This window comes from Micropterus dolomieu, linkage group LG08 (assembly GCF_021292245.1).
Source record: "Micropterus dolomieu isolate WLL.071019.BEF.003 ecotype Adirondacks linkage group LG08, ASM2129224v1, whole genome shotgun sequence".
NCBI classification, from domain to species: Eukaryota; Metazoa; Chordata; class Actinopteri; order Centrarchiformes; family Centrarchidae; genus Micropterus; species Micropterus dolomieu.
This window is the reverse complement of record NC_060157.1, coordinates 8,644,339-8,713,653: the sequence shown is the minus strand read 5'-3', so window position 1 is coordinate 8,713,653 and position 69,315 is coordinate 8,644,339. Positions and strand designations below refer to the sequence as shown.

General features: G+C 38.8%; 9 protein-coding genes and 1 non-coding gene across 26 annotated transcripts in view; 5 read left to right on the top strand and 5 right to left on the bottom strand.

Moving 5' to 3' along the window:
* Positions 1-4,779, bottom strand: part of si:dkey-70p6.1 (uncharacterized protein LOC570575 homolog) — a 16,127-nt gene extending 11,348 nt beyond the window's left edge. The window contains exon 1 of the mRNA XM_046056955.1: positions 4,640-4,779. The gene's annotated coding sequence lies outside the window, so the exon portion shown is untranslated. The remainder of the gene's footprint in view (positions 1-4,639) is intronic.
* Positions 4,780-7,283: 2,504 nt separating this feature from the next.
* On the top strand, positions 7,284-14,406 carry nkain5 (sodium/potassium transporting ATPase interacting 5). 2 transcript variants are annotated; one of them, XR_006826010.1, is made up of 7 exons: positions 7,284-7,553; positions 8,567-8,704; positions 9,811-9,891; positions 11,017-11,214; positions 13,398-13,462; positions 13,620-13,687; positions 13,796-14,406. XR_006826010.1 is itself a non-coding variant. In XM_046056516.1 (7 exons), the coding sequence occupies exons 1-6, from the start codon at positions 7,500-7,502 to the stop codon at positions 13,670-13,672; spliced, it is 585 nt and encodes a 194-aa protein (XP_045912472.1). In that variant the 5' UTR covers positions 7,288-7,499; the 3' UTR covers positions 13,673-13,687; positions 13,796-14,396. The 2 variants fall into 2 exon arrangements, 1 of the variants encoding a protein (XP_045912472.1); XM_046056516.1 differs by having other exon boundaries at positions 7,288-7,553; positions 13,398-13,458; positions 13,796-14,396.
* Positions 14,407-14,606: 200 nt separating this feature from the next.
* ythdf1 (YTH N(6)-methyladenosine RNA binding protein 1) lies at positions 14,607-21,704 on the top strand. Its single transcript, XM_046056515.1, has 6 exons — positions 14,607-14,987; positions 15,350-15,377; positions 16,015-16,109; positions 16,206-17,849; positions 18,960-19,004; positions 20,202-21,704. The coding sequence occupies exons 1-6, from the start codon at positions 14,958-14,960 to the stop codon at positions 20,214-20,216; spliced, it is 1,857 nt and encodes a 618-aa protein (XP_045912471.1). The 5' UTR covers positions 14,607-14,957; the 3' UTR covers positions 20,217-21,704.
* A 5,140-nt stretch (positions 21,705-26,844) lies between these two features.
* Positions 26,845-34,819, bottom strand: LOC123974664 (solute carrier family 17 member 9-like). The gene is made up of 13 exons (XM_046055500.1): positions 34,713-34,819; positions 31,743-31,940; positions 31,464-31,603; positions 30,845-30,944; positions 30,611-30,752; positions 30,269-30,348; positions 30,070-30,166; positions 29,802-29,889; positions 29,657-29,698; positions 29,077-29,185; positions 27,364-27,419; positions 27,237-27,266; positions 26,845-27,082 (listed from the first exon to the last, which is right to left on the bottom strand). Exons 1-13 carry the CDS (start codon positions 34,817-34,819, stop codon positions 26,910-26,912), a joined length of 1,362 nt encoding a protein of 453 aa, XP_045911456.1. The 3' UTR covers positions 26,845-26,909.
* Positions 34,820-35,147: 328 nt separating this feature from the next.
* LOC123975866 (glucose-induced degradation protein 8-B homolog) lies at positions 35,148-41,732 on the bottom strand. The gene is made up of 5 exons (XM_046057652.1): positions 41,532-41,732; positions 41,098-41,225; positions 40,794-40,990; positions 39,725-39,922; positions 35,148-36,764 (listed from the first exon to the last, which is right to left on the bottom strand). The coding sequence occupies exons 2-5, from the start codon at positions 41,216-41,218 to the stop codon at positions 36,591-36,593; spliced, it is 690 nt and encodes a 229-aa protein (XP_045913608.1). The 5' UTR covers positions 41,219-41,225; positions 41,532-41,732; the 3' UTR covers positions 35,148-36,590.
* Positions 41,733-44,988: 3,256 nt separating this feature from the next.
* Positions 44,989-49,360, top strand: dnajc5aa (DnaJ (Hsp40) homolog, subfamily C, member 5aa). 2 transcript variants are annotated; one of them, XM_046057684.1, is made up of 5 exons: positions 44,989-45,161; positions 46,022-46,150; positions 46,249-46,462; positions 46,582-46,753; positions 46,863-49,360. In XM_046057684.1, the coding sequence occupies exons 2-5, from the start codon at positions 46,041-46,043 to the stop codon at positions 46,964-46,966; spliced, it is 600 nt and encodes a 199-aa protein (XP_045913640.1). In that variant the 5' UTR covers positions 44,989-45,161; positions 46,022-46,040; the 3' UTR covers positions 46,967-49,360. The 2 variants fall into 2 exon arrangements, with proteins under 2 accessions (XP_045913640.1, XP_045913639.1); XM_046057683.1 differs by having other exon boundaries at positions 46,860-49,360.
* A 2,472-nt stretch (positions 49,361-51,832) lies between these two features.
* LOC123975225 (tumor protein D54-like) lies at positions 51,833-56,299 on the top strand. Of its 2 annotated transcripts, none has more exons than XM_046056505.1 (9): positions 51,833-52,057; positions 52,628-52,743; positions 52,843-52,991; positions 53,227-53,274; positions 53,650-53,751; positions 54,598-54,624; positions 55,486-55,521; positions 55,670-55,718; positions 55,808-56,299. In XM_046056505.1, exons 1-9 carry the CDS (start codon positions 52,045-52,047, stop codon positions 55,883-55,885), a joined length of 618 nt encoding a protein of 205 aa, XP_045912461.1. In that variant the 5' UTR covers positions 51,833-52,044; the 3' UTR covers positions 55,886-56,299. The 2 variants fall into 2 exon arrangements, 1 of the variants encoding a protein (XP_045912461.1); XR_006826009.1 differs by having other exon boundaries at positions 51,834-52,057; positions 55,486-55,531; positions 55,808-55,900.
* Positions 56,300-56,953: 654 nt separating this feature from the next.
* trnae-cuc lies at positions 56,954-57,025 on the bottom strand. Its single transcript has one exon. It is a non-coding gene; the product is annotated as a tRNA-Glu (tRNA).
* Positions 57,026-57,572: 547 nt separating this feature from the next.
* Positions 57,573-59,662, top strand: ppdpfa (pancreatic progenitor cell differentiation and proliferation factor a). Its single transcript, XM_046056245.1, has 5 exons — positions 57,573-57,721; positions 58,554-58,656; positions 58,846-58,923; positions 59,008-59,101; positions 59,203-59,662. Exons 2-5 carry the CDS (start codon positions 58,602-58,604, stop codon positions 59,303-59,305), a joined length of 330 nt encoding a protein of 109 aa, XP_045912201.1. The 5' UTR covers positions 57,573-57,721; positions 58,554-58,601; the 3' UTR covers positions 59,306-59,662.
* Positions 59,663-68,271: 8,609 nt separating this feature from the next.
* Positions 68,272-69,315, bottom strand: part of nol4la (nucleolar protein 4-like a) — a 40,154-nt gene continuing 39,110 nt past the window's right edge. For all 14 annotated transcript variants that reach the window (XR_006826163.1, XM_046057576.1, XM_046057577.1 and 11 more), the window contains one exon: positions 68,272-69,315. This exon is cut by the window's right edge. The gene's annotated coding sequence lies outside the window, so the exon portion shown is untranslated.

Sequence of the window (69,315 nt, the reverse complement as noted above, 5' to 3'; positions counted from 1 at the left end):
AGTTTACAACTACAGATTTTCTTTCAAACACAACAGTCTATAATGGATCTTGTACTTTTAGACAATCTCTTCCTCAATCCTCCTCACTGATGATCAAATCCTTGAACAACGGACTTTAGTATTGGATTCTACATAGATCCTTTCCTTCCAGACAGAATTTAATCTTCACAGTCCAATTACTTTAACAATTTGTCTGTAGCCTGGCGTACAATGTACATCTTCTCTGACAGCCTGCCAGAGGCTTGGATACCTTGCTGTTTTTCAGGAGAAATCACAACATGAGTGGGCATTTCTGAAGCCAACATAGTGATCTGCTCAAATAGTCTCGTTTTAGCTTCACAGTAGAGATCTGTAAAGCTAGGAGGCCTAATAAAGATTAAACATCCAAAACGTGAATTGCTGGTATGTTTCCTCTTCTCTAAAATCATCGATCCGTGACTTTGTAATTTGGTTGAACTTAATTAGGGCTTCATTATGTTTTAGTAACTTGCTAGATAAACCTCACTAAAGTTATGCAAATAACCCATATTGTAGTTTGTGTTTTTCTTGGTAGAGGGCGTGGTCTTCTATAGCTGCAATATCACTGGTCGGCACAGTACAATTCACTGCCCCTTTTTAATGTTGACGTTTTATCCATGTGGAATTGTCTTCCCTGATTTTTTATTTTGTTCTTTGTGACTGTTTCTTCTTCACTGTGACAGTGAGCATATTATTTGACAGACTTTACTTATGTACTTTATGTATCTGCTTTTCTATTAGAACAGACAGCATAGAGACAGAAGTTTATCAGGCTCTCTACGTGGTAAAAGTTTTGCAGACTTTGGTAATTTGCATTTCTTTTAGCAGATCCAGCCATAAACCCAACTCTTCTCAGCATTAAATCCAATTTGCACCACATTTCACCCACGGATGTCTCGCAGGTTCTTTGCACGCTCCTTGTAGTTTTCTTTTTAAGTTCAGGGCATCCTGACCAGAGAGGAACTGCCTTGTTTCCTCATTGACATTATCCCCACTATAATTTCTATTAATATGTTCTATAATATGATTGTTTTAAAGAACCATTTGCACCTATGACGCAACAATCATCTAATTTACAGTGTCAGTGTAATTATATCTGTGCTGATTTGACAACAGAGCCGAGGAGTAGAGATGGAGAAGGTAATGAGAGAGAAGAAAGGGGAAAGGTATAGGTGTGGAGGAATAGAAAGGAGAGAGAGGAGGGGAGGAAGATGTGTGTGGGAGTCCTGTGGCAGGTGTTTGAAGACGCTGAAAGTAGATGATAAGAAGATGCTGTCACATTTCCCAAAAAGGTTCCCAGCTCTCCTCCCCTTCCCTTCCCTTCCCTGTCTCACTGAGTGTGTCCACACCTCCCCACCCATTCTTTTCTGCCTCTATCCCCCTGCCTCCGGCTGCGGTGTTCAGCCAGAGTGACGCCTCAGCACTGCAGTGTAATCTCTGGCCCTAGAGCTGCCTCGTCAGAGCCAACCAATTGGACGTAGCGCTCAGAGCAAGAGCAAGAAATGGCCCTCCCCTGGCTGCTTTTCTGCTAAACAAAGCCCCCACTCCCTCGGCCACAGAGGGCCCCCCCACCCCCCTTGCTTGAGGAGCTTGGTGTGCTTGTTACAAACTGCAGGTGCAGATTTTCCAGGTGTTGCCCTGACCATGTATCACAGACCAGAAGGCTATTTACACTAAGAAGGGGCCTTATGTGTCAAGGAAACTGGAACATCATCAATCATTAATATCTGGTTTCTTCACTAAATCCCATGTATTGTACTGTAAATTTTTTTAAAGTAATAATTATATAAATAATCCCTAGGGATCAGTAAATGTATCAAACTATCAGCAAATAAACACTGTAAAATGCATTTGAAAGCTCTAAAAACTATCAAGTGGACCTCTGAGCTTAGATTATTTTTCTGAATAGAAAAAACATATAACCCTTTATTCCTTGTATATTGTTTTCTCTTCTTGAATCAGTGGACAAACAGGAGACTAGGACGGCTAATGATTGTTTTTATCAATGATTAATCTGCCAAATGCTTTTTCAATTAATGTTTTGTTCCATAAAACACCAGAGAGCCGTGAAAAATGTCACAGTTTCCGAAAGCCCAAGGCAAATGTCGTCAAAACAGGCCGAAATACTAAAAATACTGAATTTGCCATCACATGAGACAAAGAAAAGCAACAAATCCTCACGAACGACAAGCTGTAACTGAGGAATGTTTGATCATTTTTACTTTGAAAATGACGTAAAACTATCAAATAGGTGCAGATACTTTTTCTGTTGATTAACTAATCATTGCAGCTCTATAAGACACATGAATGAATGGATGTAAGTTTGGGTCTCAACCGCCAAAACGTGGATGACCGCAGAGCTGTAACAATTAGTTCAACTAACTGATTAGTCGATTGCTATTTGATGATCGATTAGTTGTTTACGTAATTTTTCAAGCTATATTGCTAAAAAATACAAAAAATTACTGATAAATCTGTTAATTTCCATGGTTAATCGATGAATCAATAAGTCTATAAACAATAATAGTGAAAAAACGCATCTTCTTATTGTTGACTGATTGATCCAGTTAAAAAATACATAAAACAGAGAAAAATCCTCACATTGGAGAAGCTGGATCTAGAGAATGTATGATGTTTTTTATTTGAAAAACAACAACAACAAACAATTTAAGACATTTGAAAACAAAGCCTTGGGAGATTTTTCACTGTTCTCTGGTGTTCTATACCAAAATCGATTAATCAAGAAAATTAGCCTTTAGCTGCAGTGCTATTGATGACTGAATAATTGATAAAAAACACATCACCTGTTGACTTGGATCTAATCTCAACAATTAAATGTCTTTAAAGAAAGTGTGAAACATGATTGGTGACACAACTGGCCAATAAAATCATCAGATCATATTTTCTTCTACTTCTTTTTAAACAAAACAAATGATCATACTCTAACTTTTTCAGACAATAAAACACATGTTTTCTGCTGGAGGCACCTGAAGAGGCCATAAATTCAAGCAAGGAATTGTGGTGTAATCCCCTTTAAAATGCATTTTGTGGGAACACATTTAGCCCATGCTGTTGCAATAAATACCAGTATGCCTTTAATTTTCTAGGAACAAGCATTGCATTTACATGTGTGTTCATTATTAATAATACTGGAGCTCCTTTCCACAAACCCAGCCAGCAGTCGCCTCTCCTGAATCTGCTCAGGTTTTGATAAACCACCTGGGAGTTCATGTGGAGCAAAAAAAACCCCTCACCCTCTGTGTGACACAAATAACAGCAGTGTGTGTGAGTGAGTATGTGTGTGTGTGTGAGAGAGAGAGAGAGAGATGGGGGGTGAGAGAGGAGACTGCTATTGTGTGAGAATGTGAATTAGGTCAAATGTTTGCTTGCAACAACGATTAACCATGCCCCTGTGAGGAAGAAAAGCTGAGGCTCTGTCTTTATCTGTGGCAACGCTGCCTATGATACAAACCGCCTGACATTATCCACAGCAAATGAAAGAATAATTATAATGACTTGTGATCACATGATTCACATCCTTTCCAGCAGCTTTGACAGAGTGGGGGGACCTTGAAACGGCGGAACAACATCAGAGATGCTGAAAGTTAAAAGGGGAATTCAGCATCATGTTTTTTCCACTGGGGGCCTGTTATGTACAATAAAGAAATCCTCCATGAGGGGCTTATGTGTAACAGGGGAGGTGGGTATGTATGTTGGCTCATGATGGCACCCACTCGGCAGGCATCAGTCACACACCATGGTTGACGGTTCGGCTTGCCCGGCTCGCCGCGCCTCTGGGCTCTGACACCTCAAACTGCAGTGATGCTGGTGACAACAGGTTTCAAATGATGCCGGCTGAGACAGTAGAAGCATGCAGGGTGTGATTTGAGGCGGGGGGGGAATGGTCACAGAAAATGAAGAATTTCAGGCTGATGCAGTCTGCTTTTATCATGTTTTTTTTGTTAAGCCTGTAGCGCCAGAGATTCTTTCCTCCTTTTCTTCTGTAATCATCATAGCGTTTCCGATTCATTTCCAGATCAAAGTGAGAATGGTTAAAAGACGTGGTGTCCCCGAGGTCAGCTGGCAACTTACACGACAAAGCCAGTTCCCCACACCCCCCTGTTTATGAGTGAAGGAGGGAGAAAGGTGGAGAGGGGGTGGGGGGTACAAACGTTAACGGAAGGTCTATCGTTAATTATCTTTATGCTTCACAGTCGGCAGGGATGTTACGCAGAAGAAACGCGTGATTGGAAGCTCCCTGCGCCTTCCCCATACCAATTCACAACGAAGTTGTCTGATGAATCCGTTATTTGGGGCTTAAATCGCAAAAAGGCAATGCAGTAACGCTGAGGTGGGTGCACACGTGTCTGTGTGTTAAATGTATGACCAGTGGAGATTTTAGAAGAGAGAGAGAGAAAACAGGGCGAGTACAAAGGAAAACATGCAAAACGGTATTGGCTACATATCTTGGATGAATAAAAGATGCTGTGCGCCGACTGTGTGTGCAGCTTATCGAGCTGAATCTATAGGCACATATGAATGACCCACCTCCCCACCCTCCCTCCAGCCTGTCACATAGCCACGGGCACAGAGCATTGCGCTATAGCACCCCTGTACTCACTCAGCTCAGAGATTTTGGAAGGCGCAGCATCAACCCTGGTCGCTTCCTTCTGCTTCCACTCGGACCAGGCGCTCTCCGCGAACATAATCAATCAACGGCGATAACTGGGCTTTCTTGGGCTTCACAAAACACGAATGCAGCATATTGCATGTGACATCCTCCGAGCGCCCGCTGACCCCCTTGTGCGCCCCGTCCGCGCTCCTCTGCTCCCCAGCCAGAAGGAAGGCTGGGAAGTGTCTGACCTGCCTATCTGCCGCCGCCGCCGCCGCTGTATCTCCAATATTATCTCCAAGTGCCAGGTTTCTCCCCCACAGTACCTCAAGCCCCCTCCATCTGTACTCGCATCCACTCGGCTCAGCTACTGTGCTTCCATGTGACACAGTCAGAGCTGGAGACCCCCCAATTTTTAAATTTGTCTTTCGATTCTAGCGTCCTCTCGTGGAAGGACTGGAAATTGCGTCTAATGAATGGGATGATTCCCGTTTATGAGGATTTCTCAGTCCCTGCTAAAGGTGCACGAGGCTCTGGTTAATTTCAGAGCCAAATAGGGGGCAATTTAGAGTCTGTGGGCTACTGCAATTTGAACACTCATGGTCTAAATTATAGGTTACTTTTAGGAATATAAAGTGAAATTGATCCGTTGAAATTGTTGTCTGATTTTCTGAAACATATAGGCCTAGGCTAGTTGATGTATGAGACAGTTATGATATAGTACTCATACTGGCTTGAGTTAGTCAAAGAAACAGGTCTAACTGTTGCTGTGTTGGTGCCTTTATTGATCTCTTGAAATGTGGGAGTGAGTTTATATGGAAATGGATCAATATAAGCTTCACAACAAGTTCATGACCCCTGCAGGAGCCTCTAATAACCCGGTTTGACTCCATATTACACGTTTGCCTTTTCCACTTTAATGACAGTTGGCCCAAATACAGGTGAGTTGAGAAATATTAATATCATTATTTATATATTTATGTAGTTTTTATTTATCTACAGCATATTTTAAATGTATTCCAGTAAAGTCCTGCTCTTTGCTTGTTGCAACCTTGCCACTCTCACACACCTTTAGAGCATACCTCCACCACTCTACCACCACCTACTGGCTCTTCAGAGCACTGAAGAGGAGCAACTACCTATCAGGGTGAAGAAGACGGTGTTGCTGTATGAAGGTCATTCCGTGCCACGGTGCGTGAGAAACAGAAGCATTAGCCTATATGGGAGACAGAAGATCGGTAACAAAACTAATGCTGCGTTCCAGGCTACTGGGAACTGGGGAAATTTTTCCGACTTCCAACTAGAAAAACCCGACTTCATGAGCAGCAGGCAAATGACATGGAAGAACACATTGTAAATAGTAAACCATAAACTAAAAGGCAAAGTAAAATATTAAATTAAAATAATACATAATAGCATCAAATAGTAAAACTTGTTCTGCATGTAAATTGATGTAGAAGTATTTTGTCATTGTTATTAGGTAGCTTATAGTAAACAGTCTCTGAAAGTCATCTTTCTACCCAAAAGTTCTTGAGGAAAATTTTAAAAATGCCCAGAAATGTGAAAACATTTGGAAATATAGCCTACAACTTTACCCTTACAACTGATGTATCTAGAAGGACACACAGTTAACGAGTAACGTATATTTATCACTTGTTTTTAATATAATAGCCATCCTTTTAATTAACACCGAGTGCACTGCTGAGGATTTTTGGACACATAAGTTTGTCATGGTCAGCCATGTTTATCGTTTACATTTGGTGTCATGCACCACCATACACCTGAAACGTTTGAGGTCAGAAGTTGGATATTTCAACTTGGAAATTTCCCAGTATCGACTGGTCTGGAACGTGGCAATAGGCCTATAACAGGATTTCTGACCAAGGGCAGCTGGCCAATAGAGGGTGTCATTTATTATTATCATCATTATTATTGGGGCGGCGCGGTGGTGCGGTGGTTAGCACTGTTGCCTCACAGCAAGAAGGTCGCCGGTTGCCCCTGTGTGGAGTTTGCATGTTCTCCCCGTGTCCGTGTGGGTTCTCTCCAGGTGCTCCGGCTTCCTCCCACCATCCAAAGACAGGCAGGCTAGGTTAATTGGTGTCCCCCAAATTGTCCTGAGGTGTGAATGTGAGTGTGAGTGGTTATTTGTCTGTATGTGGCCCTGCGAAGGACTGGCGACCTGTCCAGGGTGTACTCCGCCTTTCACCCAATGTCAGCTGGTATAGGCTCCAGCCCTGTACGCAGGATAAGCGGTTGACGATGGATTACAATAATTTATTTAAGGTGAAGTAATGTGAAAAGCCATAAAACTAACATTGTAGTACTTTGCACCAGATAATGTTAGCAACTGCTCAGTATTATATAAACCTTTGTTGTTGTTTTTGTGCATACATGCCTGTGTGTGCAGCTTATCGAGCTGCACACAAAACCTGACAAGTTGATCGTTTTTATTTGAGATTACAACCCCTTCACACACAGGCAATAAGAAGTGATTCATTTCATTAAAAACAACTGTATAGCCCCTTACAACAGCTCCTGGAATTTCACTGAACATCACAGACATTATTGTCCATAAAAAAAGCCTCAGAGCATCCTGAGACTGATTGTGTCCTTCACTGTGGCATTAATCGCCTCTCATACAGCATACCCTCCCCCTTCTCCTTAGTTTCCACACAGGGCCAGCCTACGTGTTTTCCTCATGAGGTAAAGTGCACTGTGCGCTTCCTCGCACGTCTGGCAATGGATCTAAAGCTTCGCAAGTTCGTCCCTTGTGTTTGAGCAATTTTAAAATCCAGTCGCTTCATTGTTATCCACATCCTCCTCCTCCTCCTCATCATCATCGGACCCAGCGGGAGCAGAGAGGAAGAAGATGGGGTGCTGCTCGGCGCGATGCATGCTGATCCTCCTGTGTTGTTTGCAGTTGGTAAGATGTTTTTCTGTCTCACAGATGCTTCATCACAAACACATCTACTTACACATCAGGACAGCAGCTATATTTTCCCCTCTGGTGATACAAGCAACTTAAACTGATGAAAATTACAATAAATTGTGAACAAAAGCTACTTTTTAAAATTAATTAAATAGCCTACCTTAAAATACTTGTTATTTATTACAAAAAAGTTCCTTTGTTGGTGCTTCTGACAATATAAAATTCAACATTTAGACTATTGGCTACAATTAGTTTAACAATCACCAAAACCAACTTAAATTCTTGTTCTTTGGTGTTGATGACCTTCCATTCACATTGCCATTATTAATTCATGTTTCTACATCAACTGAAAGGAAATGTAAGACATGCTGCAGATTTTCTTGGTGTTCTCTCAAAGTAAAGTGAATATCTTTTTTGATAATATCGTTTTTGACTATTGTTCAGACAAAACAAGGAATTTGAAGACCTTGGGCTCTGGTAATTTATGACTGGCATCTTCTACTACTATTCTTTCTTCTATTTTATTGACAACAGTTGGCAGATTGGTTGATATTTGTTGAAATGATAGTTGCAGCCCTAATAAACATATATTTTTTGTGAACTATGTTAATAATATGCTTGTAGTTTCATGTGCTTTTGATAAGCAATGACTGCCCACCACTACAACCACCATAATGAATGACTGCACCCACTTTGTCCTCCTCCATGTTTCCCACCCTGCCCCCCCCCCTTCAAGACTGACAGGGATCCCTGACCTCAAAGAACATAACACTATAACCATCCTTTCCCCAGCATGCTTTGTCCCCCATGGCTCAGTTGCCTTGACAACTTATGAGAACAAAAAAATACAACCCTGTGGGATGCACAAGCAAGAGATTGCGGTCTAATAACCCAGGGCAACAAGCCTCACCTGACACCGACTGGTGTGACAAAGTGAGTGTCTTTTATATGTCATCATTGCAGCCAGGGTTTCTAAACTCAGTTTCTGCTCCTGTTGACCCCTCCAGATAACTGCGCTGGAGAGGCAGGTGTTTGACTTCCTTGGCTACCAGTGGGCTCCCATCATGATCAACTTCTTTCACATCATTGTGGTCATCCTGGGCCTGTTTGGTGTCATCCAGTACAGATCACGCTATGTTATTATGGTGAGGAAACTGATTTCCTTATGAGCTTCCAAAACGGTCCTCTTAAAGCATTGAACACCAATTATTCTAATTACTGAATGTGGTTTCCAGCCTTTCTCGGCTTGTTAGGAATAGTTCAACATTTTGTGAAATACACAAGTTAGATGAGAAGATTGATACCACTCTGTATCTGAAAAACACTCTATCACTCTATCTATTGATACTCACTGTATCTGTCCATTTATGTGTAAAATATGGCCTGAATTTAAGTTTAAAACATTCAAAAATATTTAACTAAAATAATCAACAGAATGTGAGGAAGTAAACCGCTCATGTCAAAGACATCCATGTATTGTGTTGCAGACATATCTACTGAAGTTGGCATGCTAACCTGTTAGCCCCGGCCCCTCCTGTCAGCCAGCGAAGACTCCAGGAAGTTACTAATCCCCAATTTTAACTCACATAAAAAATCGAAGTTCTACTCTTCGGTTTTTGTACAGATTAAACAAACAATATATAATGTGCTAATAAGCTTTAGACTTCCTAATTTTTGTCATTTTGTCAGCTTTGGAGAGAGTCAGGCTAGCTGTTTCCCCCTGTTTCCGGTCTTTATGCTAAGCTAAGCTAATGTCTCTTGGCAGTAGCTTAATATTTATCCCACAGAAGTGAGAGTGGTATCAATCTTCTTATTACATAAAGAATGAAAATAAAAAACTAAAATAATAATACCATCACTGTCACCATCCACATGACAATCTCTATCAACACCTTATATTAAAATAATAATAATAATAAAACCCAGCGACAGATGAGATTGTTTGATTCTGATTGAGTCATTTGAATGATTTTTGGAGGCTTGAAGTAGTGATAGTATCCAGTATTTTTACAAGGGGAAAAAAATCTAAATTTAGATAAAAGTAAGGCATACAAAATACACATACAGTTTTATGGAATATTTGCCTTTCTTTCTCTTCCATTCTTCGTTCGCTTCAGATTTATCTTGGGAACCAGTGACTTTATGCACTTGTATCATTCAGAATTAGGACATTTGTGAGAAAAGAGAGGAGCCCTATGTGCTACACTGCGACCATGTTGTAATTTTCTTTATAATGTTTTTGTCTTCTCAGTACCTGCTGTGGACCTTGTTGTGGGTTGGCTGGAATGTCTTTGTTAGCTGTCATTACTTGGATCTGGGAGGGCTTTCAAAGGTAAGTAATGGTCACGTAAGAGTCAGATAATTAGAGACCCATGCAGCTTCAGCTCCTCATTAATCAAAGTAGAAATACAAATAATAAGTCTTTGCATCACACATACAACATTCGGGAATTTAAATAGTTACTTTAAATTATATTCTTTACTGATAGTCTGGAAGTAGTTTTTTACATCTGTCATTATATTTTAATATTTACTTATAAATGAATCAAGTCATTTATAAGTTATTCATTCATTCAATTGTCTTCTTTGTCTCTGTTTGGTCTCTTACTACCAGAGAACTTACCGAACCAATAGCTTGACTTCACAATAAGATCCATCTTTTTTATCTTTCTCCCTGGACTCATGTGTGAAGTATTAAACTTAAATAACTATACCACACCTAGGTATGAAACTGTTGTGTGAATTATATAATTGCCTTCTACCTTCTTTAGTAATTTGCTAAGACGTAACTTTGCACGACTTGGGAGAATAACTATTATGGTTTAAGCTCCTTTGTCTGTACTAAAATTTGGAATAAAATATCATATTACATTTTTACAATTTAGACATTTATACTGATAGTTCCTTCTTCTGGATCAAAATGGTAATCACTAAAAGAACATTTCAGCGACCGATCACTTCAAATTCTGTGTGATCGGTCACTGTATTCATTTTAAATAAATGTTATTGCTATTTTCTGCCTATCTTTTGATTATGGCCTGTCCACACCAGAAAAACAACCATATAGGTCGTTTGTTCAAGCACGTTATTATGACCCATATTTACATTTATTGTAACTGTGACCTCTAGTGACCTTATGACCATAGCAACGGAGGAAGTCAGGTTTTAAGAGAAGTAACGTGACTTCCGTAACGTAGTGAAGGTCTGGTATGCCAGTGGCTGGACTGGTACAGGAAATGCTCATATGTGTCGTTGTGGGAGGCATTGACAAACAACATATTTTGTCACTTATTGTTGCTTTTATTGTTTCTATGTTTGCCTTGTCTTTTTATTCTGTTTTATTGCTTTTTGTATTTTTGTTGCTTTTTCACTATGTGGGCACACAGCGAGAGGAGAAGAGGATGTTTTTCAATGCTGATGATGTTTCAACTTCTCATCTGTCTGTTTGGTCACTGTAGGACAGCGATACACTCTCCCTGGGAGTGTCGTCGCATCGCTCATGGTGGAAGGACAACGGGCCGGGGTGTGAGAGCAAGGGCCTTCCCTCCTCTGGGTGGCAGAACCAGCAGAACCCGGAGCTGACCACAGTGCTGAGCTGCTGGCTAGAATACCAGTACATAGAAATCTTGCACTGCATCGTCCAGCTCCTCCTATCAGTGAGTCTCTCTGACTGTTGGATGTCACACTTTACTGTGTAACTCATTCAACACATTAGTTTTGTGTCCCATACCCATAGTAGAGGAAGTATGCAGATCCTTTACTTAGGCAAACGTACTAATACCACACTGTAAAAGTAGGCACCGATTTTTTGGGTTAAGGTCAATTAGTCTAGTTAACATTTGGTAAATGTTTTGTTCATGGTTGTGGTCATGTTACTGTAAGAAGATCCCTGATTCAGTCATTCATCACCATCACCAACCTGATGTAGTGACTTTGCTATTGATTAATTACACAGCCTGTGACTTGCTTAATAAAACAGTACATATTTAAAATCAATGCACTTTCCATTTTGATATGAGTTTTATCTCGCTGCACATGTGAGACTGTAGCTCTGCACACACACCAGACATTTTGACTTGTCATATAGGAAAAGCAGAAGTGTTACTAATAACATTAAAGAGGTGGTATTATGCTCATTTTCAGGTTCAAAATCTTAATTAGGGGTTGTACCAGAACAGGTTTACATGGTTTAATTTTCAAAAAACACCATATTTTTCTCATACTGCCCATTGCTGCAGCTTCTCTTTTCACCCTATGTGTTGTACGCGCCGCTCTTGAGCTACAGAGTGATGCATCTTACTTGTACAAAATCTTTGTTGGGAGTTGCACATGCGCAGTTCCCAGGTAAGGACTACTAGCCAATCAGAAGTCCACAACCACACAACATCATTGTTCCACATCTTACCAGAAACCACTACAAAAATCACCATATTTCAACTCAATTTTACATAAAAATTGGCCAAACAATTTTAACGTTTGCTTAGTAGCTTTTACATCGGGTGTTACATTAGCATTATAGTTGTAACTTTAGCTGTGTTAGCCAACAGTCTGTGAAGTTACATTGCTGTGTTTATTTTAAATATAATTCACTTACAGGTTGTGATTGTGAATTTCCAGGCCCAAACAGAGTCGGAGTTGCATCGTCTTTTAGGACTAAATGTTGAACTGTTGCCGGTGTTCTTACGATCTATGCTGCCTTGCCGAAAAATGCTACCATAGCGCAAATCGATAGACTCGACTCTACTCGGCTCCGTTTTCCATTGCAGATAGTACCCAGAGATAGTACGTAGCTTGTCGTCATAGCGACGCCACACATAACTGCCGCGACGTAATGTTCAATGCGACACACACACCAGCGGTCCACACAGCTTTCTCTTTTTTAAGTTAAAACGTTTCAACATTACTCAGAATGTAAAGACAGATAAGCGGTATGAAAACCTTCCAGCTGTGTTTTCCTCTGCCGTTGTTGCTGCAGCGGTCTGTGTGACGGCGGGAGCAGAGGGCTCTGTGAGCGGGCAGCTGGCTCCTCCCGCAGGTTGGCACAGGCTTCCCCCGCAGCCATTTGCTGAGCTCCTCAACTCCAAAAATATTCAAGCACATTTTTGTTCCACCATCACTTCTCCTAAAACTGTCAATAGTCGAAATTTACACAGCTGATTTCTCACCTCAAAACTTCTCAGAAGTGGATTTAGTGATGAAATTACATACAAAAACTGTAAAATATATAATAAAATATAGTGAATATTCTCTCTGACCAATCAGCAATCTGTCGTGTTTTCACGTTACATTTTAGTATCCCTCAGCTTGCTTGGAACCTCAACGGAGGTGAGGTGATACGAAAAAAACATTTCTACAATGGAAAACCAAACAAAGGCAAGTCGACCAAAGGGCCTCCGCTCAGTCTAGCTTGGTTTGAGGGCGTGCCTGACCATCGTTAGCCGCTTCGCAAGCTTTATGACGCGTTTTCATTGTGACGTCTCAAGTAAAGGAAGTAAAGGGCTGGACTACAAACGAGCTGTTTTCAAGCGGTTCAGAGCAGAGCTTTCTGTGGGAGATGGGAACTCCCTTTGGGCTGGACTTTGGGCTCTTTCACTTTGCAAACCTGTTACATGCACAAAAAAGAGAGCTAACTCAATAAAGGAACGGTAAGGAGAGGGAAAAAGCCAAAAAGCATAATACCACCTCTTTAACAAAGCAGCTAAATTTAATTCTGCCTCATTTTGCTTTAACTTCTGTGTTTCCTATAAAATCTTTCATATCACTGTCAAGAGAATATTTCTGTTCACTTGTTGAGGACAATGAATTACCCTTTTTTACTTTTTTGTGTTCATTTTCTTAGCTCCTGGGATTTGTTTATGCCTGCTACATCGTCAGCAATTTGTCAGATGAGGAAGACAGCTGTAAGTATACACCTGATCAATGAAAACTTTGTGAAATATAACATTCATCCCCTTAAAGTATGAAAGAAAGCTTTCGAAAACATTTGCCATTCCATTTTTTGCACTGAAGTTGATTTGCTTTGTATTATTTATTTATGTTGTTCTTTCCCCACTTATTTTAGTTAATTTCATTGGTGAATTTCATCATCCATTGAAACCCTCTCAGTTGATCTAGTGTAAAGACCTGCAGGTAGGTTTAATGGCATGATTTCCATTACCTCTTATTTGCACACATGCTATCTATTTCATTTCCCATCTTATTAACACCTGATGTATTTTTTTCTATATTTCTGCTTAGATTATAAATAACCACAAAAAAACAGTGGAGAAAAGGCTGGGAAGGAGACGCGCAGACAAGGAGACAACTGTAAAGACCGTCATTGTCTAATTTTTTTGCCTGATTATCAATTAAAACATCGGTCACAGATGTTGACCCTCACTATGCACAAACTGCACACACTTTCCTGAGTCAAGAGGGGAATTTCCACAATACATTACTGTATAAAAAGTGTAGACCTACTCATGTTTGTCTTCAGGCATCAAATTCAGTAAATGTCCATGTAAATCTACCTCTGTATGTGTGTGCGTGTGTGTGCCAAAGAGATAGAAATCCCTACATATTAAGCTCTCTAATACAAAAGAAAAGTGATTTGAAAGATGTAAATAAGTAGCAGATTCTTTCTGATGTTTTGTAAAATAAATTATTAATGTGTGTCACTCATTGCAGTTAGAAAACGTGTATAGTGTATGATATTATTCAGTGAAATAAACCACGTCTACACAATATAGCTTGTAATAGGGTGTTGCACACATTTCTTTATTATTAAAAATGTACAAGACCAGGTAACGTTATCTGCCTTCTATCAGCTCTGGATGGCTCCTTAACATTACTAATGATAAGTTGCCGTTCTTAGAAGCAAAAATGTTGCACTAACTCAGTTTTACAGGCTGCGGGTTGTTCTTATATACGTTTTTAAACCCTTAATTAATAAGAAAACCGTGTTTTTAATCATAAATGTAACGTTAACATGGGCACAAACAGTTAGCAGCTGCTAGGTAGCCACAGCACCGTTGGGTAGCCGTGGCGACGCGTCGCTTACGTGACCGACGTCATTTCCGCCCCGCAGACCCCGGATGAAGCTGCCATTGGGGCAAGTGATCAGGGCCACCAAGGCTGGTTGGATTTTAATTTAACGGCGAGGGGGTCGGAGCGGATTGAAGCCCCGCTGGATTAATGTCGACAGGGCAGCGCGGAGTGGCAGCAGGGCTACAGCGAGCAAACTGTCCGCGCTGAGCACAGAGGCTAACCGGCTAACAGCCGCTGCTAACTGTGTTTAACTGTTAGCAAACTCACGTAGTGAAACAGCTTCTCCAGCTATTAGCCTGTCCACACAGCGGAGTTTGTGCACCTCCAAAAATATTATCAGGGCTTCTGTCTTAAAACAACACCTGGTGGATGAATGATGTCTGCCGCTAGTATTGACCCTCAGGTAAGCAGCGGGAGAAACGCTATTCTTCAGGTTTTTATCCCTCAGAGAGAGGTGAGAGGTGAGAGGTGCGGTGGTGTGTGTGCATCCCACTCTGAAGACGATGCCACCATTGGCAGCTAGTCAGCTAGTTAGCCAACTGAGAGGGGAGGAGAGCTAGAAATCTGGTCTCTGCTGGTAACCAAAGGCCTGGACCACCTTTTTTAATTTTTAATGTTTACTGCATGTGTCAGCCAGGTTTTCAGAGACGTCTAAATATGTGCAGCTATGATAACGTGTGATGCTTTGAATAACATTGGAGACCCATGCAAGCTTTTCTTTATTTCTTCTTTCACGCATTCCTCCTTTTTAATGTGACCACTAAGACATCGAAAGGACAAGATGCAAGCAAAGGTAAGAGATAAATGTCTCCTGAACTTCCAAATGACTTCCTGTGTCTGAAGATGTAAGACCTGTTTAGCAGACTGTTTTTCATTGTGCACAACTGTCACCTGATACCTCACATCACTGACTCTTTTGTCAACAGGGAAACTCCAACAATAGTGTTTGCATCTTACATATTTCACTCCATTGTTTATGTCATCGCTGTTTGCAGTAATGAGCATACTTCAGTTTATCAGTGGAAAACACCTTGCACATTTCAAAAGGTTAGCTCCTCTAAAGGTTACGATTATCCAGCAGAGCAGCACTCTGCGGCAGACAAGATAATCTATTTTAAATCACTATACAACATAAAATATCATTCAATATAATATAATTCTTTTGACTTCATTCATGTCTGTCATGCTATTATATGTTAGAAAAAAGTTATTATCACTACTGCAGAAGACATTTTGGTCTCATTTTTTTCAGTGAACACTGTTTTTTGTGTGACTTCAATTTAGGTAAGGTGACAATATGGGAAATCTGTGATGTTGTTATTCCAACTTGTACAATGCAGATGTTTTAGGCTTCACAATAGATCAGGTTGTTTGGATGTATGTGTACATTCGGATGTTCCAGCAATGACAACAGTTTGATTTTATTGCAGCCTTTCCAGTTTCAGTGCAGAATGGCTCCCTCCACCAGAAGGATACAGTCCATGACAATGATTTTGAGCCTTATCTCACCAACCAGTCAAATCAGGTAGGAAACACAAATGGAGTTGTCTCTTGTGGCGCTAAAATTATTTTATTTTGAATTATCGCCCTAACAAATTATCTTAATTCTGTTTGTTTGTAGAATAACAGCTATCAATCGATGACAGACCCTTACTTGTCCAGCTACTATGCCCCCTCCATTGGATTTCCTTACCCGCTCAGTGAGGCTCCTTGGTCAACAGGAGGGGACCCCCCAATTCCCTACCTGACGCCCTATGCCCCCCTCAGCAATGGAGACCATCACTTCATGCACGACACAGTGTTTGGACAGCCAGGTGGGCTCAGCAGCAGTATCTATCCTCACAGGTTTAACTTTTTCCCAGAGAACCCGGCTTTCTCAGCCTGGGGCACCAGTGGTTCTCAGGGCCAGCAGACTCAGAGCTCAGCCTATGGGGGGAGTTACAGCTACCCCCCCAGCTCTCTAGGAGGCACGTTAATCCCTGATGGACAGACGGGTTTCCACAGTGACACCCTGAGCAAGGCTCCAGGTATGAACAGCCTAGAGCAGGGCATGCTGGGCCTAAAAATAGGTGGGGATGTGACAGGAAGTGGCTCCGGTGTGAAGAGCGCAGGCTCTGTGATTGGTGGCGGAGGCAGTGTAGCTGCAGCTGTTGCTACGGGCAACAATTCCACAATTGGTATGCCCCCACCAAAACCTGCATCGTGGGCCGCTATTGCTAGTAAACCTGCCAAGCTGCAGCAACAAAAGACCAAGATCAAACCTGGCCCACCTATAGCTGGAGGACCTATGCCTCCACCCCCCATTAAACACAACATGGACATTGATACGTGGGATAATAAAGGGACTGCTACCAAGATGGTCCCTCCTTTAACCCCCCACCACCACCACCATCACCACCAGCAGCACCAGCCCCAGCTTCACTCCCATGCTCCCAGTCTCCTACCCCCCCTTCAGCAATCCCTACAGTCTGCCCAGTCCCTCGTGCAGCAGATGACCATGCAGGGTCCTCCACCTCCTCATCCACAGTCTTATCAGAACCACAACTCTGCTCCAACGCCTCAGACCCGTTGGGTAGCACCACGCAACCGCAACTTGTGCTACGGTGGTGGAAGTTTGGACAGCAGCGGCTCCTCTAATGGCGGTGGTGTTGGTAACGGAGGTGGAGTGTGCGGGGTTGTGCCTCCAGAGCCGGGGTCAGAGTCCCACCCTGTGCTGGAGAAGCTGCGAGCAGCCCACAGCTACAACCCCAAGGAGTTTGACTGGAACCTGAAAAACGGTCGCGTGTTTATCATCAAGAGTTACTCTGAGGACGACATCCACCGCTCCATCAAGTACTCCATCTGGTGCAGCACGGAGCACGGCAACAAACGTTTGGACTCAGCCTTCAGAGCTATGAACGCTAAAGGTCCCGTCTACTTGTTGTTCAGTGTCAACGGCAGCGGCCATTTCTGCGGCGTGGCCGAAATGCGCTCCCCTGTGGACTACGGCACCAGCGCTGGCGTTTGGGCGCAGGACAAGTGGAAGGGCAAGTTTGATGTGAACTGGTTGTTTGTAAAGGACGTGCCAAATAGCCAGCTGCGCCACATCCGCCTGGAGAACAATGACAACAAGCCAGTCACCAACTCACGTGACACTCAAGAGGTTCCTCTGGAAAAGGCAAAGCAGGTGCTCAAGATTATCGCCCAGTACAAACACACCACCTCCATCTTTGATGACTTTTCCCACTATGAGAAGAAGCAGGAGGAGGAGGAGGTGGTGAAAAAGGTAGGTATTTCCTTCAGACTTAATACATTTAAATCAAAGGAGTAAGTATGTTTACAGACTGTAAGGAATTTACTGGGGTGAGAGAGAAACTTGTTTTTTAAAACAAGATCATCCCCAGTATAATTTATATGTTCTTTGACCCTCCCCTTGACGAAGATTGTTTTCCAAAATAAGAGAATACTACTTAAGTTGTACATTTATTCATTTAGCTGACGCTTTTATCCAAAGCGACTTACAATTGCTATATATGTTTGAGGTTGCACGCCTCTGGAGCAGGTGGGGGTTAAGTGTCTTGCTCAGGGACACATTGGTGGATCTCTCACACCAGGCATGTGCTGATCTCTCACACCAAAGGCATGTGTCTTATCTACTGCACCATCACAACGCCAAAGAATTTCATTTAAGATTATGTTCCCCAGCATGATGGTAGTACAGCCCTTTTAACGTGGTATATTCAAGAGAACTGTTATGCATCCACCTTTGAGTATACTAGTTCAAAAACTCAATAAAGAAATAATAACAAAAAAGATGTCATACCCCAATTTAAACATTCAGTACCTTAAGAGATCGTTGATTTGACATTAGAAGTACAATTAGTGATTTTTGACTTTATGACTGATAAACTTCTGAGGGGCTGAAATATTTTCGCCCAACGGCAGATTCCAAATAATAAAAATAAATGTGCATTTAGATCTGATGATGTTGCCTAATATGCAATTAGTTGTCTCTTTGTTTGTCATAATTAAACCACTTACATCATTCTGAGGCTCATTATCCAGGTGTATTTTGGTGCTGTTTTATCTTCCTGTCTGACTGTGATACCCTGATGCTGTCTTCTCCATGTGGTGAAACATACATTTATGAACCACAGCAAACATGAAAGCCATGCTTTTTAAAAAGTATGTAAAGAATGTTAGAAGAGAAGGTTGAAATAAAATATTAGTGTACGGTAAGAAAGAAAAAAAAAAAAGCAAAAATAAAAATGTCCGCCTTGCTTCCTAATAATATACTATAATATTGTGCAGTCCCATATTTGTAAGCTGGTTTTCATTCATTCTTTATTTGATTTGTATGCATTGGTTATTAATGTGAATGTTTTTTTTTTAACAGAGCTACGAGCCTGCCTCAATACAGAGCCGACCCCGAATTGATCAGGTAAAGTCTGTTATCCTCTCTCTCTCTCTCTCTCTCTCTCTCTCTCTCTCTCTCTCTCTCTCTCTCTCTCTCTCTCTCTCTCTCTCTCTCTCTCTCTCTCTCTCTCTCTCTCTCTCTCTCTCTCTCTCTCTCTCTCTGTGTTAGGGCTGGATAAGATGAGAATATTTATTCCAACAATTTTGTTGATGTTCATATGTCACTGTATGACAAAGGTATGCAAATCACATTTATTAAGTAATCAAATTGATATTAAATTCATTTAAAGGTGGGGTATGCGATTCTGGAGAAATCCAAAACCATGACAAATAACATGATGTAGAGCAAAGAAAGTAGTGTAACTAACGTTAGCTAGGTTGTGGGTTAGCAAACTCGCTACAGTTGCTGCTGCAAAGCTAACATGAGAGGATGAGACGGTACCAGACCAAGAACACCAGCTCAACACATTGATACTCACAACTCTCCTGCTACTATAGCCAACATCACAACAGCATGTCTTGCTAAACTAGAATTCCGCTGTGGGTATGACTGTGGGCAAGTCATTTAACACACGTCGTGGCTGGAATAGCGTTGTGGAGCTCGATCTGAGCCACTTTTGTTAGTTTCCCTTTCAGCTCGCACACAGAATGGACAGCTAGGGGAACGTGAATTAGAATCGCATACCGCACCTTTAACTTCCACTGTTACTGTTATTATAACACCAGAAAAAAAACTCCTAAGTGTAAAAGAACATCACAATCTTCTCTTGTTGGTCTATTAATTTCTCATAATCATTCAGTTAGACCAGTGGTTCTCAAACTGGGGGACATAGTGCCACTGCAGCGGGGGCATGGATGTTGAGCAGACATAATGTGATTCATGTGGTGGCATAAACAAAAAAAAGGGCTCTGATGCAAGCAAAGCTTTTTCGCTAACCTGAATATTTTGTTTTATTTGAATTGCCTGTGTTGTTAATGATAAAAATTTAATCCAATTTTGCTGTACTCAGAAAGGCTTCAGCTTCTTTTGGCTCCTAAAGTGGGGGGCGTGACAGTTTGAGAACCACTGATTTAGATAAAAGTGAAAATACTATGGTCAGATTATCACAATGTGATTCCACTGAAAACCGATTAATGATAATCTGCCCTGATGCGATGTGATATTATCTGCCTAACAATTTCTTGAATTATTAATGTTTGTTTTATTCCTCGTCTTTTTCAGGATCACCAGAAGTAAACAGAAGACGGCTGTCGACGAAATTTAGATTTAAAAAGAAAACACAAGGACATAAAGAGATTGAAAACTAATATTTTTTTCTATTTAATTTTGTTGACTTTGACCCACATTGCTCCTGGTTCCCAGTCTTTGAGATGCGTGCAGGGATAAAGCTAGTTCCACCAGTTGAGTCGCTTCAATAATATTTTTTTTTTTTCTTGTTTTTTCTGTATTTTTTAGCCTTATAAATCTCTATTGCTACCCCGGAACTTGCATTCTTAACTAAATATAAGTAACAAATATCTGCACGTCTGTTTTTGAAAAATCTCTTGACAACATGCTGCTGATATTCAGTGACTGTTCACTTTGTGGTTTGTGTGTTGGAGAAATGTTAAGTGCTTGTATTGGTTAATCTTAACGAGTGAACAACACTTTATTGACAAATGTCTGCTATCTTTGTGTGGCCAGTTGTGTTTTATATTATGAGAAGAAGAAAAATAACTTCTTTAATGCCCCCTTTTTTTTCATGTGAGGGGTGTCTTACTTTGGTGGAGGAATGTGTACACTGAAAGTTTCTGTATGCGTAGACTTAATCGTGCAAGGTTGTGACATTAGAAAGCATAAATGTTAGAAAAAATATTTTGAATGATGTATCACACCTGGCTTACAACTGATTTAAATTTAGCATTAAAGTGGAGAAAATGTGGGATTGTGTCTCTTCCAGAGTGGAGCCTTAACATTTCTTTTCAGCACTAGTATAAATGAAATGTGTTTTTTTTTTCCCCACCCCCAGAACTGTACCTCAAAATGTTCAGCTAGAGATTCAGGGAAAAGATGTGTAGAGATCTTAAACGGTCTTAAAGGTGGTCCCTCTCTTTTTTTTATTTAAAGAATGGAAATACAAATATAATGGAAATACAAATATACTGTTACAGTGACTTTTATTTCCCTCCGTTCCCTGCTGTTCCAACAGAGGTCTCTGTTTACGAAATTCTGGAGGAAATGTAGCATGCTTGCTGCTTTTAAAAATTCAAGCCAGGCTTGTCACTTTTTTGTTTGTTTGTTTCTTGTTCTTTCTTAACAAAATTATAATCTTGACATTCTCATCATTTTCATTGCTATAACCTGTCCACGCCATCCTCAGAAAAATGTAAGCTTTAATGTACTGGCATTTCTAACTGAGATCGCCTCAAAATGTTTAACTGTAGCATTATACTTAACTGATTTATTGTCAAGTGTATGAAAACCGAGAGACTAACTAGCCTATATGGTATATGTTTGTGACTTTTGTTTTTATGCTTGCTGTATTGTGTGTATGCAAGAGTGAAAGAAAAGAGAGGGAGTATGACTGTGGAGCAATCAGAGTTATATTACTGGTATTGGAATATAGAAATTTTATGCAAAAAAAAGTTTTAAGTCATCCCTGAATTAAATATTCATTGTATCAGAGGTCACCATCACATTCTTAGATTTGAACATGCTCATTATTAAAGATATACTTATCTGTTATCTGTGGAGTTTTTATTATGACTGAATGATTTTATGCCATTGATCAATTTTAATAATACAGTTCCTATAATACAGTTTGTACAATACAACTCCCTTGATTTATAACATCTGTCCACTGGTAATTTTCTGAAAATCTGAGAAGTAAAGCTATTAGACAAATGTAGTGGACTAAAAAGTACAATACATAAAATAGAAATACTCAAGTACAAAATTTGTGTATATATGTATAATATAAAAATCAGACTATAGCCTACTATTATCTTTGATATAGGCCTGTGAGAACGAATAGCAGCAAATCCTCCTATTTTTAGCAGCTGGAATCTGAAACTTTTGAGCATTTTTGTTTAAAAAATGACTGAAGCTATGAATTGTTCATCAAAATTTTTGTAAGTTATTTTGTGTGTTTGACAGATTGGTTAATCGACGAATCCTTTCAGTTCTATTCATTACCTTGGACCCAGTAAACTGGAACCTGGGACTATATGCTGACTATTAATAAATCAAAGATTTAGGCTATACAATAATTAGGCCTAGTTGCAGCTACATTTTTTCCAAAATGTGAATTCTAGTTTTACAAATGAGCGGAGCTCCTTCACAATCTATCCATATAGAGTTCTGTAAATGCGGAAGCAGTGATTTATGCGACAGTCTTACTGTAATCTTTAAGGAAACATTACAAAATCTGCAGGAAAAACAACATAGTTTGGTCATGTTTTGGTCCTGAGCGGTAAGAAAACAGGCAGTCTTTGTTCCTGAGCACAGACAGGTGTACTCTCTCTCTCTCTCTCTCTGTCTGCAGATGTTTAAATCTCTCCATCTTCATAAATGATGCAGGACGCTGGAGAGTGTGATTCCTCTCTTGGCATTCACCGCGTGCCTTAATTGTATGGCTAATAAATCAAGGTCCGCCGTGAACACGAGGAGCGGCAATCCGTGTCCCTTACCGAGGAAAGTTGAAGCTTTATGAGCATTTGACCGTCACAAGATGAAACACAAAACATAAATGACTCGATAGGCCTGCGCGCCATAAACGCAGTGCAAGGCTAGGCCTATTTAAAATGCCCTCAGATGTGTATTTTGCACCAATAAAAAAGGACTCTAACGCAAATGGAACATAAGACAATAAGCTTCTTCTTCTTGTCCTTGTTGGTAACCATTTACTGAAGCTCCTTTTGTCACGCCATAATTAACTGTCCAATTCCTTCAGTCCAGCTCCAGTGCGTGCAGCAGCTGCGTGCCTTCATTCCGCAACACACCAGCTGATTATTTTCAGGGCAGATTCTCCTCAGTGGAAAATTCCCCTGCGATAGGCCTATATGATTTAAAGAGATGGAGGTAAAGCAGGCCACACAATACCGTCCACAGTGCTGGCGTCGGTTGAGGCAGGCAGACACTGACAGGCCCGCTGATGATGTCCAGTCAGGCTTTGTGCCAGACGCGCTTCACTCCAGTACCCCTTCAGGTTAAGTTACCTAACAGACTTTCTATTCGTCGGTTTGTTTGGGGTATTTTTTTTTTAACATTAAACATTTCTCTACATCAAAAGCGCCCCCCGTCCTGATTTGTGTGCGGCTTTCATGCCCCGCTCCTCATAGGCTGAGTAACGTCATGACGTGGATCCACTCCTCGCTATCAAACGTTGAGTGCTGCCCCTACCTGGCAGCGCATGTTTATAGATTGCACTTTCTTTCTCTCTCTGCAGACGGAAAAAGACTGCTGGCTGCGAGATGCGCTGACCGGGGTGCTGAAACCGGACCCTCCAACATTTTCCACTGCACAGGAGCCAGCCTCCTTCACATCTAATTTAATCTCAATAGGTCATTAAGTTGTAGTGGAAAGGAACTAAGTAGCCTACATTTACTCAAATACTGCTCTTAGGTACTATTTTGAGGTGATGTATTTTCTTAAGATCCACCTTTAACAACTGCAGCATTAAAGTGATGAACACATGAATGCATCAATAACTATAATGCAATAACATAATACACATTATTCTCAAATTAGCCATTCTGCATGATGAGTATGTTTACTTTTAGTACTTTAAGAATGTACTTTTAGTAAGTAAAGTATTTACTTTTATTAAGTAACATTTGAACTGTAATATTGTTACTTTTACTTAAGTAGGATAACTTCTTCCCCCTCTGTTATTAACTTGGGATTCCCCCATTGCATTATTTCTGTGCAAAAACTATTGTAATAGTGGAAGATGTCCTCCTTAAAGGGGAACTCAGGCACAGGTCTTGGGGAGCTCTACTGCATGTGTGAAAAAGTTGTATAAATCCCTTTGTGTCTCCAGAGAAAGCTGCTCAAGATCTGATAAAGTGATGTCACCTGAGTCAACATGTGTTGGGGCTTAAGACTAAGTTTGAGAATGAAAAAAATCTGGAGGTGTGCAGTTGGAAAGAAGTGACCTCTGTAGCTCACCTCTGCTTGATGCAAGCAGCTTGATGCTGTGGGTAACATAACGTAGGCACCAGGACAGGGAAGGAATATGTGTGGAATAAAAAATACAATATCTGTGGTTCTGCTCAAATGGGAACCTCTGAGTCTGAAAAGTGAAGCCATTGCTGAAGTGCCTTAAACCTGCATTCTTTCTAATGGCCAGCAGGGGGCTACACTGGTTGCAAAAATAAGTCCCATTCTGTGGAAGTGTATGACAAAATGACCCAATTGCTCACCGTATTTATTACCTCAGTAAACACTTTCCTAATGACTTTCTGGTCTCAATTGCTAGTTTTAAGTCTTCTTCAATACAGCATGATGTTCATCCACTAAATTATGGTCATCCAAATATGGCAACTTCTCTTTTCATTGATGTATTGCAGGAAAAAATTCCCCTGCGCCTGAAAAAACATTTTCCCCAGAGGCCACCATTATAAAAGAAACATCTGTAAAACTGTTCACAGAACAACTCAAACTGTAAACATGGTCGATTATAAATATTATTAGGATTTTTTGGACTATGGGGGTTTTACAAGGCAAGGCAAGTTTATTTGTATAGCACATTTCAACAACAAGGCAATTCAAAGTGCTTTACATAAAATATAAAAGCAACAAAGGGATATTGAGAAAAAAAACACATTCAATTATAATTTTTAAAGGGGTGAAATAGAAAATAAAACAGGGTAAAATACAGTTTAAAGAGTTAAATAGGAAATAGAAACAGGGTAAAACAGGACAGTAAAAGTCACAGTGATGTGCACAACATTAATCCACAGCCTTATATTTGATCTAATTAAAGGAAGTGGTAAAAAGAAAAGTCTTAAGTCTTGATTTAGAAGAACTGACAGTTTCAGCAGACCTGCAGTTTTCTGGGAGTTTGTTCCAGATATATGGAGCATAAAAACTAACGGTAAAACTATAATGGTAAAACTAGAGAAAAGTGTTTTTAAAATCTGTGACATCATTACAATGTAAAGTCTATGGGTAGAGTGGGAAGCGGGAGAAACACTACTGCGTATATACAGTGGGCCACATACCCCAAAGTAAACCCGGAGGCTAGAAACTTATTTTTTATGTAGAAAAATTCTGATTCTGTATTTAAGCATCCTAAGTTTGCATCTGTATTATGAATGTGACCTCCACCTTGATAATAACGCTGCTGTTTGAGGAGTTTCAACCTTTCTCATCACATTTGTTAGCAGAGGAATAACTTATGATTGCATTTGCTCCTTTTGAAAGACCTTAACTCAGGTTATTTATTTTACAGTAAACCAGCACTCTGATGTTCAGGTGCCAGGTGGAGGACGCTATTCAGATAATAAAAAAATATTTGAATAATATTTTAGTCTAATTCAATATTTTGCCCTGTTATTGATATTGTATGAACTTGTTTGACTGGACTCTCAAAGTTAACAAAAAAGAGGGCAGTGTAAATGGTCTGAGAGTCTAAAATAATGGAAGTAAATTATTGTTAACTTGGTAAGGGGAAGGGATTTTTTATAAGTTATGTCTAATTTTCATTTCTTTTTATTTGTACAAGTAATGTACATATGTCATGTATTGATGATTTGGTAATTCCTTAACATTATTTAGTTTTTTACTACATCTCCTTCTTAGCAAATGTGATCTCTGTATGTACAGTACATGCAGCTATATGGGAAATGATGGGTTTGTGGTTCATACTCCTTGGTAATGTTTTGTATTTCTCCATCCATTCATCGTCAACCGCTTATCCTGGAGCCAAACCCAGTCGACATCGGGCAAAAGGCGGGGCACACCCCAGACAGGTCACCAGTCCATCTCAGGGCTGTTGTATTTCTACACCAATAAATTATTTGTGCCATGGATTTCCAGTGTTATCTAAGAGTACTCAATGGAAATTAAGAAATTTTAAGAAACATGGATGACAGCTTTTAAGCAGATTGAACTACAGTTTGGTGGATCAATACAATCAAAATCTTTTTTTTAAACATTTCACTCGATTAAAGCAACACACATAAAAAAACACAAACATTTTCTGTCAAAAAGAGTCTTTTTGGGAATAAACCATGTCATTAACATTTAGATGAATCAAAAACGTATGTACAAAAGTTTGACAGTTTACAAAAGCCAAACTGTACAATGCCACAAAAAACACTTTCTAAAAGAGTTCAATAAATATTTATATTAATTTCATTATAAATACATATACCAGAGCTCATTTTAAATATCTTTGGTGAAGATCTCAATTTGCCCTGATTAGAGTTTGGCTATATTGTTGTCTTAACATGTGCCATGTTTTTAGATTTAGTCACCAGCAGCTTGCATGTTGCATGTAGTTATTGTTAATGTAAACATTTTTGTGGAAATTACACTTTCTACAGTAAATATGAATAGTCATAAACATTTGTACAATGCAGTCACATTTAGCAGACAGTGTATCCAGAGAGACAACTGCACAAAAACAAAAAAGGTGGTACCTTCATTTTCAAGAGAGGCAATCTGATCTGCAGTATTTCCAAATACTTCAGCAAAATTGTGAATCCTTTGTCAGAGCAATGACAAAGAAAACAACTTCATACCCTCCAACACTTCAGTCATTTCTATATATACTGTACACTATACTGTACAGTGTATTTTTTTTTCTGCAGCCAATTTAAATAAGAATAAATAAAAATTAACTCTCATTTTGACAAATTGTGATCAAATCTGGATAGACATTTACATGCAATGTCCAGTCTCACAAATCAGATACAGACTGGTATTTGCAACAAAATGTCTGGGTCAAATCACAATTATTGGCTGGCTGTTATCGTCCTGGTCAACCCGACGAACATCTCCAAAGATGACGAAAATCCCAAGGCCGGTGGCATTTACTAAAGTGATGAGGGAGAACACCGTGGCCCACGACAGCGTGACCTCAATCAGGTAACCTGACACGGAGACCAACACCAGTCCTGTTCACGCACCAGGGAAAATGACAAGAGAGATAATCTGAGATCAGTAGTAACAACAGAGAATTTACTTTTTCATGTACCAGATATAATAGTTAGTAAGTACATACAGTTCCTATATAAAACATTTAAATTAATAAACATTTTGGAAACATACCCATAAAAGCACCCAACATATTCATGAAACCTGTTGCAGAAAAGGAACACTGATTAAATGTCACATCTACAAATACTAAGATTAGCACAGTTTTATGACACTGAAATGTGGGCTGCTACAAACTTACCATAGATGGCACCGGCACATGATGGGGTGAGATCCTGGACATTCACAGACACTCCACTGAAACACAGTGAGACTCATTACATAATCAGCTAAATCTACAGCACATCCAATCAGGAAAACTCTGAATTACTCATTCACAACACTATACCATATATGACCGGAAATAAAGAATAAGTCTGGTGACATTCTATCTTTGTATTATTATCAGTACATCCAATGAAAAGACCAAAACAAAAAATAAGTAAATCCTTCTGACAAGTGTTATCCGTGTATCCAAAGCCTGATATATCTTTTCATTGTGGTCAAAAAAACCTATTCATCTATACATCAGTGAGCCCCACTGTTGCATTGGGTGACATGTTTCTTCATTACAATAAGGGCATTGTGGTTTATTTTGAGTCGATCCTACACGCACTATCCTGCTAAATACTTACTAGAGCACCAAATGTGTATTAATCCTCAGCTGAAAACAGTCCCCTGCATAAACACTATTTATTACTGCTTGAGTAATGTTAAAAATTATAATATAAAATAAATAAGATGATCCTAGATATTTATGTATTTTTAAATACATCTTCAGTAAGAACCAGTTTTTAAAAAGAAAACTCACATGGCTCACATTCACGATTATATGTGAATGTATAATATGTACAGCATTAAACGTTTTCTGTTTAGGCTCTGACCTCTTCACTCTCCACAAAGAAGCGCAAAGCTCAGAGCCACATTACTCACATACAACCTGAGGGAAGGTAGACTCAGAGCCTACAGGTGGTGTACGACGGGGCAGGAGGTGGTGTGAGTGACAGCATAGCTTTTAGGTGAGCCATGTGCCAGCAGCAAAGAGTGAGCAGGGCACTGAAGGCTTAAGTACACCACCACGATTGTACTGGTTTCAACATTGGTTTTTTTATGCCTGTCTCCTTTCTTTTTGTTCTACTGTAAAGCACTTTGAATCATTTGTGCTGTGTGCAAAGTTCTGTATAAAAAAAGTTGAATTGAGGGTAGGGAAGTCAGAAAGTATTGAGAGACGGAGTAATGCATTATTAGTTTTGGTCTTTTGATTGGAATTTGATGAATAATAGTGGTGGAAAGTAACTAAGTACATTTACTCAGGTGCTTTTTGGGTTAGGATTTACTTGAGTATTTCAATTTTATGCTACTTTCTACTTCTTTTTGGGAAGGGAAATATTGTACATTTTACTCCACTACATTTATCTGACAGCTATAGCTACAAGTTACTTTACAGATTAAGATTTTACAAATAAAACATGGGATCAATTCATAAAATATACATACTGTATTTAATGTATAGATTAAAATATCCAACAGTATTTAAAGTAGTTCCACGTCAATCAGTTGAAACATTAAAATGCTGCTTACGTATTAAAGCATCAGTAATAATATTCTAATTATCTGGTATCTAATGAAATAGCCTACACTATCTGAAATTATTAATACATAAGTACATTGTGCTGTTAATACTGTTGTACGTATGAAATCTTCATTGTAAGACTTTTTTAAGAGTATTTTTACCATAGCGGTATTTCACTTCTTCAAACACTGGCAATAACAGAAATATAAAATAATGTCTGTATTATCCTTTAAATATTGACTTAGCTTAATTTCACACACACATCTTTCTTTCATAACAATACTTGAGGTTGTTTAAACAGTTTAAACACACAGGCAAACTCATTTTAATAATCTAACATACCTGCTGGTGAAGGTTGACAAACCGATGGTAGCAGAGACGCAAATCACGGCAGAAGTAAATGTGACCGCTCCAGACAGAGGCATAATAAAAATACTAAATAAGAATAAGAAAAGACATATGAGATGTTTACAAAAGGCACAGTCCACAATCTAAAAGTAAATAGCAAGTAGTATTCACAACACAGGACTGGAACTTACTATCACTCTCAATTAGATTGAGCTTAGTATTCATTCAGAGCAATAAAGGTATAAAAACTTAGTCAAGTGTTTGATTCAGTTTGCTTACATCATTAATCTATAAGTCAATACATGAACCATACATGACTTTGTTTTTTATTTTATTTTTTACAAAAGGAATACACTTAACATAGCTCAAAATGTAACAATGGTTCACTGTACTTGTACATATTTTTCCCTGGGGAAACTTTAAGGCCTGTAATTACATGTTTGAAAAATTCCAACATGAACACCCCACCAGCTAGACAGGACAAACCTTTCACCACACAGACAACACACTTGTTCTCTAATCACACAACTATGGTGCACACTGAATGATTGTACAATCACAACGTGTTTTTCCACACTTACCTGCATTATCTTTCTAACGGATGCTACACGATATCCTACAGAAAAAAAATAAACGTATTTTTTAACATCAGTTCAACAAGTATAGTAACTAACCTAAAAAAAGATACCACAATAAAAGAAAAATGACTTGTTTGTTACCTTGTCTGATAAGAAAATCTGAAACATATCCTCCACCAAATGCTGATGGAATTGCAACTAGCCATGGAGTTACATTATATACACATTCCTGCAAAAATAGACATGTTGACAGGGGAAAAACTGACCAGTCTTCTTACTGAATTTAAATAATGTGGTAGTGACATGAATGTGTGTAAAGCCTGAAGTGTCAACATGGAACAATCTAGGTTACAGTTAAGCTGTTCTGTTTATTGGCTAAATAACAACATATAGTGGTGAAAACAAATACCTTGGCATGTGGAAATGATTCTTTAAAGTATGTTGGCAACCATGACAATAAAGTGTAGTTTGTGCTGCATATGCACATGTGAGCAAACACCATGGCCCTTAGGAAGAAAATTACAAAGACAGAGAGAAAGGTAGGGTTAGGCTGAAAACTCAAATAACCATGTAGTGATAAACGGTGAAGGATTAAAGAACAGCTGTACCAGATAGGTGGCTTCTTCAAAAGACTCTGCCAGCGTGTTCTTGACAAACTCCATTGTGAGTCTTTGTTTGTTTCTTTCCGCTTGGGAGCAACGTAACCTGAACCACACATTGTTTATTATATTAAGCTGTTGTATGTCACGGTGTTTATCATTTAGCAACACAGTACAAATAAGAGTCCACAGCCACACTAGCAGCTCTGTGACTTCAGCTGCTCAAAATGACAATGCTAATGCTGCTAGTGTGGCTAAAAACAGAGGCAGGGTCATTTAGCTGTACTTTTCATTTAGGACAGCAAAGTGACAACCTATGGTCACTTCATTATTCAGCGATACATGACTGACTGGTGTAGTTACTGTACCTTTTAAGAAAAACAGCCAAACAAAGAGTGCCCAGAGTCCGGACAAGATACCAATACTGTAGAACATGCTTTCCCAGCCGTACAGGTCCAGCATCAGGGACCCCATCCCACCAGCTAACAATGTTCTGAGAGAGCAACAAAAAGCAAAATTAAAAAGGTATTGTCAGAGATAGAGAGTGTATTTATCTGTGAATTGGTGTGTGTGTGAGAAACATACCCAAGATAGCTACCACTGTGCATGGTGCTCATTATAAACCCTCTCTGTTCTTCCACTACACGCTGTGAGCAAAGGCTGGCCAAAGACGGGAAAAAAATGCCTGTAAGGCATTATAAGACACAGAATTCATGTAATCAGTCACCTTTGGTAAATTGAATGCATTTATATTTCCTGCAGCACTGGCACATTTATTTAAAGAAATAGTTTGGACTTTCATATCTGCACATATATATATATATATATATATATGACATGAAAAATGTAAAGCCAGCAGCTGGTTAGCTTAGCTTAGCATAAGGACTGGAAACGGAGGAAACAGCTAGCATGGTTTTGTTAAAAAGCTCTCGTGTCTGTCAATTAGTGAGCTGTTGGTGTTGGTAGGTGGATTTGTTACCTTTGGAGAAAGCTAGGCTAGCTTTTTCCCTGTGTGTCCAGTCTTTATGCTAAGCAAACTAAGCGGCTGCCAGTTGTGGCTTCATATTTATTGTACAGACATGAGAGTAGTGACAATCTTCTCATCTAACTCTTTGCAAGAAAGTGAACAAGGGTATTTCCCAAAATGTTGAACCACTCCTTTAAGTGCTTATTTGAATAGAAATGTCACTAGTTCAATACTCACCCTGCAGTAGTCCCATAAGGAACCTGGCCATAGTCATGAGAGCGAGGGTGTGAGAGCCTAGCTGGGCCAGAAGAGGAGTGCCAGCTGTGATCAGAGCCCACGAGGCCGCAGATATGAACAGGACACGCTCTCCTCCCACTCTAATATAAGAACAAACAGTTAAATCCTGAAACTCTAAACCTAATTCAACAATAAATATTCCCTTGAAATTTCTAGCTCATTGTTTAAGGAGAGCCGTGTGAAGTCATGCTATTCTGTTTGACTATTTGAACTGCTTACTTGTCACTGGTGTGTCCTCCCAGGATCTGTGTCAAACAGTAACCCCAGAAGAAACCACCCAGAACCAGGCCAGAATCGATCTTGCTCCAGTGAAAAGAGGTTGCCATTGACACTGCACAGATTGGCATTGCCATCCTGGCACAGTAGAGGAGGCAGGTGCCCATAAACAGCGTCAGGGTCCATTTTTGAGACAGAGGTCTGTGAGCATGAAGGGAAACAGTTTCTGCTTAATGACATGGATCAAAATAACTGTAACTAACAACAGAGCAGTAACCAGGTGTGTAGTCAATGTTAATAAAACAAGAAGAAGAAGGAGAGTCAGCCATGCTAGCTGCTCTGTGAACCAGGAAAATACATCCTTACAACTGTTTGCAGTTAGTCTTATAATGATTTAGAGCTTTAAAATCATTGTTTCTACACCATAGGTACATATATGTTATTAAATGTTGAATATTAACTTTTGTTATACTATTTCACATGAACTCTATTACAAACTTATACATCATGCAATGTTCTCTGTGACGGAAAGGGCAGTCACCCCACCCGGATTTGGTACCCGGTACCAAACATGGAACTTGACCACAACGTCAAAGAGCCAGAGCTAGTTGGTATGGCAGTCACAGCGTATGCTCAACCTAGTGACGGTGGTCCGTTACATTCTCATTAGCATTAAGTATACAAAATAACAATTTGGGGCATAAAAAACACATTTTTAATTTCAGTGACCATGACTTTAATAAATCAACTGCATTGTAGTAACAGATTGTACCATATAAATTTAAAACAAAGAAAGATCCATCTGACGGTGGTGACACAGAGCTGATGGTGGTGGCAGTAGCCTATTAATTGGTCCTTCTCTTTTGCGGTGTATGTCAGCCCAAACTGTTCTGTCGGGTGTATTAGGAGAAATTTCTTAAGAAGAACAATTTATGTTTTTAGACATTGCATTATAGTAAGAAAATACTGTAGAACTACAGTATGTGTTGAAGAAACAAAGGGGAAATGATGTAGTATTAATAGATGTCAGCGAAACATTACAAGCCATGTTACTATTTATTATGATCATACATAGTATTCAAGCCTCCTTTGTGAATGATTTGGATGTTTCTGTCAACACCGTATGTGTTACCACCGTCTAACATGAAACCTGATGGTGTTGACATCTGACAGTGGTGACAAAAACATACTTATTAACATGACACGAGTGACATCTGGGAGCAATCTTGTTTTCCCTCTGTTGCTAGCTACCTCTAGCCTTTACAAAAAATGCAGGTTTGTATGTCATAATTTAAAATAATACTTTCTATACAAAAGAGACGGTGTTGACACATTATGGTTGTGACATTAGTAACATCCATAAATATGTCAACAAATAATAAGTACATTTAAAATTAGTTTTTCCTCCTTTTAATCAAATTGAAATTAAATCTCTTGTCTGAGGACAATGGATTTTGTGGGTACTGAGCTGTCAAAAATCATACAATTTATATTTTTTGAAATAAGTAGCCTATATGAAAATAAACTAATATGCAGAAGACCCTGAGATAATCAACCCTGGTTGTTTTAAATAAGAAAATGTTATTCATTTTCAATGGAATTAGCAGTTTTCTAAGTGGGATAATGTTTGTGCCAAAATCAGTGAAATAATATAATCGAGGAAAAACGATTATTGCGTCGCATTGCGTTTCAATGATGCTCTCGTTTTGTCTTGTCTTCATTTAAAGCAGGGTGCGAACTACAGAAGAGCCATGGAGACATTGGTTCCTCTTATAAGCCACCTGCTCCCCTATAAAAGTGATTTGTGAAATTTTGGAGGGGTCTCTAAAATAGGCTATTGACAATATGCTATTTATGCAGTGCATTTCCATTTTTCTGATCGTCTTCATCATCATGAGTAAACTCATGCATGTGGATATTTCATCACTAATTTGCTGTAGACCTTCAAATAATATAATTATTGTAAATGCTGCAAATAAACTTACCTAATTCACTGTAATAAAAGATACTGATGCACGGCCTGCATACTATTCTTGTCGTCGCGCCTTCGAATCCTGGTGGTCCAATATCATAAACTTCACTCCATTCAACTTCATTATAGGTTAGGTATAGGTTGCGTGAAAACAGCCTCTCGTCGCTCCTCGCTCGCCCCTTTTGGTTTCGGCCCAACACCCTTTCTTACTCCCACCACACCCATTAATATAAGCCTTAATCACCAGCTCCCCTGAAAGCCACGGTATCGTTCACACTGCCTAAAAGCCCAAACTCACACTCAGCCAGGCTGTGGCATCTTTAACTCGAGCAAAGATGACGTGGGTTAGCTAACTAAGCTTATTATAATTTGTTAGTCAACATTACTATCTTAAGCCTAGGGCAGAATAGCCTACTCTTTACACTTTTTCCTCTAAGCATAGGTTAACAAATTACATATTATTTATACTATTATTTGTTTAAAGTCCCTGCATCTCCTGACAGAACACCACGGCTCAATTCGTAACGACTTGATGTCAACCTAAGTCGTTTATCGGTCACCTGCTAAAACCCCACCTCCACACACAAGCCCAATACGCCCCCAAGCAGTCCACCTGGGGGGAAACACTGCATTGCTGTTTTCCTCTGCTCTAACATGCCGTTTAAAGTTGATAATGTTGGATTAGGCTACTATACTTGACCTGATGGGATATTTAGGATTTTTGGGGCAATATCTATATAATAATTTAAAAAACATTAAACATTAGATTTTAAAGGTTCAACAAATGCATGATGTTTCCTAAATCCATGAATAATTATGTTAAATTATCCTGATCTATCCACAATAGCCTAATCCTGTTTATTACCCATATCCAGCCGCCCCTAGACTGTGATGATAAGAAGGCAATATGTTGTTAAACATTAACACAAAGCTTTTTAGGAACTGCAGGACAGTGCAGCCTATAAACTAAACTTTAAATCTAAAATCTTGTGCACTCTTACCTGGGCCACAGGTTTTGGTCTTCTTGCTCTTCTTCAGTAGAATTTGTGGCTGTGTAAACCTTAGGATCCAAGCCATTCCTATCTCCTGATGTGTGCTTTTCAGCCATTCAGACAACAGTGGTGTCTTCTCAGTGATCAGTGCAACTCTCTGGCACTCAGAGGTGCTTCAGCTATATCTCACTTCCTCAAGTAGAGGGGCCAAACAGGTAAAACTTGTTTGAACAAAACTACAAAAAATTTGCACCGGCTTGTGTTTAGCAAGATTGACCTTTTACAGGGTACAAAATTTACATATTGCCTCTATAAATAACAGAGTGAGAGAGAGTGTATTTGTTGTTTCAAGTATTTGGTTTTTAAAACCATCATTAAGTAAAATCAGGCCATAAAATCTGCATACTTGCACACTCAACTCAGAAAATGGAATAACAACTCTTGTATGGTTCACAAAAGTTTTGTTTATTTTAATAATTGCAAATCTGATCTTAAAAATGTTGAATAATAAAAGGGATGTGAGCTCTCTGGGACTCAGTATTCGTCAAAGCCAATATCTATAAAGACAACCTTAAAAGAAATTAAGGATGGACAACTAGCAGCAAGTTTTTTATATATATATATATATATATATATATATATATATTAAACAAACCAAACAAGCACAAGTGCCTTTTCCCATTTTAAAAAAAAGAAGATACACTTGCATGCAGTTAAAGTAAAAATACTAACAGCTTTAAAAGTGACTAAATGAACAGTGAGGCCTGTTCAGATTCTAAATGTCGCTGTTGATCATTGTTATTTATTACCAAAACAAAGCCAATTAACAAAAGAATTCATTCCAGTGTGAAAAGATTTTAAATTTTCAAAGTTGTTGTAATTGGCCCCACCATTTATTAGCATTTCTTGACCGAAGGATCTGATTTTTTTTTTTTCCAAGCATCAATGGGATTTGCAGAACATGATCCTAACTGCAACGCTTTGTAACATCAAAACAAACATAACCACATGGCGCATGCTGAGGGCGGAGCATACTGTAGCTTAGAAAAGGCCTTGAGGGGCTAAACTCAGTCAGAAAGCCATCTCTGATTTCAACCCGTCAGTCAGGACATATTTCATCCTCTCAAACGCACATGTGAAATTATAATTTTGCAGGGCAGTTCATCCCGTAGACGTATTGTAAAAGGTACAATCAGATTTCAAGGCGAAGAAAGCAAGTTGCTGATTCTATAGCAAATCTGCAAACAATACAAAATGAAATCATAAAATATTACATCAATTAAAAGTCCATTGCATTAATAAAGTGTATCTTGCCATTTAATTGAAAAATACTCGCATTTTGTGTATTAAATGTATAATTTAAAAACTTATTTCTTGCAGTGTGTGCACTCAACCCAAACATATCGTCACTGAAAAAAGGGCAATCGCGTTTCAAAGATTACACCTTTACAGTCAAACTCCTCTTGGTTTAGGGGATCTTAGCTTTTGACTCCACACACGGCAAAGTATTAATACTTTTTCATACCACTATCTCCCTTTCTGGCTAAATGAAGTCTTGGTGGGGAAAATGGTCACAATAAATAATACAACTGGCTTAGGCTTAAGAAAGGAAAAATATAAAACAGCAATTTTAATTTTGTTGTCTCCGAGATCTATCTAAAAATCCAGGATAAGTATTTATCTGTCGATTTGCAAATACAGCAATTTACAGTTTGCACAATGAGTTAAGTCTTAACTCTCATGAATGAAACATGAAAAAAAAATAAAATAAAAAAAAATAAACAACGTAGCATTTGTTTATACATATATGTTACCTGGTTGTCACACAGTCACTGACTGATTATAAATTAAGGGGACATGGAAGGTGGTTGTTCTTGTCTATTATGTTCACTTGGGGTCCTCAATGGTGCCCGTGCTAAGGTCAGTCATTTTGGGATATTTCACCTTCTTCTGGTCCAGCTCATTCTGCGCCCACAGCAGTAACTTCAGGAGTTTAGCCAGTTTGGGCGTTGACTCCCTGTTTTCATAGTCCAGCACAGCTTGGTTCACCTCGCTCCATACCTATGCATAAATGAAATAAACTAATTTAATATTTAATCATTCATCGCCTGCATTCACTCTGATTCTTGATGTGGACACACAGTCTGAAACACCTCAACAACAAGCAAGAATTTAGAAGCCTGTTTCCACTAAGGGTGCTTTCACTCTTAACCGGTTTGGTTCAGTTCAAACCCTTGTGCTTTTGCCCATTTGGTCCAGTCTGGTGTAAAAGTTGTCAATTGATCTCTGGTGCAGATTGAACAACACTGAGAGGGAGGGTCTTGCTCCAACATTAAAGGTTCTTTTATTGGCACTACCACACACACACACACACACAGAGCAAAGTCGGAGAAGCCACGGTGGAGACAGTGAAGTGAACCAGGTCAAGTGAAGATAACTCCAATATTACTTGAGTTGACAACAACTACGCTCGTTACTGTAAGTACGTGCAATAAAACCTTTGCAGGTAAAAAGCCTAAACACTTGTTCAACAAGCATCAACATGTAAACAGCGATATTTTAATCTGCTCGGTCTGCAGTCTCTCATCCACCACCAATATGTTTTACACAAGCACAGCTCGATCGCTGTGCAAGGTTAAACAAAAACTGGCTGTATCTAGTCTGATTTGCTTAGTTTGCTGCTGGCTGAGACAAACCAGCCACAGGAAGAAGGACTGATACTGACTGTTTTTCATTCTTTCTAAACTTCCCTCAGTATTTTGATGTCAGGAAAATTATTTATTCTGGTTTCCAGTGAGATACTGAGTTTATATCAGGGAAATTAATCAAATTTAATTTTCAATTACAATTTTGGCTTCAAATGATTACGAAAACAAGTTAATCGAGATAAAACAATGATTGCGCCACATTCCGTTTCGCAATGATGCTCTACAGCGGTCGTTCCCTAAACACCCAAACTCACTCTCAGCCAGGCTGAAGTTTAGTTCAGCTCAAGCCAAGATGACCGGGGATTATAACTACTATAACTTCTTAGTAAACATACGAAATTTTACACTTAAGACTTTTCTTCTACTCATGGCTTAACGAATCACATATAATTTATACTTTCTTCCTCACCATTGGTTTAAGTCACTGCATCTCCCGACAGAACACAACAGTTAACTGTTGTCTAATCAAGAAGTTAACCTGTCACCTGCTAAGCCTTAGTGTTACTTTCATCAGACGAAACTAAACGAAATATATTTGTCAACGACCTTTTTTTCCGTGACTAAAACAAGACGATGACGAGACGGTGACAATGTACTTAAACACTGACTGTGACTATCTTAACATGCAATATTGTTCCCAAAAAATGACGAGACTAAAATGTAATTCATAAAATAAAAACATTAATAAAATCTCTTTCTTTCTGTATGATGAGGAGACAAAATATTACTGGTCATATTTTCCTCTACTAAATTTTCACTTGAACAGTGATTATTCAGTGATTTTTTTTAAAAACACTACGAACTTGAAACAGCATATCAAGGCTAACCACCTGGGAATTGAAGTAAGTTAATGTCTCCTTTGCAATAAAAAAGAGAACAAAGCTAACTTTCAAATTTTACAAAACATTATCTATGTGAGATGAGTGAAATAAAGACAAAAATGATTGGTTAGAGCAGATTGACCAAAATACTACTCAAAATTACACTAATGAGATAGAAAAGACTAAAAGATGGTTAATGACTAAAATATCCAGACTTTTAGTAAACTAAAACTTGATTTAAAAAAAATAGTAATAATAAGTATACAGTGGACTAAATATGACAAAAACTAACAAGGACATTTGACACAGGACTAAGACTAAATTTTACAACGACTGACAAAATTAACACTACTAAGCCCACCCACACATGGAACACCTCGGCAGCCCAACCGCTCACCCTAAGAAGTCAACCTAGGGCAAACACTGCGTTGCTGTCATCTTCTTTCCTCTAAAACGCTGTTTAAAGTAAATAATATTGGATTACTATGTTATTTTTAATGGCCAATTTGGGATTTGGGGGGCAATGCATAGGCCTATATTAAAAGAGTTCAACAAATGCATGAAGTTTCCTAAGTCAATTAGTAATCATCCCAAATAATCGTGATTAGGATTTTTTCCATAATCAAGCAGCCCTAGTTTATATAATGACTTTGATATTGTAAAGATTACTGTTGCTGCTCTAGAAACAACAGTTATATTTAAAATATTCAATTCTTACCCTGTTCTGAATGTATTATTTTTTTAATAACATTTTTTAAAAGCAATTATTTTGTAATGAAAAAGAAAGGAGTATCAATACTACAAGTAGTATTAATAAAATCACAACAATACCCATCCCTTGTCTCAATCAGCTTTGTATTTTCACAGTAGATTGGTGATTTTTTTGATTATTTCAAAAGATAATGTACTATTAAATAATTTGCTGAACTGTTCAGGAAGCAATTTTATAATAAACACAACAACATGTAGTGACATCAGCATGTGAAGGCGGGGATTTTCTCAGATCAGCAATAGAAAGAAACACCACTGCTTGTATCCTGTTCTGTGTACTATAGTAGTTCATCAATTCCATTAAAAAGTGTTTTATATAACGATCCCACAATAATATCCCCGATAGTGTTGCTGTACAAGATGCTTCTTTTCTGTCCTGTCTCTGTCATAATGACCACATGTGGTCAATTTGCAGACAAAACTGCTGATAAAACATCATGGTTACAGCTTTTGGGTTTATATGTAAAACGTTACTGTGAACATGACACAGACCAGAACTAAAAAGACACAGGACCTAGGATACAAATAGGGGAGAGAAACATTTTGTAATATTACAGAGGATAAAACGTGACTTTTTTTCCAAATGTACTGAACTTCAGGTGTGAAAGCTCCCTAAAATTGCCTCCCACGTCTCTAATTTTTTCCGTGATTCAAATCACGAGATGAAACAGTGAAGTGAAACGAAATAACAGTTCAGTCTGGTTATCAGGCTAGCATCTACCTTTTGCCGCTGCATCATGTTGAGCAGGTCTCCAAAGGGCGACTCTTCTGGGTTGTCAAAGGCCAGAAGGGCTAGTGTTCTCTCCATCTCTGTCAGACACTCACGGCTCTCCTCCCCTTGCTCGGCCAGCTGTGTCTGGGCAAACTCCAGCGCTGACTCAGTCTCCCTTAGCCTGATTAACTCAATCAAATGTTGCTGCTGCAAAAGCGGAAATGAAGTACAAGCAGTGAATGTTGAAAATCAAGCTTTATCCAGTATCACAATATTTTCCTATTTAACCAGACCGAAAGATAACAAAGAACATAATTTCATCAGGTACAACGGAATCCTTTGTTTTACATTCTGGTTAGGGAGGGGGTTAAATGTTTATTCACATTTTAACAGTTCTCACTTAGGCTGGGCAATGTGGTCAAAAACTGTTATCATGACAAAAAAAAATTTATTTCAGCCTATATCGATAATTATCACGTTAATTTAGCTGATTTTTGCACCTGAGTGAAAGTTGAACAAACAAGACGGTTAATTGTGGTTTTAAACTATTTTTTATGGTCAGAACATGAAAAACACTTGATGCTAAACAGTTGATCACTTAAAAAATCTGAGGTAGAACATTCAAAACAATTATAAAATCTTTTTTCAACAAATATACATTAGTAAAATATTTTTTAAGTCCCTTGTCCCTCAGCAAAAAATATCTGGATAAAAAAATTAAGTGCTTATTCATTCATGATTCAAATGAATAAAATCAAACATTTATTGAACATTTGCTATATTGTTATTGAGGAAAATTATATCAGGATAATTATGATTATTGTTTTATTGCCCAGCCCTAACTTTCACTACACTTCAATAGTGTTTCTGTGCCTTATTCTCACTGCTGTTAAGAAAAGATTTGTTATTGTTCATTTCTAAAGTCTGTGAAGTTCACCCCATAAATCTGAGGCTAACATCCGCTGTCTACAACTAACATGATCTGCATAATTTGGTTCCAGCTACTTTCCAGTTCACAGTGGCGCATACTAAAAATCAGAACTACTGACAGCGATTACAAAGGTATATGTAAATGTACCTGCAGATGAAAATACAAGTATCGATTGGTGTCAAGCAGCTCTGGGTGTAGGCTGTTGATGAGTGCAATAGCTTCCTGAATCTGTCCCTTCAGGATCATCTCTCTAATCTTTATCCTTTCATCCAAGGAGTCCAGGTCCACACTTGGCTCGATCCCAGACTCCATCCGAAACTTCTCCGCAGCCTCTTTGAATCCCTCTTGGAACATGTGAAAGAGATACAGCAGGATAGTTATGAATAATGTCTTTTGACTTGCACAAGTCGTTTTAAGCTCACAATCACTGTCGTCAAGCTGCATGCCTCACCTGTCACCAGGTAGTTCATAATGAGCCGATTCATGTCCGCCCTCTGTATATGAACATTGTTTAATTTGTCCATCCACTCTTCTTTTGTGATGTCTTCTGGCTTTTCAGCATAACTCATCATTGGGATTCTGGATTTTTGGAAATACAGTGAAATGTGAGCAAGACTGACACAGCTTGGTCACAGTTTGTACCTACATGAACGTTACAGCCGCACAGAGACCCATATTAAGGATTAAGCGAAAATAAGGAAAACAAACGCTAAACACAAATTAATATCAAAACAATAGACACGATATGTATGTACTTGAATAGCGTTTGAGCGCCTGCTATCACTGATAAAAAATCATTTGGAAATTCTTCGAGGCTTCCAAAACAAACCCATTTCCTTCTGGGCAACAGCCATGGCTAGTTAGCAGACTGTTTACTCAACTTACCGTGCAAACACAAGGTCCGGGCGGCGATGATCCTTTCTTACAGGTGTGAGAATCAATAATCAAACAAAAATGCGAAGCCCTCTCTGTGCGTTAAGAAGAATAAAACTGTAAAACTGCGGGTACACAGTCAAGCTTTTCGCGGCTAGCTAACTAACCAAGCTAATGTGATAATCTCGCGATAGGTCAGTCAGTCCTACGAGCTCTTCGATTGGACGACGACGGTGACATCACGGTTGCCGAGGAACAACAGTCAGTGCAGCGAACCGGTGAAATCCAATCTGAGATTTTTTTTTTTATCGATATTATATATCTGTTAAGTTAAGGCGAGACACCACTGTCCAAAATCATAATTTTGCTTTAATCTGTGAATTTTCAGATTCCATTTTGCAACTATTATTACCATAGGGCCTACTTTCGTAAAATACATAAACAATCTGGAATAATATACATTTAAGCATTATTATTTGCCTGTTATACCCAGTCTGTTAACCGCAGGCCGCTTAAAATGCATATTTGTTAACATTTTCCATGTAAAAGTTCAAGTGGTCTTTTTAGAGCACAATGTTGGCTACTTCATATATCACATATCTATCATGATTTTACACAGCGAGCCAGAGATTTTTTAAAAATGTCTTTTATCATACTCATTTTATGCAGTATTTTGTCTGTAAACGTGGGGGGGAAATAGTCCATAATCCACATGACTGGTATATTTTGAATCAATCCATGAAAAAATTATATTTTGATAAAGCATTCTGTAAATGTTTGGCCTTTTGGTATATTATCACAATAAATAAAAAAGATCCATCTGACCCCTACCAATATGCTGGAAAATGGATTTGTGATATGCAAATCAGCACACATTTAATGAGGTACTTGCTCATTTGCATATTAAAAATAAAAAAATACATAAAATTGTAATTCAAAAAAGCTTGTATTTGTGTAGGTATCCATTTAGCTTGGGAAGTTTCATTGTGGTATGAGTAACAAATCCAGATGCTTCCATGCAGGTCATGAGGGTTCAGGGAATGGTTTGATGAGGATGTAAATAGTACGAAGGCGTATTATGTTATATATATTATAAGTCATAGGTAACAAATAAATTAGAGAGGCAGGGAGAGGGCATTATTTAGAGAAAGGATTTCTGAAATTCAAGTACTAAACTTGAAAACGATATTCTCTGAGATTAAAGTGATAAATTTATCTATAATGTCCCTAATATACTGTCTTACAGCCCTAAGAAAACAGTGTGAAAAAACAAATCTGGATCCATTTTCAAAGTCTGATCTAAATTGATTCCTCACAGATTTTGAGATGTTTCGCTGTGAAACATGTAAAAAAATTTTACTTTTTTTCCATCTTTGAAAACAGGTTAAAAAAGAGAAGGTTTTGGCAGGTGAAAATAGTTTTTTGTCAGGATCATGTGTTTGTTGTTGTAATACTCACTTCAGCCTTAAGAGGCTGACATGTGCCACAACCCCCTGTTTTAAACAGGACTAAAATCATTCATGTTTTAAGTTTTAATTTCTCCATACACTCTAAACATAATGTAGGTTACATATGTTGTGTATTAGCTAGTTACGTAACATTACTGTCATATGCTTCTTTTTGCTTGAAATGTATTTTAATCTGCTCTTCACCTGAAAGAAAACATGCTTTTAGTCCCATTTAGAACATTGAGTAGTGATGCACTTCAGCCTCTTGTGTCTGAAATTAATATTACAACCACAAACACTTAATAAAATGATTATGACAGAAATTAAATTCAGCCACGGAAATCATCACAGATGACAAAAGGTAAGGTTAGAGAATGACATTGTGGTTACAGTTAATTTAAAGGAAACTTTAGCTGCAGGTCTGTGATGGATCTATCTTTTGGAAGAATGATGTTCAATCCTTCATTAAAATGTTACATAAATATACTGTTAAACCAAAGTGTGTGCTTAAAGGAGGAGTTAAAATAAATAATGTAATATGTATGGGAGTTATGACAGTGTGAGGGTTTCTTACCTATATGTCAGTGGAGTCTAGCAGAAGTGGGGGATTGTAATTGCCCTATGAATAAATAATAGCAATATTGATTTTTCATGGCAGACATTTGACATTGCAGGGAAATAAACACATGGAACTAATAAAACTTAATCATGGCTGTGGTGGCTGTGGTATAACCTTAGCTATTGCATATTAATTATTCTCTGTTTGGTTTAAGGAACAAAATAGTGTCTTTTGGGGGCCCCTGGATGGCTCATGGCCCCGAGGGATCTGCCCTGCTTTCTCTGTGGATTATCCAGACATGACACCCCAGTTCGTAGATTGCGTAGACTGTATATAGATTGTCCCAAAGAGTTGGTCAGGTGTTTGACAACAGCTGAAACATTAGACACACAGATGGTTGATGTCAGGATTGAATCATCCGCCCAGTATTATACAGAGAAAAGATTTGTTTCTGTGGGAACACGCACAGACGACATCACTTAGGATTCCATGTTTCCTTTCGGTGGCAATAACTGTGGCTTGAATCGCTTCCACATCTCAAATTAGCACATCCTCTTTTAGGACAGGCAACATTCAACTGGTGAAGGAATGTGGTTGATTCCAATGTTGGTCTCAATTTCGTGTAGGCATATTTTCTGTATTCTGTAATCAGTGCAGGCCTTAGATATGTTCAAGTGTCCCCTTAAGCCATGAAAGTGACAGTGAGCCAACATGCACCGTACCAATACCAGGACACTGAAACCAAAGCAGCTAAATGGAAATGTTAAAAATATTATCTCTCAAGCCCTAATGCAGAGGTCATGTGTAAAATCAGTTATGCAGTCATGCATTTGGCAAAAGACTAGAAACCCAACATATAGAACACTTCAACATACACTTATTCCCTTTCTGGTGGAAAGTTAAATCAGAAAATTGATAAGACTCTAATGTCAGTGACAGTAAATCTTAAGCTGGTTAGCCTAGCATAAAGACTAGAAACAGGGAAATGACTGGCTCTGTCAAATGGCAACAAAATCTCTATCTCTAAAGTTCACCTTGTTTGTTTAGTAGTTAAAAAATGTAAGCTGTTAATTGGTCTTTATGGGCAGTGATGTGCTGGACTATTTCTCAGGGCCAAGATATAGTTTGACACACATACCCACTTTGAGTTCAGTTTGTTTACAGATTATAGAAAATATGTAAAACAGAGCGTTGGTTGTGGGTAGTATTTATCTTCTTGTCTAATTACTCTCCAACAGAAAGCGAATAAGGATATTTCCCATAATGTGGGACTTTTGCTTTTAGTCCTCTAATCACTTAAGTGGTCTTAAATAACCATGTGACAGTTTCTGTGACTGTATAAGCAAAACGTTGCTTTCTTCCTGCCGTGCTTGACGGTGTAATAGGTGCACGCCTCTGCATCCAGGACCAGCATCCTCTCCCCATCATCCCAGTCCGTTTGTGCACGCGCACGTCGGGTCGCCAAGGGGTGTTTGGGGGCGGAGCCTGCGTACTGCTGCAGCTGTCCATGGTTGCGTAGTGGGAGCCAGAGAGGGTCCGGGTACGTGCGAGATGCAGCCATAGTCACGCTACACTGTCTAAAATTATATCCTCCTGGGATCGTTCGTTTTGCAGCGCATCAGAGCCGACTGAAAGGTGAGCCTGTAACGTGCATTTCGATCTTTTATTTTTACTCGAAAAACTGCCCCTCGCCCTTGAAAATTACTGCTGACGATACATCCCTGCCTTGCATGAAGTACAGGCCAGGAAGCAAACCAACATGGATGCTGTGCGCTATAGCAGTGCTGATGAGGATGCTTGCACGTAGATTATGCTTCTAGCATCGAAATCACAGAATCTAATCCTTCTTATAGACACATTAACAACGGGATGCGATTCGCATCAGAGGGAAATTTGACACCCTGCTTGTCAAAACAGACCGTTTTTGGTAAAAAAAATATTAAATTGAGCTGTAAGGCTTCAAATGTACCAGTGGCTATTCATTTATGTCATGATGACACCCATTTGGAACCAGCTATATTCTTAGGAATGGCTTTATCTTTTTTCTCTTGCAGCATGGTTGATTGTATGGATGTCAGTTACTGATTTACAGCAGCAGAGACAGTCAGTAGTCCAAGATGTCACAGATACAGTAGGCTATTATTGACATCATTGATGCCAATTTCACTGAAAAATTGTAGAAATTGAATTAGAGCAGCAAAATATAAGAAATCCAGTGTGTTGCCCCCGTCGCTTGTTAACTTATTTTCCCTATATTTCAAACACAGCTGTGTGTTTCCACGTATAGCTTGTGCAGGACATTTAATCTAGACAGCCCAGCTGTTGCCTGCAGTCAGGAGGCTTCAATCACACAGGCCTCTCTTTAGTTAAAGGCCTTTTTTAACAGATGTATATCATGATAAACAGGCTGTCTTAATAAAGCAGGTCTGGTTCCCTAGGTTTGACATTGCACACAGCCCCAAGCAGTGCGTTTAGTTTTCTGTTTCTGTGCCCAGCTTGTGGACGTGAGGCATCATGACTGAGCAACAGAGGCAGCGCTCTCTGTCCACCGCTGGTGAGTCTCTCTACCACGTGTTGGGAGTTGAGAAGGTGGCCACGACGGATGACATTAAGAGATCTTACAGGTGAGGCTTCCCTCTCTTACCTGACGTAATTAGCACAGACCACTGCTTGTTTTTATTTTATTGTCTCTCGTTTCGTTTTTTGCCTACTTTCTACACAGGAAACTGGCGTTGAAGTTCCACCCTGACAAGAATCCTGACAATCCAGAGGCATCCGATAAGTTCAAGGAGATCAACAACGCCCATGCGATTCTGAATGACCCCACAAAACGTAATATTTATGACAAGTATGGTTCTCTGGGACTATATGTAGCTGAGCAGTTTGGAGAGGAGAATGTCAACACTTACTTTGTCCTTTCAAGCTGGTGGGCAAAGGTAAGACTGAGATACGGCTTAGGCCCATTACTGTTTGCTCTGTGATTCATTTTTATTGGTTATACTTTTCTTATTTTGTGCTCACACACTGACTGCTCACTTCCGCTGCTTGCCTGCAGGCTCTGTTTGTATTCTGCGGCCTGGCCACCGGCTGCTACTTCTGTTGCTGCCTGTGTTGCTGCTGTAACTGCTGCTGTGGAAAATGTAAACCACGGCCTCGGGAAGGACAGGAACAGGAATTTTACGTGTCCCCTGAGGACCTGGAGGCTCAGCTGCAATCTGATGAGAGAGGTGAGACTGAATCACCTGAGTCCCATTTTGAATATTAGGGTTACTAACAGGAGGAGGGAGGGGGGCTCAATGCAAACACTGAAATATGTTGTTTCTGTTTGTCAAGCAGAGGCTGGGGGTGACCCTATAATGCTGCAACCATCAGCAACAGAGACAACCCAGTTAACATCGGATGGGCACTACTCCTACCACACTGACACCGGCTTTAACTAACCCTCCGTTCCCATCAATCCTGGCCTGCGGTCCTGCCTGCTTCCCTGCTCCACTTCAGTGAGATGAAAGAAAGGGGCAATCCATCTTTCCATTACCGAAAGACAACTAATGCGGAGGAGAGGGACTAGTAAGCATGGCCCATGAAAGGAACTAATAACATCACACCCCTTACACCCCTCCCTGATTGGTCCACAACTTATTTCCCCCAGTACGAGAAGAAAAGAGAAACAACTAAATTGTTTCCTTTTTATTTCTTCTTTTGTATTTCTTGGCCTTTAACCACACATGTCGCCTGCCATACTTTCCCTCTCCCATATTTTGCATCATGGTGTAGCATGCACTGTTTATAAAACATGGTCTCCAAATTTTATTTTATCTTTAGCTGCATTTTTACTTTGCAATACTCATAAAGTGAGTGCATATGTATGTGCAATATGTTCAAATGAGGACAATTCACAAGGAGGGGGAGGAGGAGAAGGTTGGGGTAAAGTTTACGTGATATTTTATGCTAAAGGGAAGGAGAGCCATGGCTCAGGGAGGTGCTGGTTAGAGAGGTGTGTTTATTTGCTGAGGTGGTCAGTGCCATCATTAAAGAGCAGATTTTACTTCTTGTTTGCAATCAATTCTGTTTTTGTTGAAAATGCCACCTGCCGTCATCAGACCTACAGAACATCTTTGGCACTGTGTTTGTGTATCTTTAGTGTGCTCCCCTGAGTGTTTTTAACATGACTTGTTGTTGAGGTTGTTAAGGCACAAAGCTTTATTTGCAGACTTTACTTCATGAATGCCTGCTGACGTGACATTTCTACCTTAGTTATTAATTAGAATTGGCTTTTCATTCCTCTGCCTCAGCTTTATTTCAGTCCATTCTTCCTGTTTTTCCTCCAGCTCTGAACACATCATCGTGACAGTTATTTTCAAGGTAACTTTTACTTTGGTTGATAATTTCTTGCATTATGCATCTCTTGTGGCACGTTTCAGCCCTGGTGGATTAGTTATGATGTTATGATTTTATGTTGATGTGTTGTTTTCAGCCAAACATTGTTTTTTTCATGTCAGGAGTTACATCAGATTTAATAAAAAATGTTAAAATTGAATTCATAGATTAAAAAACTATGCTTTTAAAGGAATATTCATAATTGACAATTGTAGTTTTTCATTAGTGGAGGAAATTTTATTTTAATATGGTAAAGCATCGAGGTTACTGGTATAATATGATGAATTTCTGCTGTCTGCTCTTTTTTATTTGTTTGTTTGTTTATACCAATTGAGGCTGAAAGATATTAATTTCATCCAATTTTTGCAGTTTTTTTGTTTACTTATTGATTGTGCTATATGAAGCCAAGGAGCTCCAGGTAATGCAGCTGGCTCTGATCAGAGCTGTTTATAGGTGGAAAAATCAGACCTCTAGCAGCAGCAGCAGCAGCCCTGGTTCAGAGGGTGACATGTTTTTAACTCTGAGCTGTCTTGAATATGTTAAGTAGTTAATGTGATGTAGAAAAACATGTTACACTCGTCATAGCTGGGAAATAAAACTGACATCCACGTGAGAATATTTTAGATAGGGAGGAATATGACTTCCATTATGTTTTTAGTCCTGTGTTTTGAACTGAAGTCTGATGACTCTGACATCTTGTCCAATGCTGTGATCGTTTATCATTGTTGACTTTTTTGAATCCATGTAGAGTAAGAAGCTTATAAGGCATATCTTCTGTGAACCAGTGCTACAGGCAGCTCCAAGTAAAATTACTCTAGATTTTTCATACTACTGAATTTGCAAACATTGCCACACATTTGCAAATTGCCATAAATTGCCATGAACATCTTTGCCACTGGTTATGTGTTTCAATGGTTTACAATTGGTGAGCCCCTGTTGCCCACCCTCTGCTATTAATGGTATGGATGTTGACCTCTGTGGCCCTTGTATGATGTTTCCTGTAACCCTTGATGAAGCATAGGTGTTCCTGTCATGGCTTTTTCATTGAGATACTGAAAAATGCTACTGTAAATTGTTCTAAGTTGAATGCACTGTGTGTTTAAAAAAACTATAATGGATCAATGATCAGGAAATGACTCCATAAAAAGACAACATAGTATATAGTGTAACTATAGTGAAATGGTTATATGATGCATTTTTGGGAATTTTATTTATTTCATACTTTGTCATGTTTCAAATGATGATTGGCTATAATTTCAACTGGTATGGTGTTGTAATGTAACCATTAAATTTAGCAAGGAATGGTTTAATGGTTAAGGTCGCTTGTACATACACTTGTCGCATATAAAGTATAAACCTTAACGTTTATGTTGTAGCATGGTAATTGTGTGTGTGGAGGAAAACAAGTGGATCATTGATCTGATTTGCTGTTGTTGAATAAATGTTCCTGAACAATGTGTCTTTCTCAAGGTATTTCATGTGAGGATAATAACTACATGGCGTAGTTCGTGTAACACTCTCAGTTTATACAGTTTGGAGAAGGTTCAGATCTGACAATGACTTGAGTTCAACACAAAATTACATACAAAGTAAGACAAAAGACATCCAAATTGGTGGCAAGAAGCATGGGGCATGCACATTTGCACATAAACATACAACCCAGTCTGCCATGGATTTAAAACAAATATTAAACAATTCGCAACATAATAATTAAGTAATCAAATTACAACGATATAACACAATTCATCCATCCATCCATCCATCCATCATCAACCGCTTATCCTGCACACAGGGTCACGGGGGGCTGGAGCTAATCCCAGCTGACATCGGGCAAAAGGCAGGGTACACCCTGGACAGGTCGCCAGTCCATCGCAGGGCCACGCATAGACAGACAACCACTCACGCTCACACTCACACCTAAGGACTATTTAGGGTCACCAATTAACGTAGTCCGCATGTCTTTGGATAGTGGGAGGAAGCCGGAGCACCCGGAGAGAACCCACGCAGACACGGGGAGAACATGCAAACTCCACACAGAAAGGCCGGGGTAATAAATAACTTAATTAGCTTGTGCAAACAAGAAAGACTAACATTTCAACACTACTGTGCCTTGCATCAGAGTCAAAATGGGCACAGACATAAGGCAAACACATGTATTGTCAACCTAGGAGAGTATACAATTGTCATTCAATATTTGGTTGAACAGGATTTCAAATCTATTGCATAATGGATCCAAGGCTGGGACTTGCCATAGCCAACATCCAAGTGCCACACCCTGTACAGTATAATCACATCAGAAATAAAAGAACGCAGATGTATCTTAAAGTTACAAAGTTAGAAGTGTAAAAAGTACAAGTATGCATCCATCAAGTGTAATAAATTAGAGGAAACATCTTAATTAAGCCAAAAGGCTCCAATGTGTTAAGAGTGTGAAACCAGTGTGCCTCAATGTACACGGACCCTCCACCTCTGAGAAAGGGTGAAATTGTTTCTATTCCCCAGAACTTTAATTGCGGTGTATGTATAACTTTTAGTTGTGGTCAGAATTTAGCACTTTTTACAATTAGAAATATTGTAATCTATATTTTTTACATTGCATTCATTCTCATTTATATCATTTGGCAGAATGCAACTGATAATCTATTCACTTTCAAAGGTTTCAAATACACAGTAATGTAAGTAAACCAAGTACTGGGCTACACACACATTCCTAAATAATCATCCTACATTTACATAATGTCTCGATTTACTGCTGCTTTGTTGTTTATCTCAATGTAACATGATGGAATGTATCAGGGACCCTGGTTAATGCAATGACAACAGAAAACTAAAAAAAGCCAACTTTTTGTTCATTTCTAGAGACTCATCATTGCAGTGTGGTGTCAAGTTTTGCCAGCAGATGGAGACAAGCCATTTTACCATCTCATTGTGGGATGTTAGTTATAAATGGGAATTTACAACATTAAAACAATTCAAATGGCATTTTGTTTTACTCCTTTCTCTGTGAATCCAGATTCCTTTCTGTATGACGCTACTACAGCTTCAGTTCAAAGAAAAGCTTGTATAACCAACATTACAGGTGCTTTACATAAACCATTCAGATTTTAAGTCTATAGGAATAGATTTCCTTGGTAATATTAAAATATGTTATCAGCTATTTCGTTTCCATTAGACACTACCACAGACTGTCTAATTTTAATGTGTTGCCTCTAACATCTTACGCCCACTTAAAAGTCCACATTGTGTATACTAACATTATTTGTCAAACATTTCTGACTTGTCAACACATAATGTCTTAGGAGTGTTATGAGGATTTTGTTCTCCCCTTGGGAAGTCATTTCACATCTTTCACATCACTACATTTACTTGACAGCTAATCACTAGCAATTATTCAGATTAACATGCAAACAAAATTAATTACATTCAAACTATATACTCATCTGATAAAATCATTTTTAGCCTTTAGATTAAACTTCCCAACAGTATATACAATAAAGGAAAATAGTAGTTAAAATTAGTGTCACTAACATATAATGCATTGGTGAGAACAATCCATTACTATGATATATTATAGTGTAACAGTGAAAAGAGCCATTATGTCTGTATAATACTATACAGTATATCTATGGCAGTGTATTTGATAATATGTCTGCTGTGGTATTACTACTTTGAAGTATTCTTGGGATCACATGCATGTAATTGGATATTATAAAGAACAATTAGCTGAACCCTATATTTAATATTGAAGATAGTATAATATTCATGACTTATTATCAGAAATATATTGATGAAAATATTGTGCAAGAAAACGTTCAAACCTTTATAAGGAAAGTCTGGTTAAATAAATAAAGAACATTCTTTAGTTTTATTTTGGTGGTGATGGTGCTTCAGTGTGAGTGTGAGTGTGAGTGTGTGTGTGTGTGTGTGCGTGTGTGAGTGTGTGTGTGTGGTGTGTGAGTGTGTGTGTGTGTGTGTGTGTGTGTGTGTTTGTGAGTGTAAACAACACCAGTCCCTATGACAGTGATCCTGACTGTGCTGCTAGAGTCTGCCTGCTGCTCGTCTCTGACTTCAGTTGACTGGATGGGGACTGGAGGGCACAACTAGCTAGCTAACGTTACACTCTAAGGTGAAAGTGGCAGCAATGGACCGACCAGGTAAGACCACCTCACATTGGTTTTACAATTAATTTCCACATATATCTTGGGTAGTTTTAGTCGGCAGCTAACGTGTTTATCGTGTTTATGCTGCCGTTATTGGTCGACGCTGGCTAACGTTAGCTCCGTGAGCAACAGGTAACGTTAGCTAGCTGTTAGCCAGCTGAGTTCAGGACTCAGGACAGCTCCGATTGTGTGCAACGTTATTCACTCTGTAATGAAACATAAAACCGACGATACTGTTATCTGTTGGCATAATTACTGGAGTTTATTCGAAACTTATACCTAATGTTAACCGAACATATATCTTATGCAACAGTTATATGCCTTGCCTTAGTTACATACTTTATCTATTTAATATTTAAGACTATATCTAATATTTTCTAATAACGCCTCTTTGGAAAGTTTCGGAGGGAATACTGAATTTATGAACATATCTAAAAATTATATTTATATTCAAATTAACACACAAACATACTGGAATTTAAGGGTGCATCTATCTATCTCTCTATCTATCTATCTAATATTTTGTTTCTATCAAATATTTATTCACCCCTGCTTCTTTGGAAGGTTTTGGTGGGGCTCCATCATTCAATAACCTCTCCACAAGGATAACAGATAATGGATGCTCAGCCTCAGATCTAACCGAGGAGGACTTAGAGAGTCTACGAATTGAACTTGCAAAGGTGATGCAGCTTCTGTGGATTATTCGCACAAAACAGAAAAAGTAAATATGTTTAAAATGTTGACACTGATGAAACCCTTTTTGTTTTTCTCCCACATAGATGGAGGATGAAATTCAGACCTTGCGGCAGGTGCTTCTGGTCAAAGAAAAATATGCTTCGGACATCAGGAGGCAGCTGGGTATGAGTCCTCTAAGTAACATCAAACAGAACCTGTCCAAAGGCTGGCAAGACATCCAGACCTCGGGCCCGTAAGTTGCATGTTTAGACTGGTAGTATAGGTTTCTACGTGTCATTGTTACATTAAATAGTTGGTCTGTTGGATGGTTAAAGACACTAACATCTCCACTGGCAGAACATTTGCCGCGCATCATCATTGTGTGTCATGGTTACATAAATGCGTGGAAAGTGCACTAATGACTGTCGTGGTCTCTCTCTTAAGCCTGAGTAATCTGCCAACTTGTGCATGTTCTGCTCTTGTTTTAGATACCTCACAGCCTCTGCCACTTTGGAGGACATCAGCCACTCCAGCGTGTGAGTGTTGGTCACCATGTTTGCATCATATCCTATTAATAAACATTTGTTCTGCATTTCAATGCGCAGGGGTATCCCTATGTTTTTGTGCTTTTCAAAGGGGGATCTCTTCTTAGAAACAAGTGATGGGATTTTCCAGGTCAAATAGGATTGATGGCCTGGTAATAGCCTTACAGCCGACTTAGCACAAGGAGCCGTAGTATTAACAGACAACTGCAGGACTAGCCTGAAGCATTTGACGAATAGTTTGTTAACTGTTTATTTTCTGTTGTGTGTGTGGATTTATACATTTGTGCTCTCTGTGTGTGACAAACAGCAAACAGGAGACTTCCCCCCATTCAGGTTCTGACTTCTACTGCTTCTTTTTACCTGTAGATATGTCAGGACACGGGAGAGTCTCTCTCATGCAGGCCAGGTGACGTCCTCTGCACTGTCCAATATGGGCGTGGCCCTCACCAGGAGACTGGCAGAGATGAGGTAGGCCTGGCTCCTCCCTCCTAATTTCTGAATAGAAAAAGTTTTTAAAAAACTGATCATTATTTAGTCATAACAAACCAAACTTAGCAGAAGAAATTAGCTTGAAATATTAGGGTTTTTTGTCTGTGAAATACATTTGGTAACAAAAACACCAAACTCTTCATGGTTATAGCGCAGAAGCTTCCATTGAGGTGACTGGTAGGAAAAAGAAAGCTGTCTTTGTCTAATTCAGCCAGGCAGATGGATAGGCAGGAGACCAACAGAGAATCACAACTAGGGGGCAACATGTCAGAAAGATGCTTTAAAATGCAAACTGAAGTTACTGTTACAGGTTGGCAGGTTCCATATCTCAATCTAATACATTTAACACATATTCTCAGACAAAAGAATATTATAAAACCTGTCATCTGTTTACTTCAGTACTAAAAATACAAAAGCATTAGCAGCAAAATGTACTTAAAGTAAAGTACTCAGTACAGAATGGCCCGTTTCAGAATAATATTCTATTAATGGATTATAATTACAGATGCATTAATGTGTAAGGGTCATTTTTTTGTTGCAGCTAGTAAAGGTGTGGCTAATTTTATTTACTTAATCTATAAAAATACATCATATATCACTTGTACTTAAGTAAATGTATTTAGTTACTATCTACCACTGATTCTCTTGAGTATCACTATGAAGCACCTCCTGTCTTGTGTTTTTTTGTAGCCGGTAAGCAACGATAATCCAATCACACTAGTACAGCTGGACATCGGCAGCAGTAGCTGATAAGTCTGTTGTTCTCATCCATGTGGAAACAGAAGCTGGTGTGACATTTCTGTGTGTCTGTCTTTGTCCCAACAGAGCTCTGCCTCTCCCGAGCCCACCACGGTAAGCTGTGAGCGGTACAACTGAACTGAGCCCGTTGTTGTGAAGCTGAATGGTCCGAAGACGGTGTTGAATGAGCCCCAGTGTGTGTGTGTGTGTGTGTGTGTGTGTGTGTGTGTGTCCTGACCAGAACATGAGTGACAAGAACAATATAGTGACTTTAAACATAGACTGTATATAAAAAGACTTTAAAGTGAGTTTCATCTTTGTACAGCTGTGGTATCTGTTAGAAGATCATCCACTTCACATGACTATGGTATAATAACCATATTAGTCTAATTAGTCGATTAATTGATTAGTTAATTGCCAATAATGTCAACTATTTTAACAATGGATTAATCAATTGTATCAAATTAATTATCAAGGAAAAATAATAAACATTTACTGCCTCTCAACACTTTTCTCAGTTTTAAAAGCTTTAAAATCAAACATGTATATTTTTTGTTCATACAAAACACATTGAAATAAGGCCTGAACAATTAATAAAAATTTTATTAAACAATTAATTTAAATTTTATGTTCTACAGCAATTTTCATATCGCAGGAGGTGCAATATTTGTTAAAGGTGAAAAGTGTGTAAAAATAAAAAATCACACCATAATCCCCTACAATATTGCAAATCGTATCGCAATAGCAATATAATCGTAATTACATATTTTTTCAAAAGTGTTCAGCCCTAAATGAAATTAAACAATAAAGACAAAAAATTGACAGATTAATCAATAATGAAGATAATCATTAGTTACAGCCCTACACAATATATATATAAACTTTAGAGCAAATTGAAGGATTATATTTTTGTGCTTTTTTCTGATTCTGTATCTGTATAATGCTCAAATCCCCTTTTCATCCTCTCTTGCCCAGCACCCTGAGCCACACCATGAGTGTGCCGGCTATGAGGTAAAACACAGTGAGTGTTTGTCACTGCATTTCTTATATTTACTACTTAGTGTTGTATTTATGTCTTTAAACTAGTTGGAGTTCAGTTTGATTTGACTTACAGGGGGAAAAAAGCAGCAGTGTAATTTGTTGTCACGTTTCTCTGCAGACATTCCTCTACATTCAAGTCTTTGGAGGAAATGGTCGGCAACGTGAAGGTGAGTTTGTCAAAGCTGCAGGCACACAGTGTTCTTACACTACTTTGTATATGAGTATTGATCATTTATTTACTGCTTGGGTCACACAGGACAAGGTGACTGGCAATCTGTCAAGTAATGGAGACACCTCTGGGTTTGAAAGAAGATCCTCAGGCCACAGCACATGAGATGGACCCTTTGAACATATCACAATTAATTATTTTTCATACCTTGTAAAGTTATGAAAGAATGTTATATTGCTCCTGTGTGTGCATCTGTCCACTGTTATTTCTGACTGCTGTATTAAAACAATATGACTAATAGAATGTATAAAATTTGCAATAGAATATTATTTCAAACTTCAATTTATAATAAATAAAAATAGTCTTTTAATTTTTAAATGTTATATTTCTGCATGTTGGATACATGTAATTTTATTTGAATGTGAAACCCATATTGACAAATGTACAAAACAGAATATCACAAACATTAAGTATTTTTGTACTAATGCTATGTTATCTCTTGTCATTGATGGTCACATACCTTTATTTACTCAGATTTGTGTTCTTAATTAAATTTCCTACTGTTCTCAGAGAAAATTTTTTAGTGGTGGCCTCAGTTCATATCAAGCCTTTGGGTGGCGCTAGAGGCTTTAAATGTATTTACAGTGTTGTTTTACTAGGTGGACAGTAGATGCAAGTGGCCCTACTACTACTATACTTGATCAGTTTTTACTGAAATCAAAAGGTGGAAGCTGAAAAAATCCATGGAGATCTCCTAGGCCTTATGAGGGACTATAACTTTATAAAAAAAAAACATTAGGTTCAGATTTCAGCTTTATTTTCATTATACAATACAGGACTGAGCAATGAAATTCAGTTGTAGCCCCCTCTACACTACACACACAGAAAAGGTATAAACAGATATTCATATATTTAAATTAGAATAGAATAAAAACAATAAAATAGAACAAAGTATATAAAAGTAGCACTAAAGGACGACAGAAAAGCGAAAACTAAATATTTAGTATCTTATAAAATTAGGTATACATTTACATATATACATACATAAATATAAATGTGCACATCTATGCACACAAATTATGTACATTATGAGTGTGGAACATGAACATAACAAACATGGTTACATGTGACTTCTGACATCCGATAGACTATTATTGTTATTTCTTACGTAAGTGTTTGGCATATCAAAATGACCAAGAAGCCACAACCAAACATTTCGAACAAAAATGTCAGTTCCCTGACCGGGAATCGAACCCGGGCCGCGGCGGTGAGAGCGCCGAATCCTAACCACTAGACCACCAGGGAAAGGTATTTCGGAGTAGTATACATATCTATATAAAGTTAGAAGGTTCGACTGATGTATGTATGAAGTAAATCTTTCTACTTCATATAAGTCTTTTTATTTTGTTTTGTAAAGCACACTGACTTGAAATGTGCTATGTAAGATATTAGTAGTAGGCCTATTAACTTTAAGTGTTTGTAGTTAGGCTATAACTTAGGCTACGTTAAGGTTTTGCGACTTGCCGGGAGGAAAACGTTAAATGCATAAAATCCAGAGGAATGTAAAGAGATTTTTATTTTGCTCTGATAAGAAAACGTAGGAGTTCCTGAAGCATTTTGTCCCCGACTTACTCCTAAAACTCTGGCAGCTCTCTGACATTAGCTGGCGAACATGGAGGTGTGATCACGTCCTTATCAGCCTTTGCCGTCATTAATTAAAACCTCCTCTTGACACGTGTCACCGAGTTCTCGTCCTAACACCGAAAAGGACCACAACACGTTCTGTGTCCTTGAGCTGCCACAGTCTCCGCCCCGCGCCACAGCGGCACGCTCCGAGGGCAGACGCTATAAAAGCCGATCGTCTCTTCACAGAGTCAGCGAGACCGGCAGCCAATTGACCGAGACGGGTCAACACAGATAGTTCATATACAAATGGGCCATTGGAACAACTAACACCTCTTCTACTTCAAGCCATCCGCACCTTACAGCCGCACCTTAAAGGTAGGTCAAAATAATTCAACAAGTCAAGGTTTTGTTATTTATAAAGTTATTCTAATATTTCGAAGACAGTTGCCATCCTTAAAATGTGTACTACAACAGTCAAATCCATTAGGTGTCTTTCTGTCAACGCTTGTCTTCATTATAAAATTCAAAGGTAGTTTTTTCACAATTGTGCTGGAATGCTTTTGCCCACAGTTGTCAATATTTTAATATTTTGACTGTCCACTTGCTGTATAAGCACATGCAGTAAATTCTTGTTATAAGTCAAATTGCCCTCTAACCATTGTTAGGTTTTTTTAGGTGTCACCTGCTGAGTTTATCTAGACATGTGTAATCTGCTCCAAAGCCATCTGCTGCTCCCCTGGTGTTAAGCTTAACTGGTTCTCAGGCTCCAGGCTGATATCATAATTCTACTGAAATACATGTGAATAATTAAATACATACACAAATAATACATGTTTATTCTTTGTTTATTTTGTTGCCATATGAATACAAGGCCAAAAACATAAGCGCCAAAAAGGTTGAGTGTAGTCATTATTTTGTTTTTGTCATTACAAACAATGTAATAGAGCAATCCATTATTTCCTGGCAGAACACCGTAGTAGCTTGAACGTCTACCAGCAATATTTCAGCAAGAACACCTTAACACCAATAACCTTTTGCCATGCAGTCATGCCTGCAGATCGTGCACTAAGCTATCTGAGTTCAGTTGGACATGTGGGCATACTCTCACACAGACTGGTTATTTGAGTCACATGAAACCAGATTCTCTGAAACAGCTGCTTATTTCCAGCCTAATAATACCATGAAATGTCCTCTGTCTCTCCTCCAGGTTATCCTATTCCATCTTTGAGCGGTTTTCCACCTGAGGTCGGAGAAAATGGCAGCAATTCCATCAAGTGGCTCCCTCATCGCCACCCATGATTACTATAGAAGTGAGTCAGAAGTGGCCTATATGCATGTAGATTGTAGTCATTTCAGTGGATCTCAAAAATTGCACCTTTGATAGTTTATCTTTCGGCGTCTGCCTCCTGAAATTTTTCCCCTTTTGAAGTCAGTTTCTGTCTTTGAAAGGATCTCCTTGGATTTTTTTAAAAGGAAGTGTCTTTATATCTTTATTCCAGGACGCCTGGGGTCCGCCTCCAGCAACAGCTCCTGTGGCAGTGCCGAGTACACAGGGGAGGTCATTCCACACCACCCAGGTAAGAAAAAGGTTTTATTTTGGAAAGTGAGGTCTCCCTGCACCAATCTGAGCTTCTTTCTAACATCCATTTTGTTCTTCACAGCACTTCCAAGGCAAGATTCTGGTCACTGGTGGACTTCATTTTTCTTTGCAAAATCGAACCATCCCGGCATGCAGAACGGCTCTGAAAATCAAAAGTGAGTGTCGTAATATATGAACAAAATGTTTACCAGCTGCATTTACCTTCAATGTTGTTGTTCTGTGGGGTGAAACTAACACTCCTGTTCCTGTGTTGCAGGGGAACCTACACAGTGGCCAACGGTCAGGTGACCTGCATCGCCAGGGAAATGGTTTTGAACAGACAACTCAGCGAAAGCAGTGAAAATGGAAAGTCTGAATAATCCACACATCCATCATCTTCCACCTAGACTCCATTCCCTGCCACCGGCTCACCATCCTGCCGCCTGCCGCCTGCCCCCCCCCCCCGCACCTCCCTCACCTCCCTCACCTCCCTCACCTCCCTCACCTCCCTCACCACTCAGCTTGCCTTCCAGGCCATAAGTCTGTCACTGGAGACGGAGATGATGGTGTGTGTTACCTTTAGTCTATGGAGTTTGCTTTTCCTATTTGCCTATGTATAGTATATTTTTATTATGACCAAAAGTTTAAAAAAAACTAGTATGTAAAAACTTTTTCATTTTATTCTTCTTGTGACTTGATACTGTTGTTGATGATAATAAATAAAATGCTTGAAGTCAGTACTTGGTTTACATTTTATTGTTTCCATACAGCTGTTTTAAACTGTATAGACTGGTTGCCAAAAGAAACATAGACTTGTTATTATTTAGGAAAACAATGTGACATTATCTGTTGTGTGTTTTTAATAAACCTCACATCTTCAGTATTGCTTGTCACCTCTCTTCAGGTGATTCACACAGCAGAGCAGCTGTTTTATAACTCTGTAAGGGAACACATGCAGGCTCCTTACCAAACAGACCTAATCTGTTTAGTTTATGATTAGCAACGCTTAATTCAGTTGTTAATACAGCTTACATAATGTCTCACCTGAGCTTGAATGTGGGTCAACAACTTTTGGAAAAGGTCAGGACAATTATATGGCTTTCATTGAGCAAATACATTGAAACATATGTTATATTCATATATTCAGTTCTACAAATGTATAAATGAATCAGGGAACAGCAGCTGAAGATAGCTGACCCTAACATTTATGTAACACATTTCTGAAAGCAGATCACTGGTCAGTTACCAGTTTCTGCTAGCACAGACCTGCTGCAGAGTTTGTCACACATGCTTCCATAACAACTGCAGGGCATTAAAATAAAGCAGTGCACTGCGGCCATTAAATCTTACACGCCTTTAAAAGTAATGTTTTAATGCCATAGCACACAGTTGGAAAAGATTCAGTCTATTCATGTTACACTTCAAGGTGAGAGCATGTAATTCTCCCCTGCAATCTTTATGCGTGTTGTATCAACAGTTTGTGACTAACTACTTAAAGAAAAATAAGTGGAGAAAAATATGTTGATTCATCAAATATTACTGTAGTAGGGCCAGGTTTCCAAATCCAGAGCCATAAATCATCAATGAAAACAATCTCTTGAAGGTTTCATATAATTTAGCACCAGTTCTTAGGATTATTTTACCTTAAAATATTCTAATTACTGCAATGACATTTGGTACTTTTAACTGCTAGAAGGATCAATAAATGTCTGGTTCTCTGAAATTACTTTTCTTTGAAATCAATGTGTAGGGAACATTTTGCAATGTGCACACTGCACATCTAAAAATAGACTGAAGATAATCATCCTGTTCAAACACATCAGTCAAACTGTTCCAGAGCTATATGTGGAGCATTTAGAGCCTCATACCGGGGAAAAACATTTTGGCATTTAAAACACCAAAGATATGATTCATGTTTTCAGACTTTCAAGCATCTCTACCCATTCAGAAAGTACAGGATCTGTCCCTACAAAGCTGCACTAATTCAAGAAACGTATCGGGGTCTAAACATGTCCTGTGATCCCGGCCAAGTACAAACACTCATGTGTCACTTCACTGGCATGGGAGTCTCCCATCATGCACTTCTTTTTTTATTATTTCCAACAACACATTGGGTTACTCTGTACAAAGTTCAACAACGTGAAGGACAAATCCCAGAATGTACAGATGCAATAGCCAAAAAAAGCACTAGAGGGAAAAAAACAAACAAACAAATGTAAAATCCTGCAGAAAGGAGCAGGATTCATAAGGGTTAGCTATTTTTCATGTAAGAAAATAGGGTACCTAGTGCAAGGCCCAGGCATTTAATTTACTACCTTGCCTACCTTGGGTCTGATATCAGGCAAGCTACCACCGCTTTTAAGTTTTGCAATTTAAAAACTGAGGCACAAACTTTTTCTGTTTGGGACTGTGAGCTGCACTTTATCAGAGGTGCTGAAGTTAACATTTGTGTGGATTTGTGGTGAGATTTCTGCCTGATCAGATAAGAAGATTACGACTTTTTTCTCGACATATCAGAGAACACAGATATGAGGGATCTGAACACGGGCAGAAAACATGATGTAATGTAGGAGCCCTTAAAGTCCAGAAGTTTATAACTGAACTAAAATAAATTAATTTATCATTGTCCTGAAAAGCCTTGCAACCCTGTACAAAGGATAAGCGGTTGATGATGGATGGATGGATGGATGGATCATTGTCCTGAAAAGCTCCGCTACCCTGTACGTAGGATAAGTTGTTGATGATGGATGGATGGATGGATTGTCCTGAAAAGGTGCCACATACACATTAAAGAGTTACATCCCCAAACAAAAGATTTAATAAATGAGAAATGTTGATCTACAGGAGAATACATTATTTAAAAGCAATACAGATCATCTGAAGGCCTGAAAGCCTTTATGCAAAAAGTTCCATTAAGCCTATTGTGGCTCCAGGGAGAGCTGCGCAAAGTCTAATAAGTTGCCTCAAGTGATGTCACATGAGTCAGCAGGGCTGAAGACTACAAATATCAGGGGGTTTTGTGTTAGAAAGAAGTGAGCTTACCAGACCTCTGTAGCCTGCTGCCTGTCTTTACTTGAGGCCTGCAGCTCAATGCTACATTAGGTGCTACTAGCACAACACACCCAAATCCCTCACTAAACTGTCAGCACATGAGTTGCACTGTGGGCAACATAGGCGCCAGGTTTTGACAACAAAGAATAATAAAAAACATATCTTTGGTTCTGCTTCACCGACTTTACTCATAAAGTTGCATGTGAAGGATGTGCCCACAGAGAAAGTTCAACAAAACAAACTTCTAGGTATATTGCTGGACAGTTACATCAAAACATACTGTATTGACGTCACAATGAATGAGACGTGGGGGTGACAGTTCGTTAAAGATATAAATAAATTTACCCTGAGTCATATTTCTTTGTGATGCTTAGTGAAACTCTATTCCTGGGTCAGAGGGGTTTTTTTTAAACCTGATCCGCTGTCATCACTTATAGTCAGTGGAAAATGTCGGCCACACAGAGCTCTCCTGGACACCAATTAGCTTAAAGATAAATAGGGAATCTGGGGCAAAGGTTTCTGGCCTCAGTGCTGCCTAAGACTCCAACCCTGGACTTCCACAAAACATACAAGTTCAAACTGCACAGATAAGAGAGGAACAATACATCCAATTCTTAGTATTAGCAAACATGGTGCATCTATGTATAATTTTATATGTTTGTCTTAGGGGGATAAATGGGTTCAGACAGTCTGCAGGGGCTCAGGTGACATCCTGTTTTAGGTCGATATTTGATCAGCAGCACGAGCAGAGAACGTGAACCACTAAGCTTGAGTCCACATGACACTGGGGGACTTTCCGTGTCAACACAAAAAGTTTCACGCAGTCCCACCATGCTCAGTAATCTCTGCAGGTCACAGTTGTTTATTAGTGTTTCTTGTGTGGATCAAGTTTGTGATTTTAAGAAGGAGGATAATGCAAATAAATGTAAGTGCAGTTCCAGTTATAAACTCGACAACCCAAAGTCAAGTTGAAAGTTGAAGCAATGAATATGCTTGCTTAGCAGCATATGAAAAAAGGCAGGGGTGGTTATTATTAACAAAATTATTATGTATAAATGTGTGCAGAATAAACATGATCAGCCTATCCAATATGATGTTTTATTATTGATTAGATGAAATGCCCGCCAGACAATAAATCAGTTCAAATGAGTTGCGTCGCGACCAGCTACAACATTAAAATGCTTCTCACACATTAATGCATCAGTAATAATGATTCAATAATATCATATATTATAATATAATATACTCATTTTCTTTGTAATGAGTAGGCCTACTTACTTACCTAACTTTTGATACTTAAAGGGGCTATCTGCAGATTTTGAATGACATCACATAACTTGATGTTAAAATGAACCACAGGCCTGTTTTCTCTGTCCCTTGGAACAGCCACTGTTCTACATTGTATGTGAAGGAATCGAGTCAGACTTTTTGCATGTGCTCCCCGAGCTTCTTGCTTGTACTGCCGATACTCAGGTACACAGCTTCTTCGCTGGTCTCAGTCGCCGTAACTTACGTGACCCACATAATATACAATAATGCAATATAACAGTGCAGGATACAGCGGAAGACCCATTTAGAAAGTTACACTAATGTTACTTACCACAGTCTAACTGTTATACAAAAGTATGGCAACAATCTCATAATATTCAGTGTAGCTCACTAACCGCTTTCATTATCATCATCATCCAGTAAATTTAACTATGTCTCTTACACTTATTCATTTAGCTGATGCTTTTTTATCCAGAGCGACTTACAATTGCTAATTATGTCAGAGGTCACACACCTCTGGAGTAACTAGGGGTTAAGTGTCTTGCTCAGGGACATGTTGGTAGACGTGTCACAGTGGGGGATTGAACCCAGGTCTCTCACACCAAAGGTAGGCATCCTATCCACTGCCCCATCACCACCCCGGTTGAGCATGAAGCTGATAAAAATACACCCACTTTATTAGGTACACTTTGCTAGTACCAGGTTGGACCCCGTTTTGCCTTCAGAACTGCCTTAATTCTTCTTGGCAGACTTTCAACAAGGTCTTGGAAACATTCCTCAGAGACTTTGGTCCATATTGACATGATAGCATCACGCAATTGCTGCACATCCATGATGCGAATCTCCCGTTCCACCACATCCCAAAGGTGTGACTGGTGATTGTGGAGCCCACTGGAGTACAGTGAACTCACTGTCATGTTCAAGAAACCAGTTTGAGATGATCTGAGCTTTGTGACGTGGTGCATTATCCTGCTGGAAGTAGCCATCAGAAGATGGGTACACTGTGGTCATAAAGTGATGGACATGGTCAGCAACAATACTTACTTGCAAATTTTAGCCTCGGTTTTCTGTTCTTAGTGGACAAGAGTGGCACCCAGTGTGGTCTTCTGCTGCTGTAGCCCATCTGCTTCAAGGTTGGACGTGTTGTGCGTTCAGAGTTGGTATTCCGCATACCTTGGTGGTAACAAGTGGTTATTTGAGTTACTGTTGCCTTTCTGTCATCTCGAACCAGTCTGCCCATTCTCCTCTGACCTCTGTCATCAACAAGGCATTTTGTCCACACAACTGGCGCTCACTGGATATTTTCTCTTTCCGGACCATTCTCTGTAAACCCGAGAGATGGTTGCGTGAAAATCCTAGTCGATCAGCAGATTCTGAAATACTCAGACCAGCCTGTCTGGCACCAACAACCATGCCACATTCAAAGTCACTGAAATCCCCTTTCTTCCTCATTCTGATTCTTGGTTTGAACTTCAGCAAGCTGTCTTGACCATGTCTACATGCCTAAATGCATTGAGTTGCTGCCATGTGATTGGCTGATTAGCTATTTCTCTTAACAAGTTATTGAACAGGTGTACCTGATAAAGTGGCCGGTGAGTGTATTACTGCAATGTTGCAGTGGGAGTTTACCTGAGTTTCATTTTTTGTGATGCTGTATCTTGTTATGTGTTTTGGCCAATGCCGAGTGCTCGCTCAATAGTTCGAGAAACATAGTGGTTGCAATCTGAAACCTCACCACTAGAGGCCACTGAAAACTACACATTTACAGCCTTTAAAGCACATTTTGCTTATCTTTTGTAAGACTTGAACATTTTGATTGCAGGAAATTTACTTGAAGTTTATTATTATCACATTGTGGTAGTCTTAATTCAAGTAAAGGATTTAAAAACTTCTTATGTTTTGTAAACTTCTCATGAAATATTATGCATGCGTTATTGATTACACTACCCAACAGTATGTAAAATTGTTAAATGATCTCCACCTCAACCTAAAATGCTACACACACACACAGTAATCCATCAGTAATTATAATCAACCCATTCTTATCCCAGGGCGTCACATATAAATGCCTGGTCAAGACCCCTTGGCATCGCTTTTTAACACCCTGGGTATCTATTAGCGTTTTGTAGGTGTAGGGCTCTGCAGTCAAGTTAGCAAGAATAAATATGCAACTAGTGGTTTACAGGAAATGGCATGTGGTAAATGTTGTGAAATGTCACACTTTGGTTAGGTTTAGGCAACAAAACTACTGGGTTAGGTTTAGGAAAAGATCATGTTTGGGTTATCAAATTTCTGCATTTTACTTTCGATACTTTGCCTACATTTAGCTAATAATGCGTACCTTTACTTAAGTAACATTTTCAATGCAAGATAACAAAATAACAAGGTCTTTCTTGTTGTGTTTTTACTATACGGAAATATTGACTTTAGTCTGATGGAACACAGCGTCCATTTTCACATGAGGTTGCGAAACCACTCAAAACTTGCCAGACCTAAATCAGCCGAGCCAAAATATTTGATAACCTCACTACTCCATTTCAAGTCTGAAATAAAAAACCATGTGAAATTAGGTCAGGCTAGACTAGAGTAGACTAGAAGAGACTGGAAGAACATGCGTCAGAACTACACGTTTAATCTAGGTTTGCTTTAACCTAAGTAGAGCCAACAATAGAGTGCACATGGGACATGCTGAAATAAGTTTTTTAAAAATGTAGCTTATGTCATGTTTCTCAGAAATTGTAAATGACATTTGTCATTTTAAGTATGGGGGTGGTCAGTTGGTCCACAACTTTGGTCAAGACTGAAATAATGAAATAATAACTATAAACTGGATTGCAGTGAAATAGCACAGTTTAGATATGATTCTGGTTTCCAGAGTATGAATCCGACTGACTTTGCATCATCTGACTAACCTATGCCGTCTGTGCCACCATAAGCATGTGACCTCTGACATAAATAGTAATTGTAAGTCAATAAATGTAATGTAATAAGTTGACATTTATGGTTTGGAGTGCAATGTCGCCACAACTTCTGGCTGGATTGCTATGAAAATTGGTTCAGATATTCATGTCCACCCGGTTTGGTTTTAGGTCTTCCCATCAGCCTCAGCTGCTATACTAATGGTAAACATGGTAACGGTTATATAATGTATAATATATATAATGTTAGCTTGTCACTGTCAGTTGGTTTCAGTTGGTTCCACAGCAGTTACATCTACCATTTTGTCAGATCTGTAACCAAACAAATATTGATTTATATAATCAACTTTCCAAATGTCCTTGTTGGAGTATTATCTGTAGGTGGAAAGTATGAACAGTTTACTGCTAACCAAGCAAACCATTATAGCCTACTAGCTATTTGAGGCTAATGTGTTGCTAATACAGTATTCTGTTGATTTACTGTCGTGTATTTTACTCTTTTTACATTCACTCTTATGGACTGTGAATGTACATTTACTAGTTACTTACTGTGTTATACATGTGGACTTATTGTTAAGTCTTTCACTGATTTTTACTTTTTCCTGCCATGAAACTCAGTGTATCTGCTTATAAAAAAGGCTATACTTTTGTGAAGGTGTTTCCTTGTTACTGTAACTGATTTTACACAACATTTAGTCCAGCTCTTGTGAATGGAATCTCATTGTTTTCTAATTTGTAATCACTATCATTGAATTTGTTGTCCACTTAGTGTTTTTTAACAGTTTCACAGTCATTTCCTGTAAAAACCTCAAAGGCCAACTGCTGTCTTCAACCTTTATCAGAAGTGTGTTTAGCTCACTATAAAGCTTTTGCATCAGCATGGATAGTGAGTGGAGAAAAATGAGCCTTCTAATGATCAGCCTTTTTTATTCAGATAACAAGGAGAGCATTGTAATTGTGTCATTTATTATATTCATTTATTATTCACTACTAACTTAAATTACTGTGTGTGTCTACAGTCTGTGACCTCTGCACCATACCTACATCTAAGCTTTCTCCCACTACTTTCTGTGGCTCAGCTGCCCTCTTGTGGACAAAGATCTTCACTCCTAAGAAACAATAAATATGTGCTGAACCACATATGTTTTCTTTTTGATGTTATTGTTTTTATTTAGCCATGGTGTTTGAAATGATGCATTGCTTTATTCCTATTGAATACGAGGATAATGTTTAAGATGTTTATTGATCAATGATAACTTTAAAGGTATACTGAACTTCAGGTTGCAGTCTTCTTGTTCAGCCTTGTTGCTTTCAGGCTGCAGCCTTTGCAAGAACACGCACACTTCACGTTCTGTAAGAACACACACACTCACAGTCGAACCGTGTTGATAGCAGCCAGTATCAGAGGTGAAGGCTAAGGCCATATTTTAGAATTAATTGCAAATCCAACCGAGTCACAATGGGCCTTTATAGATTTTAACAAATTGTTGCTAGCATCTGCACTCAACCCTGATAAAATACAACTAGACACATGAATACAATAAGCCTTTGCAAGAAGACTGCAACTCTGAAGGCTGTGAAAGTCATCTTGTGACACAGCGCACAATCTTGTAGTGCATGTGTTGATGTTAACAAACTTGTTTTATGCATATACAATGTTTTGCTAGTATCAAGATGATGTCTTAATGATCAGGGTCACATTTCAGTCTTATTTCTTTAGAAGTGTTATAGAATGCACTATTGTTTTAATACTGAAGGTGGATCTTACCATAAGACCCACTAGAGGAGGAGCGAGACAGGATATATCAACCAATGTAATACAGAGTTTGAGAAGTCTGCTCCCGTGACTTGGACACATGTATTTGTATTTTGCACTTGTTTGAAATTATTACTAAACTTGAGTTAATTTGAACTTTACTGGAATCTTTGTCTCTCTGAAAAGAGTTCTATTTACATTGAAAGGACACTGGTTGAGTTACCAGTTACACTGAAGTAGCCTACTCACAGTGAGGGCCCATTAGGCCTCTGGCCCCCTCTGGGGTTTTTCCTCCCACGAAACTAAAATGTCTGCAGAAATGAAATGAAAAAAGGAAATCACAAGTGAGGTCTTGTTAGATAGCTCATCGCACTATTTTATTTAATTACTGACATCTCAGGAGAAGAGGAGAGCTTTGCAACTCTGCTGTTGGTAAACCACTGTTGTTTTGTTGTTTTGTTTTTTTTTTTCATAGCGTTGATGCAACACTGAAAAAGCGCTATTTTCCAAACAAACACAGGTCCCTCATTAGTGATATGTAAGAGGCAGAGAGAATCTCACCTGGACAGTTTTGCATGAAACATACAAATGAAACAGGTTAAACCTTTTCTTTTGTCTTTTTGTAGTTTCACATATAATAATAAATATCATACCTATAAACACTCCAAAAAAATCAAAATATTAAGTCACAGGTACTGGAAAAAGCTCCACTTTTAAATCACAATGATAAATGTACAAAACAATAGACATCTCATATAAATGCTAATGGTTTTTGTTAAGAGACTTAAATCTCATTTCAGAAGAAATCAGTGGATAAAAACTAAACTTGGAGATTCAGTATTTCCTGAGGTTTATGGGTTCCCCTTAAAAGGCCAGGAGAGGGGAATGGCTTTTGTGTTACCGAGGAGATATTACAACAGGTCAAAGTGTACCTTTCAGGGTACTAGTCGGTTAAGGACAAGGAGTATTCTCTGACAATACAGCCGGGATATTAAAAGATTCTGAGCACTTAATGTAGTAGAATAAATGTACCTACACCCCACCGATCTTCATTTAGGCCACAATAGTGTTCTAAAATAGTTGATTAAAGTCATCTTGATCCTTAATAAATCTTTGCTGGTCCACTTTGAGAAGTTGTGAAGCTCCCTTTTTTACTTAAGATTACTTTTTAAAATGCTGGAAGCCACCACAACACTGAGCCGACCACAACCAGCACACTCCGACCATGTGACCAAGTAGTCAAAGCGGTCACATCTGCACTTGATGCAATGAAACGACAAAAGGAAAATATCGGGGCAAATGTACACAGATTAGGGGTTTAGGTGAGGAGAAGAAGAAAAAAAATAGCCTGAATAAAACACAAAACAAAAGTATTCAGAAAAACTGTACATGTAAA

Bases quoted from the DNA above. Each gene is read 5' to 3' on its own strand.
- dnajc5aa (XM_046057683.1), top strand. From the start codon at position 46,041: ATGACTGAGCAACAGAGGCAGCGCTCTCTGTCCACCGCTGGTGAGTCT. The intron at 46,151-46,248 runs GTGAGGCTTCCC...CTTTCTACACAG, and splicing joins GACATTAAGAGATCTTACAG to GAAACTGGCGTTGAAGTTCC. The intron at 46,754-46,859 runs GTGAGACTGAAT...CTGTTTGTCAAG, and splicing joins GCTGCAATCTGATGAGAGAG to CAGAGGCTGGGGGTGACCCT.
- ythdf1 (XM_046056515.1), top strand. From the start codon at position 14,958: ATGATGTCTGCCGCTAGTATTGACCCTCAG. The intron at 14,988-15,349 runs GTAAGCAGCGGG...GTGACCACTAAG, and splicing joins CCGCTAGTATTGACCCTCAG to ACATCGAAAGGACAAGATGC. The intron at 17,850-18,959 runs GTAGGTATTTCC...TTTTTTTAACAG, and splicing joins AGGAGGAGGTGGTGAAAAAG to AGCTACGAGCCTGCCTCAAT.
- nkain5 (XM_046056516.1), top strand. From the start codon at position 7,500: ATGGGGTGCTGCTCGGCGCGATGCATGCTGATCCTCCTGTGTTGTTTG. The intron at 8,705-9,810 runs GTGAGGAAACTG...TTGTCTTCTCAG, and splicing joins GATCACGCTATGTTATTATG to TACCTGCTGTGGACCTTGTT. The intron at 11,215-13,397 runs GTGAGTCTCTCT...TCATTTTCTTAG, and splicing joins TCGTCCAGCTCCTCCTATCA to CTCCTGGGATTTGTTTATGC.
- ppdpfa (XM_046056245.1), top strand. From the start codon at position 58,602: ATGGCAGCAATTCCATCAAGTGGCTCCCTCATCGCCACCCATGATTAC. The intron at 58,924-59,007 runs GTAAGAAAAAGG...TGTTCTTCACAG, and splicing joins GGTCATTCCACACCACCCAG to CACTTCCAAGGCAAGATTCT. The intron at 59,102-59,202 runs GTGAGTGTCGTA...CCTGTGTTGCAG, and splicing joins AACGGCTCTGAAAATCAAAA to GGGAACCTACACAGTGGCCA.
- LOC123975866 (XM_046057652.1), bottom strand. From the start codon at position 41,218: ATGATGAGTTATGCTGAAAAGCCAGAAGACATCACAAAAGAAGAGTGG. The intron at 39,923-40,793 runs GTACATTTACAT...CCGCTTTTGCAG, and splicing joins ACTTGTATTTTCATCTGCAG to CAGCAACATTTGATTGAGTT. The intron at 36,765-39,724 runs GTAGATGCTAGC...ATTTATGCATAG, and splicing joins ACATGATGCAGCGGCAAAAG to GTATGGAGCGAGGTGAACCA.
- LOC123974664 (XM_046055500.1), bottom strand. From the start codon at position 34,819: ATGGCTGAAAAGCACACATCAGGAGATAGGAATGGCTTGGATCCTAAG. The intron at 31,604-31,742 runs GTAAGCAGTTCA...TTCTTATATTAG, and splicing joins GGAGGACACACCAGTGACAA to AGTGGGAGGAGAGCGTGTCC. The intron at 27,267-27,363 runs GTAAGTTTGTAG...TTTCTGCAACAG, and splicing joins ATGTGCCGGTGCCATCTATG to GTTTCATGAATATGTTGGGT.
- LOC123975225 (XM_046056505.1), top strand. The intron at 52,744-52,842 runs GTGATGCAGCTT...TCTCCCACATAG, and splicing joins TACGAATTGAACTTGCAAAG to ATGGAGGATGAAATTCAGAC. The intron at 52,992-53,226 runs GTAAGTTGCATG...CTCTTGTTTTAG, and splicing joins GACATCCAGACCTCGGGCCC to ATACCTCACAGCCTCTGCCA.